Raw genomic sequence first — 72,089 nt, 5'->3', positions numbered from 1 at the left:
TTGATTACCCACAGAAAGCATTTCGGTCAGCTCAACTGCTGCCATATGCAGTTGAAATTCAGATTGTAAAGGAAGTCACCATCCCAGAATGGACCCGACAATTCTCCATGGAAATAAAAAAGAAAAGAGGACAGAAACTGAAAAATCCTGACGCCTATGTTCATCTTACTGCTCATTTCCAACAGCAAGGGTTGGGGGTAAACCCAACACCTCTAGTCAACATAGAACACGACACCATTCCAATAGAGGTGGATACAGCGACCTAAAGAGTATCACTCTGGGCGCAGGCACCATTATTGGAATGGCTGTTGAAGACCAACATTTTTCCATAGATTTAGGTAGCAAACTGTTAGGGCCAATCCCCAAGGACTGTTTTGACAGTGATAGCGACGATAACACAACACCAGACAGGATCTTCACCCGGCATGGGGGGATTTTCCTGGTTTACTGTTCCTGTCCTTACAGTAAGGAAGATGTAACTTGTGAGGTGATCTTTCAAGTGCACAAGGACTCCCCATCTGAAGCCATCAGTCCAAATCAACACTTTGACCAGGGACTTCTCCACCCAGCTGGAGGAGGCCGCTGAGATAGCCAAACCAGAAGTCGTTCCAGGCTTCAGGCAGATGGTTGAAGAGAGAGTCAACCTAGCTTATGCCTGTGAGACTCTGGAGCAAAAGCAAAAGTTGAAACAAGTTTTCTTAGATTTTCAAGATCTCTTTGCAGTGGACTCATTTGACTATGGTCGCACCGACATCCACACAACAACAATTCCCACGGACCCTGGCATGACTCCGGTGCTTGTGAAGCAATATTGCTTGCCTCTCGCATCAATGGAGTCCCTTACTGAAATAATTAAGAACCTTGAGTGCCGTGGGATAATTCGTCCAGTCCACAGCACCTTCAATAATCCGCTGCTGGGTATTTTGAAACCTAATGGCCAGTGGAGACTCTGTGCTGACCTGAGGGTGCTCAACAAACGGGTCCATACTTCCCGATGGCCTATTCCCTACATTGACCAAGGGCTTGCCCAGATCCAGGGGTCGAAGGTATTCACTGCCATTGACCTGACCAATGGGTACTGGACTGTACCTGTCAGTAGGGAGGACCAATACAAGCTGGCCTTTACCTTCAGGGGGCAGCAGTACACTTGAACCCGGGCTCCCTTCGGATACATCAACTCCAGCAATGAATTTAACATCTTTCTACATAAGGCCATGCCCGACCTGGGTGAGAGGGGCAACCTGGCCTATGTGGATGATGTTCTAGTCAAAAGCTCAACTGTGGAGGAACACATAGCAGAGATCTGTTATGTCCTGACACAGTTGAGGGCTGCCGGAGCAAAACTCTCTTTCCAAAAGGCACAGTGGTGCAGAACCCATGTCAATTTCTTGGGGCATGAGATAACTCCTCAGGGTCTCTGTCCCCAGGAAAAGAAAGTAGAAGCCCTCCAGAAAATAAAATACCCCACAACTCTTTTGGAACTAAGAAGCCTCCTTTGACTAACTTACTACAGCAGAAAGTTAATTGAGGACTACGCAGAGATCACAAGACCCCTGATCCATCTTTTGAAGGGGGGGGGTCAAGTGGGAGTGGGGTCCAGAACAAGCCGAGGCATTAAGACAACTCAAAAGAAGCCTCTCACAAGCACCTTGACTAGCTTACCCTGTCAAAAAGAAGGTGTTCTTCTTGGAGACAGGGATCTCAAATACATGCTTGACTGCAGTATAATATCAAAAGCATGACAAGGTCAATAAAGTAATCTCCTATGCGAGTAAGACTTTATCCTCTGTGGAGGAAAAATTCAACGATTGTGATAAGGCATTCCTGGCAACGGTGTGGGCATTGTAGAATTACCGCCTGTTTATCCAGGGGGAACACAGCATAGTAGAGACTCCACACCAATCTTTGAAATATCTTCAAAGTGACAGAATCTGGGCCGGAAATGTGAGTAATTCCCGAATTACTTCCTGGATTCTGTCAATGCAAGGCTTTTCTGTGGAGGTCAGATATGGCCAAAACAAGAATAGTCCCCTCGCGCAAGGTCTGGATGACTTGCATGATTGTGCCAGAGAAAACTGTCTCAAGGGCAAAAGTCTTAAAATCAAGGACAACATGGAGGCCTACCTTAATTCCCCACACAAAGTCTATGAAGAAGACAAGTGTGAGGGAATGCCCACTTTCTATGTGGATGGGTGCTCCTACCATGTTGACAACAACGGGGAAAAGGAACTTGTGGCCGGCGTAGGGAAGGCATGTGTGAATAATGCCCCAGAACCCTCTGCTGGGTACAAAATCGGTCCCCGAAGTAGTCAAGTGGCAGAGCTGATGCTGTGCATCAAGCCATGCTCACTGCTATCCAACACCAACTCCATGAACTGGTCATAATCACAGACTCAGATTATGTACGGAACGGGTTCATGGGGCACCTGGTTAACTGGATAACCAGAGGCATGCTATGTGCTAATAATAAACCATTGAAACATGGGAAATTAATACTAAATATTGATGATCTGGTCACCTTGAATGGGATTACCATCTACTGGAAGAAGATCAAGGGTCATTCTAAAGTAGAGGGACCAGACAAAACTGGAAATGACCTAGCTGATCAGCTGGCCAAAACCAGAGCCATCCAAGGGGATCTACTTGAGATCGAGTCCCTGTTGGGGGAAATCCAGGTCACTGCTATCACTAGGTCCCAGGCAAATGCTCACAATAAACTCTCAACTGCAAAAAGGAGTAAGGAGACCGCAGATGCTGATTTGATTACGGCTCAAAAGGGGGATCCAATAATTGGTAAGTTTTATCAACACATTGAGGACCCTGAGAACTTTCCCCTGACGGATACTGATTACATTGGGAACTAGGACCTCAGAGTGTTGATGAAATGTCCAAAAATGTTCTGAATCCAAGACGGTTTGTTGGTGAGGAGATCCATAGCTGACCATGACCAGAGGGTGGTCCCTACCTCATTCCGAATCCTGATGCTAAGTCACACCCATGATGCGGCCACAGCCGGTCATAGGGGGTTTCATACGACACTAGAAATCTTGTGAGAGGTTGCATACTGGCACACATGGGGCAGGACCTCGACCAATACTTGAAGGGGTGTCTTGGGTGCACACAATTTCAGCCAACATCACTCACACACTATGGTCCCCTCCAAAAGAGGAGGCTGACACTGCCTTGCTCAGATTTACAAGTCGATTTTATTGTGCCCGTGATTCGCTTCTCTAGGGGGAACAAGTACATGTTGACCGTAACATGCTTGTTCACTAAATGGGTGGAATGTCTCCCAGGCCCAAATTCCAAGGCCGAAACAGCAGCTGCCCTGATAATCAATCACATCCTCTCACATTTTGGATTACCCCAAAGGATTGAGTCAGACAGAGGTAGTCACTTCACTAGTGAAGTGATGACAAAGATGTGGGAGATACTTGGGGTCAAAAGAAAACTACACATTGCGTACCGGCCATCCTGTAGTGGTGGAATTGAGAGATACAACAAGACTATTTTGAGCATATTAAAAAAGTTTGAGGCAGATTCTGGGCCAATTTCAGACATTCGATTACCTCTTGTCCTGATGGCCATCAGATCTACCCCTTCTTCTGCAACAAAAATGTCTCCATTTGAGCTGATGACTAGACGAGCAGACCTTGATAAACACATGAACAACTCATGAGTATGTTGAGAATCTGAGAAAACACCTTCAACATGCTTTTGCCTATGCTCAGCGTAATCTAGAAAGATCCACAAACAGTATGAAGATCCACTACAAGCTTAAGACAACTAAAAAAGAATACCAAGTAGGAGACCGGGTCTACTTGTACAATTACCAAAGGAACCAAGCCAAACAGTGCAAATTCCTCCCAACTTTTTGGGGTCCTTTTGAAATTGTAGACAGAATCTCACTAGTCGCCTACACATTCTGCATCTCCAAGGGCAGTTTGGCAGAAGGGGAAGACAAGTGGGTCCACATAAACCAGCTGAAGAGTAGCCATCCCAGGCAAACTTTGCGGCAGATAGAGGAGTCAACAGGAACCCAGAGGGGGACATTCCGGATACCTAGAAGAATGCAACTGTTAAAACCATTAGTAAATACAGGTGGGGAATATTGTCAATTGTATTTCAATGTACGCATCTGCCCCACTACATGAGTAGTAGTGGGGAAATCTCCATAACCATGCTCTGTTCTGTCTCACAGCACGGGAACCAAGAATTTCTAATTAACAAGGAGGACCACTTGGGACCGGGAGGAAAGAAACAAGGAGCCCGGAGCATCGCTCCATACTCCCATCCAGAACCGGCGAGGAGAGCATGTCGATCCATCATTGATGGGAGAAGCAGACGACTTTCTCCACCTGGACCAAAGAACGAAACAACATCCCAATCTCCCGACTTCCCCTTGACAGGCGGTCAAACTCAAGTTGTGAGGGGTGGCTCTGTGGGATGTTTTAACCCACTTCTGCTCTGCTATGCTGCAGCACTGTATTATGAGGGTGCCAGAAATAACAAAATGGCCGCAAAACCCTTGTGCGCGCCAAAACATCTGAAACTCGCGCTTTGAAAAGCACAAAAAGATGGCTGCCCAATCTGCCACGCATGTTGTCAGTGGTGGAACAGAGATCTCAGTCCTGGAATATGTCACTGGGCTCCACAACAAGTAAAAATGGAGTACAGAAAGAAAAAGCAGTGTTCCTAAATGAAACCCCAAAATCTTGCCTTAAATCTTTTTTTCTTTGTTGCTGAGACTGCCGAATGCTGGGACAAAACACTCTCAAACATCCAAAATTCTTGCTGGGTGCTACAATTCACTTAGTTTAAGAAATCATTGTGAACTTGCAATGTCCTGAAAAGCTGAAAGCATAAAGGGATTTCCACAGATAAGGTAGCCTGTCTGGGGATTTCAAAAATCTCTGTGCAGCAGTGGACTGCTGAGATGACAGCTGTCAAGAGTCTGCCTGATTAAACTTTAAACATGTATAAACTGAAATCAAATGTTTGCAATCTAAGAGGCCTGTTTCTGAGAGTAACCATCTTGTAATTGTTTTGATGCCATGGTTTAAAATCTTGAATCAGAATTCTAGCTGCTATTTTAAAATCACAAGTTTGTTTTAAGCTAAGGGAAAATGCAATAGAATTAGCAATTAAATCAAGCCTGGCTAAAAGCTAGCAAACTGGAATATCAGGTTTCTCCAAGGAAGGATGGCCTTTCTCCCCACCAGAAAATCACACCCAAGCAGTAATTATAGGGTTTGGAAACAACTTGGTCTACAGGGGCAAAAGGGAACAATGAACAGCTAGTTGCTAAGGAAATGCAGGGTGTGAGGACCGTCATAAATGGCCTCTGCCAAGAGCAAACAGGGAGGAGACTGCTTCTGGATTCCAGGGAGAGACCAAGGGGTGGGGCTAAAACAACCATATGTGGCTGAACCTTCACAAAGAACATTTTCTTAAAAGACTTATAATTTGCCAGTGAAAATTGTACAAAATACAAAAAGAACAGATTTGTGAATCTAAATTTTGGCAGCGCGTTTCAAGAGGCTGCAAAATCGTGTGACATGTTCTGGAAAGAAATGGCAGAAAATGTGATTTTACTCAAAATTTATTTTCGCTAGAAGTCTGAAACTTTATACACTTATGCCCATTTTAAACGCGCACACTTGTAGAAATTTGCTTATAAATTGGACATTGATGAAAAGGGCAACATTCTGTGAAAAGCTGAGACCAGATCCCACAGCTATGGGGTTGTGAGGGATAGCTGCTATATAAAACATGTAATCTGTCTATGTGATTGTTATAGAGGTTGCACATGTGTAAATATGTATGGTGCCAACAGTAGATTTTGTGTTCAAGGGGCTAGGGGTGGATTCTATGCCTCATAAAATCACACCATAAAGGTGACACACTGTTTCTCTCCTCCTATCAAGGCAGAGAGGAGACTCTGACCGAATCACCTGTCAAAGGGGTGAGCATAGGATAAACCAGCCCACACACCCCTTTATCATAGCATAAATAGAGACAGCTCACCACTCAAAAAGACAGACAGATTCACCCACTATCCTGATACTGGCGGAGCACCCTGCTGCTGAACTCTACATCTTCCTTGCTCCAGACTCCAGAAACTTGGCAACATAAACCTAAGGGGAAGCATCAAAATACAGCCGGGCTGTGCTGTACTACTTGCTTACTAAAAGAATTATCATCAGAACCAAGAATGGCAGATCTAATCTAGTTCTGTGCCGTGCTGTGACCAGAGTGCATTGCAGATCCAGGCCAGTCCTGTGCCCTGCTGGGACCAGAGCGCCTTGCTGATTACAGATCCAATCCGATGTGCCCAACTGTCTGTACTAGAACCAGATTCCAGTTTCCTGACCGGAATCTTGATGGGCCAGAATCCTGACAGCTCCATTTAAAAACAGATCTAGTGAGTATCTATAGATAGAACTGTGTCACTAGCATATGTACTGTCCATAATCAATCCTTATCTTAAACCCATCCTATCTTGTATTCAGAACCTGAAGTGTTAGGAGTACTTTTGAATTAACTGAACTCTCTCCAAACCATTCTATCTTCCTCCTGTAATAGTTTTGCTAAAACTATCTTTGCGCTGATATTTTCCCATCTGAAGAAGGCAGGTCCTCTGCAGGCAGTCATTCTGATCAAGTGGCTGTGTTCCTGCGTGGCATTCATTTTGTTCATAGTTATCCTCTAGTGTAAGAAATCCTTTTGTGATTTTAAAATTGCATTCCTGTTTCCCATTCCTGCGCCTATCTCTAAAAAACGACCTCCATTAAATCATACATAACTTCCTCAGTTTTTGTGTTAGAAACAAATTCTGCTTGTAGCTAACATCCTCAGTTTGAAATCGCATCTAAGTCCGCATCCCATATCCTTACAGTTCCCCTGTTATCGTGATTATCACGCAGTGAAAAGTTTGCCACAAATTTCATTTTAGGGAAATTCTGACACGTGTAAAACAGCTTTTGATTGCTTCCGACTTGATTTTTAAGATTTCAAATTGTTTCTTGGTATTAAATCATTGCTTGTGTTTTTGTGCAACTATCCAAATCAGCTCCCATAAGAATTTATAACAATTTCAGCAATTTTGACCCATTTAGTGTTTTTACCCAGTTCATTTTAAGATAACTTGACAGTCAATTCTGTTTTCTCTTGTGTTTGAAAGAAGGAAAGTGGGATTGATATTCTGTTTGATTTTGCCGTTCCTGAATACCTGTTCTCTCCTCCTATCTCTTTCCATTGCCTATTGGGGGATTGAGGGGTGTGCCGGGGAAACATTTAACCACAGTGCTATCTGATCTGAACACACACACAAAAGTATTATTTCTTTGCTGAATTGTTTTGCTCACTACTACTCCTTGTGTATTAAAGAGATTATTCAGTGTTACATCATCCCATTGTGGATTATTGTGTACCCATTAAAACATAGTGTGATTAAATTGTAAATACATAAATAAATATTTTAACTTTGCAAACCAGCCTGATTCCTGGTTCAGTGTGACCGGGGGTTCCAAGAGAGGGGCGTGATATGAGTGTTATATTGTTCAGAATAAAGAACTTTTAGACAAAAATAAATAAGGATTTCAGTTTTGCACTACACGCTAGGTGTTGACTTAGGTGCGTGCCAGATTGAAATCACTTACATAGCACTAACGTTGCTGATCTTATCACCCAGTTTGACAACTAATTGGAGCTTACTTAGATTTTGTGGTGGATATGTATCACTCTAGCATGTATAGGAATGTTGCTGTGGTTTTTAAAATGTAATGCTCATTGTGAGTTTTTGTGATGAATGAATACTTTGATTTTTAGACTGATGATTGTAGTGTGATTTTAGGTACATTAAGTTGTATTTATAGGGCTAGATATGTTATGCATAGGATGTTTTGTGTGTGTAGTTATGCACTAATATTTTACTTTTCTTATTAGCTGAAGTATTTTGTAGAAGAGTTTGCATAGATTGAATGGTTAATGCAATTTGTATGTATGTAATTATTTTGTTGTGAAAAAGTCTATAACATACTAATAATAATTACAAAATATGTATATTTATTATATTCTTGATTTTCGAAGGAATGCCGCTGACATCGCACCGCACCTTCTTAAGCACATTACATATCTATGTTTTATACATTATAGTTAGGTGCTATGCAGCTCGCCATTGCTTTTTGTATTTTGCATTCGCAAGGCGTTCCTTACTTTATGCTTGTGCGGTTCCTTCCTTTTGTTCTACGGGTATTATTATTATATATTTTTTAATAATACTTTACTTTGTATTCTGACCATTTGAGGGCTTTGTGAGGTATTTGTCGTCTCTCTCATCTATTCCCTCTTTGTTGTACTCTGTGGCGATAGCGGCAATTTTAAATTTGTAAATTGCCGTTTAAGCGCATTATTCTATTTAATGGTTTTATTTGAGACTATTAAGGTCGATATGAGGTAACACTTGGTCACTACAACATGGCCAATTGTTTTTCTCCCTACATTGGAGTTACGTGGTGTACGAGACTCTCTACACATTGCAACCATAGAGTTTGAATTGTGTTTTAATGAGTCCATTTTCTGTGTTTACCCTACTATCGTGAACAAGCGGTCAGTTGATCGCGAAACGGGTCGGTGTAACCTTCTCGTTCTCCCTTGCTATGCACCTTTTATTAATAAAGAACATTTGGTGCTACCTGATCTTTGCCGTGCAGCCATTTATTTGCTAAGTACTGGATTCCCTGGACCTGGCTGCTCTTGGGAGTGCATTCCGCAGATTTGGCCCTCCTTTGGGCTTAATTTTCGCTTGAAAATATATATATATATATATTTTTATACGGTCACCATGTTGGATTTTATTATACGTATGATCCAGCTAACCTTCAACCTAAACTTTAACAGGAGTGTGGGGTAAATATTCGTACCTATACTTCATCCACTGCTAATTAAACTACATCTCTTACCCTTCCCCACTCCTTTTTCTACCAGTTTATACCACAACCCATTATTTTTTCATTCCTCCCTCATAAGCCACCTCCTCCACCTTGGAACACAAGCCCACCAGGAAATAATTATTTTTTAGTTTCAGATTTTCGTTTCTATATTGTGGCGAATCCCAGGATGTCGTCACTGCTTCCGTAAGGGAAGCCACTTTGCATGAGACCGCTACCCAATAGTCCCACTGGGGTGGTAATCAGCCGGTGGATGTCATGGGAGGGAAACCCCATATGAGACCAGTGATGATTATTGTGGGAGAACGTGGTACCCACCTAAGACCCCCACCTCTCCTTCACCCCCACTCTCTTCACCCCCACCCCCTATCCTATATACTTCTATAGTATGCTAGAAGTAGAAAAGATTGAGATGATGAAGAATAAGGATGACTATCATGAAGATCTGAATCAAGAAACTGTGACGACGAAGAGGTTCAGATCTGTAGAGATCACTCAGATGAACCTGTCTGAGCAGTCTAGTCTTCAGTCACAGGCCTTACTGGACACCGGCATTAAAACTAACAGCAAACTCACCAGTGTGTCAGATGCTCCAGAGAGGAACCCCAAGAGTGACTGGTACTCGGCGAGGAAAGTAGCATGGGCAAAACCAGGCATGGAGACACTGAAGTGGTGGGCCCCACCAGACATGCTGAATTAACTGAGAGGCTGGCAGGAGTAGATACCAGCAGTGCAGCCCTACAGGACCACGCGGTCTGACTTTCAGGAAAGATGCTGAATAGGGTCAGAAACCGCAGTGCTACTGCAGTAAGCCGAGAAGTGTCCCCGAGCACCAGCGAAGCAGAAAAAGACAGAGGGAGACCCGTGACTGACCGGAGGGATGCAGGCAAGACTCTAAAGGTATTTGTGTGGCTGATCCTATGGTCAGGGGTCCCCACTGGGTAAAAGAAACCCCAAAACCACCAGCCTATGCAAAGTGGGGGAAAGAAGATAACCCCTGTGGGACACTAAGAGAGACATTATCACAATACTATAAAGAGGGGAATAGGGTCTAGGACCCTTGCAAGAAAAGATCATATCAAGTTTAAAAAATGCCCAATCTTCCTGGAGACAGTGCTTGGATGGAAGACGACACAGAGCTGTCAAATAAGAAAGGAGAAGATAAAGAGAACTGTGGGAATGAGACACATGAACACAGTGCTTGGCAGGGGAGTCAACCAAGTCTGCATGTGAGATCAAGAGACTATAAAGAGATCTGTGAGAATAAGATATATCAATACAGAACTTGGCAGGAGAGTGAACCAAGTCTGTGTTTGGGACTTAGCGGCCTGAAACGAAAAGGGAACCGGTCTAAGATCCAGGTTCAAGGAGCCATCAGAGTTTGGAGATGCATCCAAAATTCTTCTCTTTATCATACTGCCTGGTAGAAGGAAACCAGGTACATCGTGGGACTTTTTATCGCCAACCCTTTCATCGGCAAAAACTTTTTAAAAAAAACTTTTTATGGGGGGGTTGTTTGTTGCAGTTTGGGGTATGATTATTTAAGTAAGGGGGCATTTTGGGGGGGCGAATCCCCCCCATAAATAAAAAAAAGGAGTTTTTGGTGATGAAAGGGTGGCGATGAAAAGTCCCACGATGTAAAATCATTCGGCGAAATAACGTAGAACCCTTATTAGTCACAGTGCCTGACAGAAGCCAACCAGAACTGCAAACCAGGGTCAGGGATCCACTGCAGCTTGGAAGAGTATCCAAGCCACTCTTCTTCATCACAGTGCCTGGTAGAAGGAAACAAGAACTGCCAACCAGTGTCAGGGACCCACCACAGCTTGGAGGAGCATCCAAGCCAAGAAAGCGGAGAAAGACTGATTGGGGACAGGAGACAGTCCTCCAGCAGTTGAGGACCTGTACAAGAAGCCTGAGAAAGGCTGGAAATTGAGACAATTCTCCCAAAATTGAGATTGAACTATTAGAAACTGGCGAAACCCAGAACTGTCTTTTTGTCCAGGGGAAGGTAGTCATTCCTCTGGACTAGAAAGAACTGCTTTTTGATTTAGTCTAATATAGAGTGTGATGGGCAGGGCTAGGATTCTGACATCGGACTGTGGAATTTTATTTTTGGAGATCCTGACAGTGAAACTAGTATTTTTGTTTGAGGCAGGGAACCCCCTCTTTAGCATTTTGAATACAAGTTTATGTCAACCATAATGACCCCTCCTAGTCAGAGTCTTACCTCTACACCCTTACAATATGTACGTTACAGTTTGACATGATAGTGTTTTGCCTTTTTCCTAGTATTCATTTTGTTAATAGTTTTCTTTCTGTTGAACATTTACCTGAATTTACCTCTCAGAGATATTGAACAAACAGAGATCCATTTTGGCCTGGTTCATCGTTTATGTGAGATATTTTAGGCCTGATTCATGGAATCCAGCTCAGAAAAGGTGCAAGCCCCACGTCCCGAGAAGGAACGTGTGCCACGCGTGCGCCAGCCATGGCACAAAGAAACAATTGCACAGCACGCGTATTCATGGATTTCCCAAGGCATGACTAGTCGTGGTACAAGGAACATCAGGCAGCACAAGTAACGCCCCAACATACCCCCACGTGCAGTAAAAAGCCATCAAAATGCCTAACACAGCGCAAGACCCTGCGCCATCCCAGGTCTAGCATACAGCCCCTCACCCAGCCAAATTGTGTGAAAACTCATTGCGGACGGGGTACATACTGAGTTTCCATGCAATTGTTCGCGATTGGTTTTATTCGATTTGGCTGGGGTGCGTCCGGGTACATGATGAATTTCCACGATTTTCGGCTGGGGTGTGTCCGGGGTACGCGCTGAGTTTCCACATTATTGGGCTGCGGTGTGTCTGGGGTATGCAATGAGTTTTCACACGATTCGGCAGGTGTGCGTCCGGGGTATGCGCTGAGTTGCCACGCGATTCGGCTGGGGTGCGACTGGGCTCGCAATAAGTTTCCACGCGATTTGGCTGGGGTGCATCCGTGGAACGTGATAAGTTTTTACGTGATTTGGCTTGGATGTGTCCAGGGTACGCAATAAGATTCCACGCGATTACCCCATCTGCACCCCAGCCAAATCGCGTGGAAACTCAGCGAGACATGCACAAATCCACTAGAAGCTGGCTCCTCTTGACAGGACAGCCAAACCCCAGCCCACATCACCTGTGACCACACCATGTAGGCAGTTCACACCACATGGGAGCCCCAAACCCCCATCACCTGTGAACACACCCCACAGGCAGACCACACCACATAGGACCCCCATCACCGTGACCACACCCTGCAGGCAGCCCGCACCACATGGGACCCCCCAGCCACTATCACCTGTGAACAAACCCTGCAGGCAGCCCACACCATATAGGAAGCCCCAGCCCCCATCACCCATGAGCATGAACACGCATGCGGCCCACACGACATGGGACCCCCCACCCCCCATCACCTATGAACACACCCCGCAGGCAGAAAACACCACATGGGACCCCATCACACATGACCACACCCCGCAGGCAGCCCATACCACATGGCACCCCCCCATCACCCGTGACCACCCCCGCAGGCAGTGCACACCACATGGGACCCCATCACCCATGACCACACCATGCAGGCAGCCCACACCACATGGGACACCCTATCACCCGTGACCACCCCCACAGGCAGCCCACACCACATGGGACCCCCATCACCCATGACCACACCCCACAGGCAGCCCACACCACATGGGACTCCCATCACCCATGACCACACCCCACAGGCAGCCCACACCACATGGGACCCCCTATCACCCGTGACCACCCCCACAGGCAGCCCACATCACATGGGACCCCTCGATCCTCCATCACATGTGAACACACCCCACAGGCAGCCCACACCACATGGGACCCCCATCACCCGTAACCACACCCCGCAGGCAACCCACACCACATGGGACCCCCTCTGAGCCCACATCACCTGTGAAAACACCCCGCAGGCAGCCCACACCACATGGGACCCTACCATCACCCATGACCACACCTCGCAGGCAGTCCACAACACATGGGACCCCCTCTGAGCCCACATCACCTGTGAAAACACCCCGCAGGCAGCCCACACCACATGGGACACTACCATCACCCATGACCACACCCCGCAGGCAGCCCACACCACATTGGACCCCCCAACACCTGTGACGGCAACCTGCAGGCAGGCCCCACCTCATGTCCCCCCACTTCCACCAACACCTGTGATGGCAACCTGCAGGCAGGCCCCGCCTCATGCCCCGTCCCCCACACCTGTGACAGCAACCTGCAGGCAGGCTCCCCATACTGGACACCACCTGCATGATGGATGCTGACATAGTGACACAGGTTCACTCCAATGATGGTGTGTTCATGAACTTGCTTGCTGTGTAGTGGCCCCACCCTTAGCCTCCTCCTCAGCAAATATACAGCAAACAACAAAAATAACACACACGCGGCCCACAACTTCTGTGTCCCAGCTGGTCACATGAAATTGCATAATACAACCATATCCCAACATCCACATCACAAAAATGTATGTCAAAGTGAGGCCCAGCATGCATTGTGACAAAATAATGTCAATAATCCAATAATGTCAATAATACTCATACTGTGACAGAACACGAAGAACCCTAGACACGTGTCACAAAAACAGACATTACAATGGTGTTTCATGGCATGAGCATCAATGAGCACACATCACCTGAACCAATAACCCCCTAAACGCACAAGTGATTTCACATGCTGGTGTGTTAAACTGTATTTGTATAATACTGCCTTGTTATGAATGTTGGCCTAAGCCCATTCGCGTTACATGGAAAACCGCATCTGAAATGTTTCAATATTTGATCAACTTCGCTGCCATTTCAAGAATCGTCAGCCATTTTGTTTTGACTTCTGCTTTGTGTTCTAAAATGGTGGACTGTGTTTTCAATTTTCAGCCGAGCCGAACGACCTTTGAGTTTTGATAATGTTTAGGCTGACCGAGAGCATATTGTTTGTTCAATGCAAAGAAACCTTGTGACTCGAATGAACTGCAATCCAAGTGTTGTCTGCACTCACAAGCCTCATCCTCATATAAACAATGAGACAATGTAGAACAAACTCAGATCATGTGCTTTTGCTGAACTGCATTATAGCGATTCTTGAAACAAGGCTTACTGTGGATCATAGAAACAACGGCATCATTGTAACTTCATGGACATGAAAACTTGTTTAATCCGTTGTACAATATTGTAATATTTGACATGTGAACTGCGCACAAACCCTAGCATGTAACTTATTAGTTCGGAAAAGGGCTGGACAATGATTAGAAACTGTATAAAAATGTGTTGGGAGCCAGATAGTTTTTGCTTTGACTCTGTACAGAAATGAAAGATACTTGTATTTTTTTGACCTGTGATTGGCGTATTTCATTTTGTGGTACTAAGCCTCGATATTTGTTTGGTCTTTCAGATGGCACCCGAATGGGGACCCTCAATATTGATGTCTCTTTGCTGAAAAGGAGACGCGGCTATCAGACCGGTATCGAAGAATGAGAAAAAAAGGGGCCCCTTTGTATGAGACGCAAAACCTCGACAGTACTGCACAATCCGATCCCTGCGGGTGAGCACGTGGTTCGAGAGGACATCTTGATGAAGGTCCCCATATCGAGGTGGATGCTTTGCCGAAATCGCCAACCACGAGGATCCTTTGTAATCAGATCAGACCTCCTTAAACTTTGTAATCAGGTGAGTTGTGCCCCGATTCCTAAGTATCCTGATATTTGGTTGTAGATTTGCACTTGCGAGTTCAAACGATGCCAGGTAATGCCAGAGATCTGATATGCCCAGGAAATTGTCTGCCCGTTTCAGCGGTTTATTCCGCAGAGACAGACAATCTTTAGAATATGGCCGAGCGGCGCCACCTGAGGTGTTCTGACTTGATGGTCGTGAAGATAAGAATACCTCCGTCCCCAAATACAGCACTAGCAGAAGTAAGAAACACTACTCAAGCAGTCGTTGGGGCCACAGGTGTGGAGTGCAGGTCAACCTGGAACCTGGAACCAGGAACTGCCGGAAGAAACCCCTGACCACTGTAAGGCAATAGAGGTTCAGTTATGCAGTGTTAAACGACCAATGTGCAATAGGCAATGTTTGAAAGCAACTAAAGCTTACCAGCAGTGGATAGGCGGGACACCGTAAGTGGTGGTTGGTCAGAAAGGACAGCAGAGCAACTAACGGCAGCGGCAGGCTTAATGTCTTGTTTGCACTCCCAAGAACACCTGGGATGGATAAGTGGCAAAAACGTAATCCGTGAGCAATCCAGGTAACAATCCAAGATCTAAACCAAGTTCGTAGAGCCAATGGGGAAATCCAAAATAACAAGTCCTGAGTGCAAGCCAATGATCAGAAGTCCAAAGTATCAGAGAGCGCGTCGAAATCCAAAAAAGCAAACCAAGAGTTCAGTCCAACATTCCGTGATCAGGGTAACCAGGTAAACAAGACGAGAGCAAAAAATGCCAAACAGTCTCAGAAGAAAGCTGTGAAGCAATTATTCTATGGCTTGCTCGCTCTTTTCAACGTGAGAGCAGTCATGTGACATCGTCACGTGAGCCCAACTGCATGTCACATGGAAGGCGAAGTTTGCGATGATTGGTGCTGCTGGCGTTGGAGGTCACCTGATGCATGGGTTTATGTGTGCCTTGGCGTTGTACTGGGTGATGGAGTTGCCACGGCAACCACCATTTCGGAAACGGGCGCAGAAACACCCTCCGGCTGTGCCACCGTCACTGCTGCAGATAACGGGAGTGTCTGTGTAAAACAGCAGGGGAATTTTTGGGGAGACGGGAACCAAGGGCTGTGGTAAGTGAGTTGGTCATGACAGAGCCCCCCCCAAAGGCCCACGACCCCGTGGGCAGGAAGGATGGTCACGATGATAGCGGGCCAAAAGCCGGGGTGCATCGACATCCCGGAAGGGAACCCAAGAGCGATCCTCGGGACCATAACCCACACAATCAACCAGATATTGCAGGACACCCCTATAGAAACGGGAACCCAGAATGGCTCGCACCTCGAGCAGGTGGCACAGGCAGTCGAGTGGGACCCAAAAAGGGCTTGACCAGGGAGGTGTGGAAAACCGGATGGATGTGCCAGGAGGAAGGGACAGCCAGGCGCAGGGCCACCGGGTTCAGAAGAATCCTGTTAATCCGATAGGGACCCACAAAGCGTGGAAGTAACTTACGACAACCAGGGATATGCAAGCGGTGAGAAGAAAGCCAAACCCTATCTCCCACCTTGTAGTCAGGGGCCCTCACCCGCCTCCAATCGGCAGCCAATTTCATGGAGGCTTGTGCTTCGTGCAGATGGACCAGAGTCTGGGCATGAATAGAAACCAAGACACGTGCACAGGCTGTGGCTGCAGGAGTATTAGAGGAAGAGAAATCAGGCAAGGGAAGGGTTCTGGGGTGCTGACCATAGAGGGCGAAAAAGGGAGAAAACCCTGTAGAGGAGTGCAGCGCGTTGTTGTACGCAAACTCTGCAAGCTGCAATAAGTTGAGCCAGGAGTCTTGGAATTGAAGGGAGAGGCAGCGTAGGAATTGCTCCAATGTCTGGTTGACTCTTTCCGTCTGCCCATCACTCTCGGGATGGTAGGCAGAGGAAAAATGGGCATCGATGCCCAGAAGCTTAGTGAGGGACCGCCAAAACCGGGACGTGAATTGAGTACCACGATTGGAGACCAGTACGTGGGGCAGCCCAAAAAGGCAAAAGATGGACCAAAAGAAATGTTTGGCCAGAGTCGGGGCTGAGAGTACTCCTTTGCAAGGAATAAAACTGCCATTTTCGTATAGGAGTCAACCACCACCCAGATGGAATCATAACCCCGATTACGGGGAAGGTCGGTGATTAAATCCATGGAAACAGTATGCCAGGGCCTGGGGGGTATAGGAAGGGGTTGAAGAAGACCTAGAGGACGACCTCTACGTGATTTGACCTGAGCACAAACAGCGCAGGTGTTGACGTATTTCACCATGTCGTTTTTCATAGTTGGCCACCAGCACCATCGTTTGAGAAGGTCTAGGGTGCTTTGCTGCCCTGGATGACCGTTAATGATCGCATCATGGGACCATTCTAGGGCCTGATTTCGTGTCTCGGTAGTGGGTAAATAGAGTTTACCGTGCACGAAAGGAAGCCCGTCTTGCATAACAGGGTCCCAATCCGTGAGAGTGTGTGAGGCCCATTGTCGAATGTAGGACAGCATCTCCCTGGATGGTGTACAAGCACAGATCACATGTCCTTTCTCTAGTACAGTCTAAGGGAACATAGGGAGGGCCACCCCCGCCCCGGGGAACGAGACAGGGCATCCGCTTTTCCTTGGGCCACTTCTTATGTGTGTTAGAGGAAGTTGAGGACAGGTATTATGCTCCCATCACTATAGAAGAAAAATGCAATACATTTGCAATGATTGACACTGGAGCACAGGCCACGTTTATGTTTAAAGAATTGGTAAAGAGTATCAATGAAGGGAGATCCCCGCAGAATCAGGTCACAGTGAAGGAAAGTCAAGGTCCAGTGCATAATTTTAATGGGGAGGAGGTGCCTATTATAGGCATCACCAAGGTTGAAATAAAGATAGGTAAACACAGAATGAAACAGGAGGTATTGGTCGCATCCATTTGTGAAATTCCATTTTTGATGGGAACAGATTGTCTGAAAAGATTATCTCCTCTCATAGATGGGGTGAATGGAGTACTGTGGTCCTTATCCAAAAAAGAATTGAGACCTAAAAAACTAAAATCACAAAACAGCAATATAAATGAATGTCACACCTTTGCCAAAACAAATGATGCAGTGGAGGTATATCTCCAGAATAGTTGCATACCTAGCGTCACTGTTATATTAATGTGTCAAGATAAAATGCAGAGTGAAGATGAGAAACAATCTGTACAGATATACTTGGACCCAAGGAAAAGATGGCAAACTGCCATAGATGAGCACACATTACGCTTTTATTTAAAAGAGAAAACATGCAAATAGAATATTGCTCCTAAAGCAGATTCAGAAAAGCACATCACCACTCTTGCTGAAATACACATGGAAGCTGAGCAACCATGGGTTCACATTGGTATGAATGACTATTCTAAAACAACAAAAGCCACTTTAGCACTTGAACAGGAAAGGAGTTTCATTAATGAGAAATTGTTGCAAAAAATAATGGAGAGGGAGGAGATCCCGAAATTTAGAATTAAAAACCAATATGTCTCTGGTTTGGACAGTCCGTACTTTGAAAACCGAATTGCAGGAAGATACATGCTAAAAATTAGCATTGGCAGAAAACAATTTGCCATAATGTATGGATAGTGAGTGGAACACAGAATGATTTTTACATGGGCAATGATATAATGCACAGAATGTGTATGATGTTAGATTTCCTTGATCAAAAGATATGGTCATGCCTAGGTGGGCCGGCACCTAAATTTGAAGACAAAAGAAGGGCTTATCATTGCGCACAGCTGGTCCCATATGCAATCGAATTACAACTGAGGAAGTATACTATTATTCCTGCATTCACCAAACAGGTTGCAATAACACTGAAATGCAAAAATGGACAGCAGATGAAAGATTCTGATGCATTTGTGTGTCTGAATGAATCCATAAATCAGCAAGGCCTGGATTATGAATACATTCCATTGGTAGATATTGGTGAAGGGTCTGTAAAAATGATGGTGAATACTAAAGGTTGTCAAGATATTCATTTAGAGGAAAACTCCCCATTAGGAATGGCCATACAAAAATCACATTACACAGCAGATCTACATAACATGGTGATTGGAAATATCCCTGAAAAGTATGTGGATGCCAAGGGTGAATTGCCAGAATACCTGGATTCTCAGCCCAAAGGAATTTTTAGAATTCATTCTATGTATCCTTATGATTCAAATGAGACAGCGTGCTGTTATCAAGAGGATTGCATAACATTTAACTTAAATGAAAATGAAATTGAAAATCAGCCCATTGAAGTGGAAGCTTATTTGGCAAAACATTTATAAGTGGCAGCTTTACAGAGAGACACAACCACAAAGTTAGAGGAAAGCGCCGAGATTCCCCTACCAGAACATTTTCCAGAATTCTCCAAAATGGTAGAGGAGCAGATTTTATCAGTGGATGCATGTGACAACGATGAGGATAGAAATGAACTGAGGAAGATATTTATGGAGTTTAAAGATGTATTTGCAAAAGATGCTTATGATTGCGGTCTAACTGATTTACATGTGGCCACGCTACCGGAAGGGTGTAGCAGAAGCCCAGTATTTGTACGCCAGTATAGATTATCATTGGCATGTTTAGAGTCATTGGCAGAGATTATTAAAAATCTGGAGTCACAGGGAATCATCAGTCCCATTCATAGCACATCCAACACACCTATTTTAGGTGTGTTAAAGCCAAATGGTCAATGGCGGCTATGTGCAGATTTGAGGGAGTTAAATAAAAGAGTGTGCCAGTATCCAGATGGCCACTGCCATTCATTGCTCAGGGCCTATCTCAGGTACATGGTTCAAAAGTGTTTACCTCGTTAGATCTCACCTCTGGATATTGGTGCGTGCCATTGGCAGAGGAGATACAGAATTTAATTTCATTTTCATTTGATAAGACTCAATATGCATGGGTTAGAGTTCCATTTGGGTATGTCAATAGTCGGAGTGAATTTGGAATATTTTTGAGAAAGGCCATGCATGATGCAGCGGAAAGAGGTACCATAGTTTATGTGGATGAAGTACTGATAAAAAATGAAAGCTTGAAAAACCATTTTGATGAAATAAGACATGTTCTTGGCCAATTGCAGAAAGCAGGCGCCAAAGTATCTTTACAAAAGGCACAATGGTGCAAGAAAAAGGTGAATTTTCTAGGCCATGAAGTGACTGAACATGAATTAAACCCACAAAGGAAGAAGGTGGAGCCTATACAAAAACTAAAAGACCCTAAAAATGTAAAAGGGGTAAAAAGTTTATTCGGAATGACGGGCTATAACAGGAAGTTCATTGCAAATTATGCTGAAATTACTCAACCATTAACTAAGCTGTTAAAGCTGAATACACCCTGGAAATGGGAACAGAGCAGTCTGAGGCAGTGGCTAAGTTAAAGGAATGTCTTATAAAGGCACCATGTTTGTTACCCCATAAAGGATAGGGATTTCTTTATAGAAATAGGTTTCTCTGAACAGTGTATGTCAGCAGTGCTATCACAAAAACATGATTTGAATCACAAAACCATTGCCTACGCAAGTAAGGCATTTTCTCAAGTTGAAATTAAATTCAGTGAATGTAAAAAGGCCCTTTTGACCACTGTGTGGGCGCTACAGCAATTCCACCCCATTGTCCAGGGAGAAAAGGTAATTATTGGGACCAATCATCAAACATTGCAGTTTTTAGAGAGTAAAAGAATCAGGTCAGGTAACCTAGCACAGTCCAGAATCAATTCATGGACGCTAGCATTACAAGATTTTCCTGTAGAAGTGAGATATGGCCAAAATAAAAAAGCCCAGTTGCTCAGGGTTTAGAAGATCTACATGACTGTGCAGCTGAACATGTATCAAACGAAGTAGAAATGGAATATAGTTTACAGGATTTTGGGCAATCACCACACAATGCTTTTGATGAAAAGACATGCAAGGATTTGCCAACTGTATATGTTGATGGTTGTGCTTTTCACATTGAAAATAGCAGTAATAAACAATTAGTGTCAGGAATAGGAAATGTCTGGTTGAAATGTGAAGGCGTCCCCAGTATAGGGATGAGAATTGGAGCTGGGAACAGTCAAGTAGCGGAATTGGCTGCCATTTATAAAGCAATTGCTACTGCAGTTGATAATAAATTCAGTGAAATTGTCCTGGTGACTGATTCTGACTATGCACGAAATAGCTTTGTGGAATATTTACCTGGCTGGAAAGCGAGAGGCTTGATTACATACAACAAAAAGCCACTTAAACATGGAAAGATGATACACGCCATAGACAAATTGGTGTCAGAGAATGATTTAACAATATACTGGAGGAAAATTTGTGGGCATTTAAAAATTCCAGGAGAGGATAAGGAGGGGAATGATAAGGCAGATCACCTGGCTAAAATTGGGGCTGTGATGGGAGAATTGCTACCTATTGAACATTTTCTTGGTGAAATACAAATTGATGCAGTAACATGTTCTAAAGCACCAAAGGAGGTAGATCAACCAGTAGTACAATGGAGTTATGATACACCAGATCAAGATCTGATTGAGGCACAAAAGGATGATGGAATCCTGGGAATCTATTATAATCATTTGATAGATCCTGAACAAAACCCTTTAAAAGAAAATGATTGTATGGGAAAAGAAGAGTTGAGGGTGCTATTAAAGAATAAAAAACGAATTAGACTACAGGATGGACTCATGATTAGAGAGTCCATAACAGGACAGTTACAGTGGGTGGTACCCCTTTCATTCAGAAGGTTAATGCTACACCATGCACATGATGCAATAACTGCAGGCCACAGAGGTTCACAAAAAATATTGGAAATACTAAAAGATTATGCTTACTGGCCACATATGTCCCAAGATGTGGAATTATATACTAGAGGATGTCTAGTATGCGCCCAATTTAAACCTGCTTCACCAATGCACAGAGCTCCATTAATGAAAAGAGGCTTAACTCTTCCATGGTCAGATTTGCAAATAGACTATGTAGGGCCTGTAAAGAGGTCGAGCAGGGGGAACCCTTATATTTTGAGTGTGGTGTGTTTGATGTCAAAATGGATTGAGTGTATTCCTAAACCAGATTGTAGTGCGCAAACAACAGCTACATTACTGGTGAATAATGTGTTTTCAAGGTTTGGGTTACCACAAAGAATCGAATCAGACAGAGGAAGTCCTTTTACAAGTGCTCTAATGAGTAAGGTATGGCAAATACTAGGTGTGAAAAGAAAATTACATATTGCATATCGGGCGGCTTCTTCAGGGGGAGTTGAACGCTGTAATAGGTCTGTTGTGGACATATTAAAGAAATTTGTAGCAGAAGCAGGTTCCAGCTGGGATTTACGTTTACCTTTGGTTTTAATGACAATCAGATCAACTCCTGCCAAAGCAACAGGTGTTAGCCCCCATGAGGTTTTGACAGGTAGGAAAATGGTGTTACCACAACACCTGCTATACAGAACACATGAGCAGACACTTGTGAGCGCATCCACAGTTCATGAATACATTGATGAACTGAGGAGGCATTTACAACATGCATTTGCTTTTGTACAGCGAAATCTAGAAAGAGCTGCTGACAGTGCAAAGTCATATAATGATAAAAAGACATCAGTGAAAGAATATTGTGTGGTCGATCAGGTGTACAAATTTCATTTTGGAAAAGGTAAACAGAAAAATTCCAAATTTCTAGCAGCCTAGCAGGGGCCATTTCGAATTATAGATAAGGTCTCTTCTGTGGTTTACAAAATTTTGACAACTGAAGGTGAAACAGCAACAGAACAGTTTGTTCATGTAAACCAAATTAAACCCTGGCACCCCAGAGACGAAATTAAAAGACTTGAGCGTGTAGAAAAAGCCCCTTATTCATATTAGGGTCTATTCATAGAACAATGACAGAAAGGTAAAAGTAGAAGTGATTATGATAATAGAATGTATATTTAAATATATATATATATGTATATATGTATATATAAAAGAAAAAAAAACTATATGTGGTGTTCATTGAAAGAGAGTTGAAGCTGGTTTTATTCTACACAGTTAATATTGGAAATGATCAATGCTATTTTATGTATGTTTGTTTTCTCTTTAACATGTGCTTAATTTCAGAAAGCGAGAGGAAAAGGGCGAAATGTTTTGCAAAGCATGTTTTATTTTTGGCAACAGGGTGAAGTTAGTATTATGCTATGTAGTTCATTTGTTTCTTTTCTATTTGATTTAGAATATTAACACATTTTGGCTTGGAGGTTACGGGACCAGAGGAGACGGGAGATGATGGAGTCCTGGAGTCCCCTGGATGAAGATCAAATGATGCCTGCCGCAGGGTGGAGGTGAAGACAGAGTATCCGGAATGCCAAGAGAGATGACTCCTATGAAAAAGCATCCAAGAGTGCCAAGATGAAAGAGTACCCGAATGAGCCAAATGATGTGACATCGCTGGTCGGGACATATCAGAGGCAGACAAATGTCCTGGAGTATGGAGTTCCACGCATTTATTATTTTAATTAATATTTTAAACTGTTATGTTAATTCTTTCTTTTAACTATTTGTTTTATTTTATTGCTTTGTGATTGACTTCAAGTATAAAAGTGAGACACTGGACTATGGACACTTCCATTGGGAAGAGATATGTAAAATATTTTATAAGAACTGATGGACTCGGAGATGAATTTTGATATTATGATGATTGAACAATGATTTTTCAAATTTCTTTTTCCGCACGTGAATATTCATTTTGTTGGATTGATACATTTTAAAAGAAGAAAGGGAGCAAAGGATTTCTTCCAATTGTGGCTTGCACCGTGGCCAAATTCTCAGAGAAAGGAGGGTATGTAGTATAATTTAGCGTGTTTTGGAGTGCAGCGCCACTGAATGGGATCACAGTATTGCTGTAATGTGGTACGGCAAGCCATGTGTTGCCAGGGTAACCTATGGACAGGCATATGAAGACAGGATATTTAAGTTAAAGCACACCATTTTTCTCAATAGTTAGTTTAAAAGCACACCATTTATTTTCTCACCTGAAATGCCTAAATTACAGGAGAAACATTATATACTTAATTAATTAACTTGATTAACAAAATACTAACACGATTTTAACTCCTTAACATTATAATGTGTTCTCCATGTGCAAAATGAGGCAGGCTGGGATTCATTTTAAACGTGTGTTCAGATTTTTTTTTTCTCTCTGTTTGCTCTGTTCACGGTCTTTGCAGGAAGCAAAAATTTGAATAGCAGGAAATCAGTTAGATACAGTTGCTTACTGTAAAAGTGAGCCATTGTTGAGGAAGGAGGGTGGACTATTGTGTATTTTGATTGGTGACACGTCACCTTAGGGGCTGTAACAGATGTTTCTTGAAGCAGCTCGGGGAGAAGGAGAGGGAGAAGACATTTTGAGGAGTTGCAGTGAGGTCGCCTTCGTTCTGCTGTTGTGAGGAGCTGGACCACTGACCTTCAGAGACTGAGGTTTCCTAGTCACTTGGCACCGGCTTGAGAACTGCATGTTCTCGCTGGGTGCTTTAAAGAAAGAAATACAAAGAGCCCTGGGTCACTGCTCAAAGACGACAAGCCAGGAGACTTTGCGTGCTGAAAAGCTACAAATAGCTGTTAAATATACAAATGGAGTGAGATTGCTGTGACTGTCGAACAAATGATCTACTATTAGACAGGCAGTGTAGCGATAGGGAATTCTCCTGTGTTTAAATGCTACTTTATAATGTTGTCATCTAAATTACTGTTCTTTTTATTGTTGCAAAGATAAAATGAAATGCCTTGTATTTTTGCACTTGTTTCGCTTCTGTTTATTCTAGAAAAGACTGCCTCGCAAAGCTGATAATGTATTATTTTGAAATGAAACTGTTATAAATCACAGCCTGTGTAAAGGTTTCTTTTGTTGCTTCTGTCTTTCTCTGGTGCATTTAGCCCATATCACATAATAAAAGGGGAGGTTATTAGGTAATATATGTGACAAACTTCCTATGCAGATGAAGTAATGTTATGAGCAATTATAAATAGCTGTGTGCGTGATTCCACTCAGGGGATGTGTGTGTGACTTCTGAGTGGAATATAATGCAATAGTCTGCTGAGCGTATATGAATCAGCAGAGAGAGGCCTATGGAAACATAGGGCCTCATTACATGGATGGCGGTGAACCATGGCGCTACTAGCGCCATGGTTCATGCCGGTAAAATACCGGCACCGCCTTGGTGGAAAGGGGAATTACCACCCTATTCCAAGGTTGGCGGGGCGGTAATTCCCCCTTCCACCATTGCCTTCCCCATTCCCATTTTTGCCCCATAGGGCTCTATGGGAATGGGGAAGGCGCTAATTACGGTACCGCAAATTGCGGTACTGTAATTAGCTCCACTGGTCCCTTTGCGGGTTGGTTTTTGACGCCTGCAAAAAGCAGGCGTTAAATTCCCCAACCCGCAAAGGGACCTCGTAGTAAGGCGGTAAGGATTTACCGGTACCGGTAAAATACCGGTACCGGTAAACCCTTACCGCCATCCGTGTAATGAGGCCCATAGTCTCACTAATGTAAATAAATTAGTGATAATACCACATGTTATTGTGAATACTCCATGGAAACATAGTCTCACTAATGTAAATGAATTAGTGATACCAGCCATTGGGCGGCACTCTATGTGAAAATTGTGGTATCCATAAAATGTAGGTCCAAGGTCTCTCTAGTGATCACACGAACAGACCAAGCAAGAAGAAGGGGGTTTTGTATATTGGGGACCATAAGTAGAACAGAAAATCATGCTCATCACTATACCCCAACGAAATGTATACCAACCAAATGTATCTGTGTACTGAAATATTGCATAGCCACTATACCATTATAATACCAAACCCAATCTAAATGCAAGGAGTATTATTGCTAAATTATTTTTGTTTTGAATCGATTGGCGGGCAAACGAATTAGCCTTTCCCGAGACTTGCGCCCACACATGTTATCGCCAAGAGAAACAACCAATAAACACCAGAACCTCCACGCTTGCGACTGTGGCAATCGGCACCCTACCAAGTGAATACCACGACTTTCAAGATGTCTTTCAGAAAGAACAGGCTAATACCCTGCCACCGCATAGACCATACAATGTTCAAATCGACCTGATACCCGGGGCACAAATCCCTTGTGGGTGAATTTACGCACTCACGGAACCAGAAAACCAGCACCTGAAGGCCTATCTTGACCAATACCTGGCCAATGGGTTCATCCATCCCTCGAAGTCTCCAGCAGCCAGTCCTCTATTCTTCGTACCGAAAAAGGAGGGGGACTTGAGAACGTGCATCGACTATCGTGCATTGAAACAGATTACTGTAAAAAAACGCAACCCCCTACCACTGATCCCTGAATTGCTTGATCAAGTCAAAGATGCCCAAATCTACACAAAACTAGACCTGAGGCGGGCATATCACCTTGTTCGCGTAAAACAGGGGGACAAATGGAAAACCGCTTTTCGCACCAAATACGGCTTGTACGAATATCAAGTAATGCCCTTTGGCCTTTGCAACACACCTGCAGCATTTCAATACTTGATGAACGATGTCCTACGGGAATTGATTGATATCTGTGCTCTAGTGTACATCGACGATATTCTAGTATATTCTGCATCAAAGCCGGACCACGTTAAACACGTCCGATCCGTATTGGAGAAACTCTGTCAACACCAGCTCTAGCCCAAGCTCGAAAAGTGCTCATTCCACGTCTCTGAGGTGGAATTCCTGGGCTTTATTCTCAGCCTGAATGGATGTACAAAAGGTAGATGATATCCTGAACTGGCCATCCCCAAATTCATTCAAGGGTGTTCAAAGTATGCTGGGCTTTGCAAACTTCTACCGCTCTTTCATCCCAGGATTTTCCCAAATTGTGCATCCCATCACGTCATTGCTAAGGAAAAGCAACAAAAAGTTTCAGTGGACAACAGAAGCCAAGGAAGCTTTCCAGGAACTCAAAGCAAGATTCACATCTGGCCCAATCTTACGCCACCCTCTCCCTGATCTCCCATACCTGGTGCAAACGGACATCTCAAGCATGGCTATGGGAGCCGTCCTCTCACAAAATGACCCCAAAACAGGCCAGTTACACCCTGTTGCCTTCTGGTCACGTAAATTCACACCCCAGGAACTCAATTACGCTACGCTATCACAGACAAAGAACTCCTGGCCATTAAGTCAGCCTTTAAGGCATGGCAGCACTACCTCTTGGGTGCCAGACACAAAATCACCGTAATAAATGACCACCGGAACCTCCAGCACCCAAAAACGGCAAAGGCCCAATCCTCACGACAACTACGTTGGGCTCTTTTTTTTTGCTGAATATGACTATGTGATTACATTTCGACTAGGGGCAAAAAACGGGAAGGCCGATGCCCTTTCCCGTATGGGGGTGGAAGAGCAAGGGTATCAGACCCCTGACCCAATAGCAATAATCCCAAGTGACAAGCTCCTAGGAATCACAGCAACCATAACTCAGAAAGAATTACATGAAGAAATCCAAAACCTGATGAGTCCGGAGCAATTACAAGCATGGAGTGCACAAGATGAACATTACATGATAAAAGGTGAGTTGCCCTACATCAGGAATCATTTATTCTTATAAAACCAAGAACTACGAGAACAAGTCATGTCCGGTTATCATGATTCCTTGATCGAGGGCCACCCTGGAATCGATAAAACCCTAGCAGAGGTAAAACAAAATTATTGGTGGCCCAAGTGGCGTAAAGACATTATCCAATTCATCCTATCTTGTGGAGTGTGTGCTCAAAACAACTCATCCAAGCAGAAACTGGCTGGGCTATTACAACCATTGGAAATCCCACCAGCACCCTGGCACACGTTGTCACTCGATTTTATTATTGACTTACCACCTAGTCAAGGGTTTAACACTATTCATGTGGTCGTGGACCTATTTTCAAAAATGGCACATTTCATTCCTCTAAAGGGGCTCCCAAATGCTTCCACTTTGGCAACGGTATTTCTTGAATGCATCGTACATCTCCATGGGTTTCCTTCAGTTTTAGTCTCAGACTGAGGTACTCAATTCGTATCTAACCTCTGGAGAAAATGCTGCTCTATGGCCCAGATCGACATCCGGCTATCCACCAGTCACCATCCCCAAAGATATGGTCAAACTGAGAGGACAAATCAGACGCTCGAGCAGTATCTGTGTTGTATGTTACACCAAGCTGAAGGAAGCTGGTTCGACCTATTATGGATAGCTCAATATGCTTATAATAATTCCCTACACACCAGCACTGGGCAGACACCCTTTTATACCATGTATGGCAGGCACCCACATACTTCTGAGTTGGACGTTCCTACAACCCTGGAAATGCCAGCAGTCAAAATCTTGCACAAGACCATTTCTCAAACCTTTAAAAGGGCAGCTGAACAAAAGTCTGGCTGGCGTCTAAACACGTGTCCATTAAAGGAACCCGAACTTTCCGTCCAAGATACCTGGGTCCATTCACCGTCACCTCTGTGATAAATCCTGTGGCGGTCAGACTAGCTTTGCCGTCAAACATGCAGATTCATCCTGTGCTCCACGTGTCTCTCCTTAAACCTGTTCAACCTGGGACCCGTTTGGCACTGCAGCCAGTAGTAGTCGCCGGGGAGCCAGAATTCGAAGTCAAGGACATCCTGGATTCAAAGTACGTCAGATCCAAATTATATTACCTAGTAGACTGGAAGGGGTATGGTCCACAAGAAAGGACATGGGAGCCTTGTGAGTACATCCATGCACCTTGCTTGCTTAGACGATTTCATCAAAACCATCCAAACAAACCAGGACCAGACAGAAGAGCCACCTTGAGAGGGGCCTTGGGGGGAGTGCTGTCATGATTCCTGCCCCTCATGCCCCCAGCCCACCAAGATGTCAGGCTGGAGCCAGGCCGTGATCACCTACATGGCCCTCAAAGGCCTCTCCATCCCTCCAAAGACCCACTTGGGGTCAGACTTGGCAATTGTGGCACCAGACTCACTCACTCCCATAGAATAACATTGGGGATTGGACTTGTAGTGCTTTGATGTGGACAAGATGGATGCCCCCACATATTTCGGTTCCCAGAACTGCATGTGCAGTCTAGTTTTTTGGGTGTGGTTCAGCCCAGAGACACCTGGGATACCCAGAGACTATTTAAGCTATGCCCAGGCTGAGAAACATGCTTTGTGTTTTCTGCACCTGCAGCGTGACACTCACTGTGTTCGGATCGGTCTCCAGTAGGCCTGCATCTTTCTTCTGCACTCAGCTCCTGCAAGAACAAGAACACCGTTACTAACAGCCTTACCTTGCGGCGCTTCTGCGCATCATTCATCGCTTCTTCTGTTCTGCGGGCATCTTCGGCGGTGTCATTCCCATCCCGGCACCTGCTTCCTAAGGAAAAGGGAACGAACAGAAGAAAGGCATTAGTAAGCATTCAGCAAATCTTTGCTTATTTTTAAAGACTGTACGAGCTTCAAACGCTTACCTGAATCCCAGCCGCTCTGGGGGAACTCTGTCTCTGGAACTTCTCATCCATCTGCAAGAAGGAAAGGACACTCCAGGTTAGCGTGGAAACATCTAGAGGCGCCGCATACCGCGTTTACTCACCGCATTTCTTCTTCATAACCGGCATCCAAGCTGAAAACGTTGCAGCACCTAAAAGACACAGAAAAAGAACTCAGTTCAATACAAATACAAAAGGGTTGCATCGTGTATCACGCATCGCGCTCTCACTCACCTTCAGCGCTGCTCATCTCAGCAGCACGTCCCCATCCCCGGACGCCGGCCATCATCTAAGGAAGGAAAGGAACGAAGTCAGAGAACTGTTCAAAAGACTCATTATACTTACCTGTTGGACTCTTGCCACTGAAGTAACTAGGCAGCAATGAGCCTGCATCAATCAACGCGCCCCTGTGCTGAAAGCAGGACGGAGAGCACACTTTCCAAGAAAACAAGGTGAGCTGTGGATCAAAGGGAACGGTTGGACCCCGGGGAAGAAGGGGTTCAAGCACACAGAGACAATAGGGAGTTGAACTCTACCAATCCTGTGTTTCAGGCCCAGTCTCCAGTCGAGTAGACTCCAGGGAAGGGTTTGAGGTTGTAAGAGGTTAGAACAGGCTCTTTGACGTCCCTGTGGATACCAGGTGAGCGTTACAGAAGGGTACATCGACACTGAGGAATAGTTTTGGTCCCCCCTCTGTGCCTTTTGAGGTTATACACTTCGATTACATTGAAATGGAGCGTTGTCAGAATTACAAATATGTTCTGGTAGTTATTTGTGCTTTCAGCAAATGGGTCGAAGCCTTCCCTTTAAAAGATGCCACAGCAATAACGATGGCAAAAACCATGCTGAAGGAATATTTTCATAGGTTTGGTTTGCCGAGGGTCATTTGGTCGGACAATTATCCACATTTTATCGCTGCTGTTATCAGACAAGTATGCGCGGGATTACAGATCGAAGAACGGTTGCATTCGGCCAGACACACTCAGAGTGCCGGACTTGTAGAACGCCATAACGGTATATTGAAGAACAAATTGGCAACAATGTGTGCTAGTAGCAATTTGAAATGGCCAGATGCCTTATCGATAGCTCTATTGTCCATGCGGACGACTCCACAAACAAAAACTAGGCTTTCTCCCTATGAGATAATCATGGGGAGACCAGCCAATATTTGGAATATACCCAAGCCCAAGGGATTAAAAGATGTAGAGCATTTGCTCCTTTCTGAGTATTGTGACAAATTAACTCAAAACTTGTATTTGATTTATCAACAGCTGTGAGAAGCCCTCCCAGTAAAATAAGAGGGTCCAGGTCAATGACTCCGACCTGGCACAAGGGTGCTCTTCAAGTCGTTTGAAAGAGCCTCCTGTCTCGCACCTTTCTGGAAAGGACCATTTCAAGTCCTGTTGGCCTCAGAGACCGCTGTACGAGTAGATGGAAAACGACACTGGATTCACGCAACGCACATCAAGAAGACAACTTTTTCTCTGCCTCGTGAAGAAGGAGAAGAGAAGGAAATTATTCACTCTGTTCCGCATCACAAGTCTGTTCTACCCGAAACCGAAGGGGTCACGGAAATCCTTCCTTAGCCCGTTGGGCCTGGGGAGATTGTCGCTTTGCCTTCGAGTTCTTCTTTGGATCTTTCTAAACCAGTGAGCAATCTTGCCTCTTGCTCATCACTTCCATTGGAAGCGACGACACTCTGTTTGCAGACCACATCGTACATGGAGTCTTGAGGTACGGTCTGCATCCGAGGAAGCAGACTTACAGCACAGCATCGGCTGTATCCACAAGGAAACATCGTTGAGCCATTCCCTGTCACTATTCCACAGGAAAAGATAAATAAGAGACAGGGACCGGCAAAGTTACCTTCAAGCAAGATAGGCCACATGGTCAGGGGCCACCGACGGATGAACTAAAAGAGCCTAACAGAGAGGCTTCTAAACGGACTCTGAGAAACAATGTCCTTTCCTAAATATACTCGTGTGGAACAAGCTAGTGGTCTTGTGGCTGACAAAGAATCTGTTCATCAGAGATCATGGTCCGTGAAGACCCATTGTTTTATAATCACAGTATTGGTGTGCTTGGTAATTGTATTTTCGCTTGGGTTTTAGTATATGGAAGGGGTGCGCCCGCTTGAGACTTTGTTACCTACTGAAATTATCTCCAATGTATCCCCAACCTCCGTGCATCTGCACACTCTTCCTCCTCGAGACTCCCAACATAGACAGGGTTATCATAATAACACTGTTCTACAGATCATGAATGCGACCCATGCGATTCTAAACAGAACAAATTGCTGGGTGTGTTCACACTTGCCACAACACGGGGGAAAGGGGTTGGGCTGGTATGTTCATCCTCTTCCTTTAACTAACGCATGCTATGCCTCAGTAAGGGCACTAATCTTTGGTCATTGGAATGACAGTATTTCTGGGAACTTCGATGGGACTAATCTGAATGAATTTGAAAAACGAGTCCTGACACCTTTGGGATGTTCCCTCTTTGCAGATAAGAGCAAACTCAATGTTGCTTATATTAGGCCTTCTGATAGACTCTCTAGACCTTTCCAATCATTGATTTCTTTCAAGATGGCTCCCGTAGGCAACCAGGATGGCATGCCTCCTTCCTATACTATCAATCATAGCCCCAACTCTGTTTCCTTCTGTATAGAAAGGGATGGTTTTCAGCCAATAGGTACATTTGAGGGTTGTACCAACATTGCAAATCTAACCAGTGAGGACAGACCTTTGTATGTAGGAGACCCAGTTTACTTTGTCTGTGGCAATGAAGCTTATCCTTGGTTACCCATAGATTGACAGGGTACTTGTTATTTGGGTATCTTGTTACCAGGGGTATATGTGGCTACCACTTCTGAAGTCTCTAGAGCTCATCCAAGATGGGATTAGAATGGTGATACTCCTTCACAAGTCTTGGGTGATGTAGCAAAATCCTTTGTGCCATTTTGGGGACAAATAATGAATTCTGAGGATATTAGAAGACTAGCAAGGGTACTGGAAAGAACCATCAACAGAACCCTCGATATACTATACAACATGACGCTAGAGCAAAAGGCCATTAGATTAGTGGCCCTTCAAATTAGAATGGTGTTAGACGTCATCCTAGCTGAGCTTGATGGTGTATGTAAATTGGTGAGATCTGCATGCTGTGTTTTCGTCCCTGACTCCTCCCGTACCATATTCAAGGCAATACAAAATCTGCCTACCTTGAGTACGGAAGTACATGTCCCGGGGAAACTGGAATCTTAGTGCTTGATCGGACTTGGTACGTTCATGGGGTTGGAAGCTTTTTGCAGTCCGAATGATAGTTCCTGGTGTTCCACTGTTTTGTTGCTGTTGTATACAATGTCTTTGTCATGACCACAGGTTAGTTTTCCAATACTAGTCCTAAGAGATGCAGGTTCATAAGGAATCCATTTGCCCTAGCTGGTTATTGATTCTAAATTCCCCATGTTAATGGTTGGATGGAGTTTCGTTAATGGCCGCTAGGTGGTGCCTCTGGGTGAGTTAGCCAGCGCGTCTAGTTGTTTTCAGGTGCCGGCTATTTAAGCCCCGCCCATCAGGAGGCTCGCGCTTCGGGTCGTTTGTCTGAGTTCAGATGGAACGCTCGCCGCGTACCTCTGTTTCCTATCACAGCTCAATATTCCTTGTCCACAGATAATTACCGTTCATTCCATGAGTAATATTTACTAGATATCAGTTCCCTTCCTGTATTTTCCAGTTGCAGTCGTTCCGGCTCAGTCACTGTCCATAGTCCGGAGTCCTGTCAGAGCGGTCTCCTTACCTCACAGTCCGTGGCAGTTTTCTCTCACGCAAGTACTCCCAGTGATGTGTGAATGCATTTGCTTCATTTTTGCTGCTTAATCAGATACATTGAATTGTGTATAAATGTTATTAGAATCCCTCACGCATTTCTCGGTATTACGTTGTTATTAGCGGGTTCGTGCCTTTTCTGTGGAGTTTGCCTTGGAAGTTGTTTCTAGTCAGATATTTTTGGTCACACTCATGTTCATATTACGCAAAGTCATAAGGTGCTTCCATGTTGCCGACCGAGTAGTTCTTTGACCGTTCTACTTGTTTTTAGGGGTTTTCTATTCCGTCACGCATTGTAGTGAGGAAGTTGGCAAATTGTAATAGTTCTTCACTGCTCTTTTTTCTGTAATTTTTACACACGCATTTCACTACAGTATATTGCCCCTTTTAGGGTCTAATTAGGATAGGGTTTCTGTCATTCCCTTTTCCCAGTGATAATTGCTCTCCATAAGTGTCCATTTAGCCCCTCATAGAAGAAACCATTCTCCAGTGTCCCATCTTCAGGACTAGCGCCCCTGTATAGAACAGGATGGGGAGCTCAACAAATTAAATACCAAGGTGAGCGATTGCTGGTCCCATAGTTACCAGTCTGTTCCTCCTATTTAACAAAAGAAAACTAAGGAAGGGAAAATTGTTATTTTCTTCACAGAAATTCCGTGTCTAGTTCCCAGGAAGGTAGAAGTCCGTTGGAGTTCCAGAAAGTTCCCGCAGAGTTCAGGTGAGCGTTACAGAACGTGAAGCCCACTTTGAAAAATACTCTGCCTGGACATTATGGAAACTCCAGAAGTAGACCGGTTGGCCCAGTTATTGGGAGAACTAAGGGCTGAGGTCCATGCAGCCCTCTCAGAAAACAGTGCTCTCCGGAGAGAATTAATTGTTGACCGGGATCGCACTGATGATTTAGCTCGCCAGATGTTGCAAGCCCAAGCGGGTCAAACTCCCTTGCCTTCTGCCAGTGCTCCTGCCCCCGTTTCAGTCACGCCTCCTTCACCAGTTCAAGTAATTGTTCCCGGCAATATCCCATTAGCTCCTCCTGAACGCTTTCTAGGAGATCCTAAGAAGTTTGCGGTTTTTCTCAACCAATGCCGGCTTCATTTCCTCTGTCGCCCTGGGGTATTTCCTTCTGATCAGGCCAAGGTAGCGTTTATATTATCCTATTTGGGTGGGTATGCAGCTGATTGGTCAATCCCGTTAGTAAATAGGGATGATCCGATTTTGAGAAATCTTGCAGACTTTCAGAAGGAGATGGAGAAATTGTTTGCACGTCATGCTCAGGGTCAGGCTCTGGATAATGAGTTGCTTTCACTTCGCCAAGGTAACCAGGAATTGTTGGCATATGTAGCAACCTTTAACAGATTGGTGGCAGAAACAAATTGGCCCATAGAGAAAAGAACCACCTTATTTCAGAGACGACTACGTAATGAATTGAAAGACGTCCTGGCTCAGGTTGTGAATCCTCCAGAAGGAATTGCAGAATTTATTGATTTAACGGTACAACTTGATCAGAGATTGCAAGACAGAAGGATGGATCGCTCTCGCTCAGAAAACAGAACTTATTTTGTGCGCCCCAATGAAAATCAGCTGAGAGCCAGTTCAGAGAGTTCCGTTGAACCCATGCAGTTGGGAGCCCTCAGAGGACCGATTTCACAAGCTGAAAGAGACAAGAGACGCCAACAACAGTTGTGTCTTTACTGTGGTAAGGCTGGTCATTTTCTCAAGGAGTGTCCTATTAAACCTTCCCGGAAACCTATTGGAGGTGTTAACCCAGACAAGAAGGACTTGAATTCGGAAAACTCCAGTGCCCGACAAGTGTAGAGGTCAACTTGTCGAGCATGGAAAAAGGTTTGGAGACCTCACATTTTGTTTTTCCCATTACCTTATCCAGTACGAAACAGCCCACCAGAATGCAGACTTTGCAACCCTACATCGATTGTGGAGCAGTTGGAAATTATATGGATATCGATTTGGCAACTAGGATGGGTTTTCCTCGTGTGAACAAGCACGAAGCTGAAAATGTATCAGCAGTCGATGGTACGCCTTTGCCTTCAGGTCCTGTTACTCAACGCACGGAGAACCTTATTATGTGTTGTCAGGGGAAACATGAGGAGAGAATCACGTTCGACCTTATTAGCGCTCCCCAACTCCAAATTATACTTGGCTTGCCCTGGTTGGAGAAACATAACCCAAGGATTGATTGGCGAACTCGGTCTCTGACCTTTGCTGCTGAGTGTAGAGAATCTTGCTGTAAAACAAACACCCAGGATGATTCCCGTTTAATGAAGAAGGTCTCTGTATCAACGTTAGGAATAATCGGCTTACTACCTCCCGAGTATGCAGAATTCCGAGACGTCTTTGAAGAGAAATTGGCCGAGGAGCTTCCTTCACATCGACCCTATGATTGTAAGATTGATCTTCTTCCTGGAAGTGGAATTCTGTGTAGTCGGATTTATTCGTTAACGGAGAAAGAAGATTCTCACCTAAAGAAATACTTAGACCAATACTTAGCCAATGGTTTCATCCGACCCTCTAAGTCTCCTGCTGCTTCGCCTCTTTTTTTTGCTGCCAAGAACGGAAGGCGATCTCAGAACTTGTATCGATTACCGAGCACTCAACCAGATTACTGTCAAAAATCGATATCCGATTCCTCTCATTTAAAATTTGTTGGACCAGATTAAAGGAGCTCAGATATTCACCAAACTGGATCTTAGAGGGGCGTATCACCTGATCTGAGTTAAGGAAGGCAACGAGTGGAAGACTGCCTTTCGCACAAGGTATGGCCTCTTCGAATACCAAGTCATGCCATTCGGGTTATGCAACGCGCCAGCAGAATTTCAGTGCTTTCTGAATGACGTTTTAAAAGACTTGCTCTTTGTCTGCGCAGTAGTCTACATTGACGATATCTTGATTTTTTCAGCAACCCCCTCGGAGCATGTGAATCAGTTTCAGCAGTTTTGAAAAAATTGCAAGAGAACTCCCTTTTTGTGAAAATGGAAAAATGTTAATTTCATGTTCCTGAAGTAGATTTTCTAGGGTTTGTGCTGTCCTCTCAAGGAGTGAAGATGGATGTTCGTAAGGTGGAGGCAATTCTATCATGGCCTGTTCCAACTTCGGTTAAAGGAGTCCAAAGTTTTTTAGGCTTTGCAAATTTCTATAGAAGATTTGTGGAAAATTTTTCGCAGTTGGTTCATCCCATCACGTCTTTGCTCAAAAAGAACCAGAAGTTTGCCTGGACTCCGGAGGCCACAGTTGCCTTTCAGACTCTCAAGTCCAAGTTTACTGAGGCTCCTATATTGAGACATCCTCGTCCTGACTTACCTTTCATTGTAGAGACAGATGCCTCGAGTGCTGCCATGGGGCTGTTTTGTCTCAACGAGATCCCCAGACTCAAGTTTTGCATCCAGTGGCGTTTTGGTCGAAAAAAATTTCAGCTGCAGAACGAAATTATACAATTACAGACAGGGAACTGTTGGTAATCAAGTGCGCCTTAAAGGAATGGAGACATTATTTGCTAGGTGCTCAACACACAGTCACCATCCTTACTGACCACCCAAACTTGCAGTATCTCCGCTCAGTCAAGGCCCAATCGGCTAGACAACTGCGATGGGCTTTATTCTTCGCAGAGTACGACTTTGTCATCACTTTTCGGCCAGGAGTTCGAAATGGGAAAGCGGATGCCTTGTCCTGGATTGGCAATGAAGACGAGACCTTTTTTCCCCAAGTTCCAAACAACATCATTCCTGGAGAAAGGGTTTTAGGATTGCTAAACACTTCAGACCCTTTTTTTGAAGAACTACTGAAGGAAGTCAAGAGGAATGTGGTTCCTGAAGAGCTGCTTGCCTGGACCAATCGAGGCGATCAATTCACCCTGCAGGAGGATATACCGCATTATCAAAATCGCTTGTACCTACCTACTGAAGAACTGAGAAGACAAGTAATTGCTAACTACCTTAGCTCCTTGATTGAGGGTCATCCAGGGGTCACAAAGTCTTTGGAAAAAATCAAGAGACACTACTGGTGGCCTACGTGGCGCAAGGATGTCATTCAATTTATTCAAACCTGTGGAACCTGTGCACAAAATAAGAATCCTAAGAAAAGACCGGCCGGTCTTCTTCAACCTTTGGATGTACCACTGAGTCCTTGGCATACCGTGTCAATGGATTTTATTACCGATCTTCCTCCATGTAGGGGTTTTGACACCATTCTAGTGGTGGTTGACTTATTCTCCAAGATGGCACATTTTATCGCAGTCCAAGGACTTCCGACTGCTTCTGGATTGGCCAAAATATTTCTGGAGAACATTGTTAAGGCGCATGGTTTTCCCTCCATTGTAATCTCAGACCGAGGTAGTCAATTTGTTTCTAAATTTTGGAGGCAATGTTGTGCTCTGGCCAAGATTGATGTTCGACTATCCACCAGCCATCATCCCCAAACCGATGGTCAGACGGAGCGCACCAACCAGACTTTAGAACAGTATTTACGATGCATGCTTCACCAAACAGAAGACTCTTGGTTGGATATATTGTGGGTGGCAGAATATGCTTACAACAATTCAACTCATTCCTCTACTGGTCTTACTCCATTCTATACATTACATGGTAGACATCCTCGAACTTCTGCCTTTGACCCTCCGGAACCTTTAGAGATGCCTGCTGTGAAAACTCTCCATGAATTCATCTCAACGGCCCACACTAGGGCTCAAGCTAGCTTATCTGCAGCCAAGGAAAGTCAGAAGAAGTTTGCTGACCGCCATCAAAGTGTAGCGCCTAAGTTTCAAGTCAGAGACTCTGTGTGGCTATCCTCCAGAAATTTGATGTTGAAAGGTTCAAAGAAATTTCTTCCCCGATTTTTGGGTTCGTTCTCCATAGAAGCCATCATCAACCCAGTGGCAATGAAATTGACCCTTCCTCGGAAGATGCAAATTCATCCAGTTTTTCATGTGTCTTTACTGAAACCAGTAACGCCAGATACTCGTTTAGAACCAGCTCCTGCTCCCATTGAGCTTGAAGACAATCAATCTGAATATGAAGTGAAGGATATTTTAGACTCCAAGATGGTCAGGCACAAGGTTTTTTATCTGGTTGACTGGAAAGGTTACAGTCCCTTAGATAGATCTTGGGAACCTAAAGAAAACATACATGCCACTAGATTGTTAAAGAGGTTTCATCAGAATCACCCCAATAAACCGGGAGGAGGGTCCTTGAGGAGGGGTACTGTCATGACCACAGGTTAGTTTTCCCATACTAGTCCTAAGAGATTCAGGTTCATAAGGAATCCATTTGCCCTAGCTGGTTATTGATTCTAAATTCCCCATGTTAATGGTTGGTTGGAGTTTCGTTAATGGCTGCTAGGTGGTGCCTCTGGGTCAGTTAGCTAGCGGGTCTAGTTGTTTTCAGGTGCCGGCTATTTAAGCTCGCGCTTCGGTCGTTCGTCTGAGTTCAGATGGAACGCTCGCCGCGTACCTCTGTTTCCTGTCACAGATCAATATTCCTTGTCCACAGATAATTACCGTTCATTCCATGAGTAATATTTACTAGATATCAGTTCCCTTCCTGTATTTTCCAGTTGCAGTCGTTCCGGCTCAGTCACAGTCCATAGTCCGGAGTCCTGTCAGAGCGGTCTCCTTACCTCACAGTCCGTGGCAGTTTTCTCTCACGCAAGTACTCCCAGTGATGTGCAAATGCATTTGCTTCGTTTTTGCTGCTTAATCAGATACATTGAATGGTGTATAAATGTTATTAGAATATCTCACGCATTTCTGGGTATTACGTTGTTATTAGCGGGTTCGTGCCTTTTCTGTGGAGTTTGCCTTGGAAGTTGTTTCTAGTCAGATATTTTTGGTCACACTCATGTTCATATTACGCAAAGTCATAAGGTGCTTCCATGTTGCCGACTGAGTAGTTCTTTGACCCTTCTACTTGTTTTTAGGGGTTTTCTATTCTGTCACGCATTGTAGTGAGGAAGTTTGCAAGTCGTATTAGTTCTTCACTGCTCTTTTTTCTGTAATTTTTACACACGCATTTCACCACAGCATATTGCCCCTTTTAGGGTCTAATTAGGATAGGGTTTCTGTCATTCCCTTTTCCCAGTGATAATTGCTCTTCATAAGTGTCCATTTAGCCCCTCATAGAAGAAACTATTCTCCTGTGTCCCATCTTCAGGACTAGCGCCCCTGTATAGAACAGGATGGAGAGCTCAACAAATTAAATACCAAGGTGAGCGATTGCTGGACCCATAGTTACCAGTCTGTTCCTCCTATTTAACAAAAGAAAACTAAGGAAGGGAAAATTGTTATTTTCTTCACAGAAATTCTGTGTCTAGTTCCCAGGAAGGTAGAAGTCCGTTGGAGTTCCAGAAGGTTCCCGCAGAGTTCAGGTGAGCTTTACAGTCTTCCTGCCATATGTTCGATGTTAGAAGGATCTTGTGCACAAACTATAGGTTCATTAGGACCAAAAGTACATGCACCCAAGAAAACTGCTAATGCTTTTGTAATGCAGGATATCACTATTAAGGAATTTATGGCGATTGATATTTCAGAAGACTGTTATTCAGGATGTACGAACATTGAGACATGGGGTTTTGAGTCAAGCAAATGTTTGAGAAATGCTCTTGGCTTAAGCCAAAAGGAGGGTTTGTTAAACCGTATTCGTATAACACCGCTTTGTTATTAATGTTGGCCTAAGCCCATTCGCGTTACACAGAAAACTGCATCTGAAATGTTTCGATATTTGATCAACTTTGCCGCCATTTTAAGAATCTTCCGCTATTTTGATTTTGACTCCTGCTTTGTGTTCTAAAATGGTGGACTGTGTTTTCAATTTGCAGCCGAGCTGAACGACCTTTGAGTTCTGTTAATGTTTAGGCTGACCGAGAGCAGATTGTTTGTTCAATTGAAAGAAACCTTGTGACTTGAAGGAAATGCAATCCAAGTGTTGTCTGTGTCACAAGCATCATCCTCATATAAACAATGAGACAATGTATAACAAACTCAGTGCTTGTGCTGAACTGCTATTGTAGGGATTCTTGAAACAAGGCTTACTGTGTATCAGAGAACCAACGGCATCATTGTAACTTCATGGACATGCAAACTTGTTTAATCCATTGTACAATATTGTAATATTTGACATGTGAACTGGGCACGAACCGTAGCATGTAACCTATTCGTACGGAGAGGGGCTGGACAATGATTAGAAACTGTATAAAAATGTCTGTGTTAAGATGTCCAGCACTCTCACCCCTCACTGTGTCTGCTGGTAAACACTGTGAGGTGTTGGGAGCCAGATAGCTATCTGTTTGCTTTGACTCTGTGCAGAAATAAAAGATACTTGTATCTTTTCGACCTGTGATTGGCGTATTTCATTTTGTGGTACTAAGCCTTGATATTTCTTTGGTCTTTCAAGTGAAGCTCAAAGGCACACTGCATCAACCAAATTTGGTACCAAAAAAGGAAACACATCACACTCACATCACTCACCCAACACACCACACTCACAAACACAACACAACACAACACAAACACACATTCACCCTGCACATGTGAAATCAAGGGGCAACACACAGTGCACACTTGAACTACACCCAAACACCCATACACTTCAATGCACACCAGACCATGGCCCATGTAAATGAATGTGAAACATGATCTATGCCAGCATGTGGGCAGACACATGAACAACATAGGTCATCATAATTAACAGACAACAGGGTATTGAGGCGTCAAATGTTTCAAAAATTGGGCTACCAAATACCACTTTGATAAAAGTTCTGAAAATATATTAAAAATCAGTATTGAAATCATACACATCTACATGAAATAAAATAAATAAATGAAACATGAATATAAATAAAAAGTAATATTCTCCAAATGAAAAAACCATTGTCCACCCAAAAAAAGGTCAAATTCCAAAATGAGGTCCATGTCCTAAATAAATATCCAAATGAAAAATCACAATTAAAAATAAATACATTACAACATGGGTAACACAAATGGAAAAATAAAATAAATCCAACAATGTAAAGGTAGTATAGGTCCACTGTCCCAAATGCATGAAAAAACATTTTCAAAACACTCCACAAAATGTCATCACTAAAAATAACTACATACAAAAAGTGGAGCACAGTCCAAAATCTCCAAAAAAAAGCGAAAACCAAATGAAACTTACACCTAAATAACTATATACAATGACAGCGGGCTAGTCCTTCTCCTCACCATGTTCCCAAAAAGTAACCGCCAGCGCATCATCTAACACTGCATCCACTTCCCTTAGGAGGGCCTCCGCTTCACCCTCGAGGGCTTGCAGGGACTCCAACATGCTCCACTAAAACTCCCTGCAAGTCTCCTTAAGACCTCAGCCTGCCTCTCTGCCTGACGCAGTGAAATCTCCACCCTGGCCATGGTGAGTCGAGCCTCCCGTGCCTGCTGCCGCTCTGCCCCGATTTGCTAGCCCAAATGCTCCAACTCGGAAGACCTCCTTGTTGTAATGTCCACGTTTGCCTCCTGCCTGATGGCCGATACCAGCCTCTCTGCCATTGAAATCCCCAAACCCTGTAGCCTCCTACTGCAAGACTGCTGCTGCCAAATAGCCCGGTGCCTGCACCTCAAGGACAGCCTCTGGGATGATGTCAACCGCCGGGGCCGTCGTGCACGTGCTCTGCTCCTTGGTGTCTGCTCTTCCTCCTTTGCCACAGGTCCTGTTGCCGGCTGGATCTGAGTGGTGACCACTTCGACTGATCCAACTTCGACTCCCGACTCTGGCAGGGATGGGATCTCCAACAGACTAGCTGCCAGGGTTGGGACAGGTACACATGGGGCCCTGGTGGTATCTGGGTCAGAAGACAGCAGGGAGGATTACTGGCATATGGTTGAGGAAGATGGGGAGGGGGTCACATAAGTGGCCAGTCCACACGCCCATTGTGAGACCAGGAAATGTGTTATCCCGTTCAAGAAACAGCAGACCTCATCGTGATGACGTGCAAGTCCCCGATTGGAAGCATGAACATCATCTCAGATGGTGCCTGTCTGCCTCATGACACCGGCTAGCACAGGTTCCACCCTGTCCCGAATGGAGACATCCGCAGGCATTGGTGTTTCCGTTTGTGTAGAAGCATCTGCCGCCTGCAGATGGGTCCGACGCATGTGCATACTGATGCAGTCGCAGACCCAGGGGCAGGATCAGTCACAGGCCCCTCCACAGTGACCTGTACTGGCTCCTGCCCCTGTGCTCCTGCCCCTGAGTCTGGACTGCAACAGTCACACCCATGTCATAACCCCCACCGGGCCCCACGGACTGGGCTGATGCAGCCGCCTGCGCCAACCTTGATGCCTCCCCACCGTCCTCCGCATCGGATTGCCCCTGTGCCGCCTCACCTGTCCTTCACACTGCTGAGGATCCCACAACCAACTTCACCCTCGTGGGCCTCCCCTCAGCAGCTGCAGCCATTGCCCCGTACGCAGCACCAGTCCCCTTGCTCCCCAAAGGTGACATTTCCTGGGAGCGTGACTGGGCCTTGCGTCTGCGCCTGGTGGAGTAATCCCCACTGCCTTGCTTCACAGCGCCTTCTCCGCCCTCTTCTTCCATCATTGCTGTTGATAGGGAGACATATAACACAAACATCAGGGTACTGAACATATGTCGGTTTGCACAAAGCAAATGTACTTGAGTTGCACTGTCAAAGGTCACAACTATCATCACCGTCCACAACACACTGGTTAGTGCAATCATCACACAGGCAAAATCATGTCTGGCATTCTCAACAGACAATCACATAATTGGACAAAGGATTGTCAGCACCTCAAAATGGTGCATTTGCCTCACATGCATCATGGGACATACACATCTCATTCACACACATCAGCTGACAGTCATGAAGCAGACCATGGAGCTATCACGTCCAAGTTCACTAGAGGTCAATTTGGCAGCATGAGTCAATCACACAAACTAATCATCAAGTGACATTCATCCCGGCGTGCTGGCCAGTCACAAACTCACTCTTCAGATGCATGCACATATGCACCATGCATGTCCATGATGTTGCCAAAAGCACACATGTGTGACACCTCTCACACGGCCAAGTCCAGATACATGAAACCAACCATGTGCACGTGGTTACATGCTGCCGTGCATCACATATTGCTACACAACCACTGTTGTTGTCACACATGCTTGAATGGACTCACATGCAGCACTGTCTGGGACATGCAAACAGACATCTGTACAAGAGACATACCAGACATAAGTCCAAGGTGCACACTCCAACCATACATTATCATGTACATGCACTAAGGTGGACAAGTACACATGGACAATTACCAGTCGACTCCAGACGGAATTCCAAATCCCTGACCAGGGTATACAGCGCCTGGTAGAACCACTCCAGGACCCCCTTGTTGTTGCTGGTCAACTGGCCCTGGCGCCCCTCTTAGTCCATGCCAGCCTTGAAGAAGTGCTGGGCCTTGTTGCAGATCCTGGCTTTGAAGTCCTCCCAGAGCTTGACGACATGGATGTAGTCGCGGGGTGCCACCCCTTCTGCAGAGATGGCACCCACGATGTCCGCTCAGATCTTCCTCTGTCCTTCCTTGCCAACTTGCGATGGTCCGTGGAAGAGGGCATCATAATGCTCCAGGACATGCTCCACCATGATGTCAACTTCCGTGTCTGAGAATCTGACAGCCCTCTGCATCAACGCAGGTGGTGGGTGTGCACGGTGGTCCTGGTGCTGGGCTGTAGAGCAGAGGTCTGGCCCGTCGGGAGTCTTCTGGATCAGCAAATGTGGTCACAGGTCCAACGACAGGAGCTGTGGCAATGGCTGTACAGCAGGCACCAAAATTGCAGGGCACTTGGGCAGCAGGCATACACAGTGGGCAGGCAGCAGCAGATGGCTTGTAGGAGGCAGCTCGGGGCACTTGGAGGTAGGTAAATTGGCTGGTAGGCAGGAGCATGGGTCTTTCTGTGTTACTCGCGTGGCCAGATGGAAACAGAGTGACTCCGCACATGCAGAAACATCGCGTAGGCGTGGATTTAGAGGAAAGGGCCTAAGCGCATAAGTTACGTGATGTTGGACGTGGCGTTCAGGATCGGGATAAAGTAGTTCATAGGAGAGCATCACAAGCTTACCAAGTTATAGCGGATGGACGTGTGGACTTCATTTCCACACGATCTCTTCACTGCATGCAAGCCTCTTTTTTTGGTAGGGAATTGCCTACACGCATTCGCGCTTGTACTTTTGACGCTGATGGTGAGTTGCGTACGCATTTTGCATTCTGTGGGTGCCCCTCTGTGTCGCGTAACCCCTTATTTAACATCACTGTAGCTTTTGTGTCCTTCATGTACGTATTTTTTGAGATGCTAGGTGCCACAGCGTACTGTGTAAGGTTTTTCCTTTACACGTGGGCTGCCGAGGGGTCGCGTACATGTATTTTTCATATTTGGTGTACCTGTGCATTACGCAGCACATTTATTATTTCCCCTGGGGTTATATCGAGCCTTGCTGGGGCACACTGGTACATTTGACATCACGTGCACTTCCCCCTCACTCAAATTGCCCAGGACAATAGATAGCTGCACCTCCCATTGCACCAACAAAAAGGTGATGGCTGGAAGGTTTTGAATTAATCACACCCACGAGCACATCTCTGGGCACAAGCTTCCCCATACCTGATTTGCATATGGTGTTTCCCCTTCTGTAATTGCTTGGCAGGCTGAAAAACGATGGTCTGGATGGTTGCCTAGAGCTGTGCCGTGGTTATGATTAATTCAAAACCTTCCAGCCATCACATTTTTGTTTTGCTTAGGTCACCCCGAGTGGGACGGGTATGCCCAGATGTGGGTCCCGTGTCTGCCGGGCCTAGAGACCCAAGCAACTCCTCACTGATGATGCCCAACAAGGCTGAAACATGTCTGGGGATGCTTGTGGTCTCGTGCAGGAGGGATGTGACCTATCAGTTTGAGCTGGACTGCCCCTTTTGGGGTAGGACCAAGCCTGATTTGCATATGGTTTTTCCCCTTCTTTAATGGCTTAGCATGCTGAAAATGATGGCCTGGAGGAGCTGTGCCTGTGGTTATGATTAATTCAAATCCTTCAAGTCATCACCTTTTTGTTTTACCAATTCATCTGTGCCATGACTGGGAGGGCAACTAGTGGGAAAGGAATTAAAGGTGGCCGAGGTGACAGAGGTGACTGAGGGGGTGGATGTGCCCGAGGTGGCAGATGTATCCGAGGTGGCAGAGGTGTGTGATGTGCTGGAGGTACCCGAGGAGGTGGAGGTGTGCGATGTGGCGGAGGTGTCCGGGCCTGCGCAGGGAGAGCAATTCCCCCCACCCAACAGGGTCAGGAAGCTGCAGGGGCAGCTGAGGCAACCACCACCCAGCCTCGAGGTCACCCAACCAGGCCTGTATTGCTCCACACCCCGTTCCATGGAGACGCAGGGGCAGATGATATCCGTGCATCCAAGGGGAAGGGACATGATGTGCAGCGTTCTGGCACTGCCACCCAGGGTCCAAATGCAGCAGTGTCACCTGCTGTACACACCCACCAGGGTCAGGTAGCTGCCAGGGCAGCTGCAGACCTCACCACCCAGCCTCCGGGTCACTCAGCCAGGCCTGTGTTGCTCCCCACCCGGGTCCACGGAGATGCAGGGTCAGATGCTATCTGTGCATCGAAGGGGAAAGAACATGCTGTGCAGCGTCATGGCACAAGCACCCAGGTACAGCCACCTGCAAGTGCACCTACTGTCACGCCATCAGCATGTGATGCCACAGCCCACACCACCAGTGTTCCAGCCCCTACTGACCCAAGTGGTCCCAGCCACTTGGGGTCTGCATGACCTTGCAAGAAGTCAAAGCGTGCAGTAGGCAAAGAGGCTCAGTACCAAGGCACAGCACAGGAGACTCACACGACGAGGAAGAGGAGCTTTATTGATGAGGAGCTCCAGGTCCTGTCATGATTCCTGCCCCTCTTGTCCCCAGCCCTCCAAGATGTCAGGCTGGAGCCAGGCCACGATCACCTACATGGCCCTCAAGGGCCTCTCCATCCCTCCAAAGACCCACTTGGAGTCAGACTTGGCACTTGTGGCACCAGACTCACTCACTCCCATAGGATAACATTGGGGATTGTACTTGTAGTGCCTTGATGGGGACAAGATGGATGCCCCCACATATTTTGGTTCCCAGAACTACATGTGCAGTCTAGTCTTTTGGGTGTGGTTCAGGCCAGAGACACCTAGGATACCAAGAGACTATTTAAGCCACGCCCAGGCTGAGAAACATGCTTTGTGTTTTCTGCACCTGCAGCGTGACACTCACCGTGTTTGGATCAGTCTCCAGTAGGCTTGGATCTTTCTTCTGCGCTCAGCTCCTGCAAGAACAAGAACACTGTTAGGAACAGCCTTACTTTGAGGCACTTCTGCTCATCATCTTCTGTTCTGTGGGCATCTTCGGCGGTGTCATTCCCATCCCGGCACGCCGCTTCCTAAGGAAAAGGGAAAAGAACAGAAAAAAGGCATTAGTAAGCATTCAGCAAATTTTTGCTTATTTTTAAAGTCTGTTCGAGCTTCAAACGCTTACCTGAATCCCAGCCGCTCTGGGGGAACTATGTCTCCGGAACTTCTCATCCATCTGCAAGAGGGAAAAGACACACCAGGTTAGCGTGGAAATATCTAGAGGCGCCGCATGCCGCGCTTACTCACCGCATTTCTTCTTCATAACCGGCATCCACGCTGAAAACGTTGCGGCACCTAAAAGACACAGAAAAAGAACTCAGTTCAATACAAATACAAAAGGGTTGCATCGCGCATCGTGCTCTCACTCACCTTGAGCGCTACTCATCTCAGCAGCACGTCGCCATCCACGGACGCCGGCCATCATCTAAGGAAGGAAAGGAACAAAGTTAGAGAACTGTTCAAAAGACTCATTATACTTACCTGTCGGACTCTTGCCAGTGAAGTAACTAGGCAGCAGCAAGCCTGCATCAATAAACGCGCCCCTGTGCTGAAAGCAGGATGGAGAGCACATTTTCCAAGAAAACAAGGTGAGCTGTGGATAAAAGGGAAGGGTTGGACCCCGGGGAAGAAGGGGTTCTAGCACACAGAGACAATAGGGAGTTAAACTCTACCAATCCTGTGTTTCAGGCCCAGTCTCCAGTCGAGTAGACTCCAGGGAAGGCTTTGAGGTCGTAAGAGGTCAGAAAAGGCTGAGTGACGTCTCCGTGGATACCAGATGAGCGTTACAGGTCTTCATGGACTATGTGCAGGAGCACAAACACGACATGCTTATGCGGGCAAGGAGCATACATACGCCTGCCCAGCGTATGGCCCACTGGCAGTGTGTTGCCGATCTTATTAACGCCTTGGGCCATGAGAGGCGCTCAGCTTCTGATGCAATGGAGCGTTGGTATGACCTCCAACTGCGAGCCAAAGATAAGATGGGTGCCAACTACGCCTCTACTCTGGTGACTGGAGGTGGATCACCACAAGAGGACGTAGAACTCACTCCACATGAGGAGATCATAGGTGCTATGATTGATGTGGAGCAGATCCAAGGCGTGGTAGACATGCCAATTTATGAGGCAATGTCTGGTGAGTGGTGATGTGTGTGTGTCCAGGACATGTGTATGTTGCTTGGATGAAGTGTGACGATTGTCTGGCAGTTCTGGCTGCATATGCATGACTGCAATGGGTGAACCATGTCATGGTGGACTGGCCCGTGCTTGTTGTCCTGCAGACTGCATATGCACAAAGTGCTGCCCCCCCGTGACAAACCCCATCACTGCACCTGCTCACTCCTTCCATGTCACTCTGCCCAGGCTCTCTTGGTCCTCTTCCTGCTCCAAACTGTGATAGCAGATAGCCTGTGACAATCTTGCACTCCACACTCGCCTTCTCTCCGCACATCTCTGACCTCTCCGAGAGCTCAACCTGCCAGCTGCACCTCCTCAGTGGTAGTCTTAATTTCCTCTCATTCCCCCAGTAGCTCACTGCCTCCAGAGGACTTGTCATACCTATTGTGGGGTACAGCAATGCCTCTACCAAGATTTCTGTGCCTCTACTCTCTTCCCACTGAAACTCATCCTGACCTGGACTGTGGGGATTGTCCTTTGTCTTGGCACCAGGTATTATATCTCCCTAGGACTGTGATGATGGCACTTGCTCCCAGTGGCTATGACTGTTCATTTCCAATCTCTGTGCATTGGCTACATGGCCTTATGGGTCCTGGTGCCGCAGTTCCTTTAACTCCATTTCCCAATTTGCTTCCTACTCATGGTCTTTGATCATCCTTTTCCTACTCCCTCAGGGTCAGTTACTTCTCATAGCAATTATTTGGTGGTTAATGTATATCTTTGGCCGGGGCCTCCCTCTGGTATGACCTCCCTACCTCAATGGAAATAGAAGTGGAACTTCTCTGGGTCTGGAGGCCCTTCTGATGCGTCCTTGTGTGTTGTGCTTTCTCTATCTCCTCTCCCCTGCTGGAGTCCTGGATGACTGAGAGAATGCACTAGTCACCTGCCCACATTCTGATCTCTAACATGGGCCTCTGAGCCATCAGTTTTACCCATGCACTGCCCCCCTGCCATCCCCCACACTCGGTGGCTGTTAACTATATCCCTACAACCCTCTAGCAGCAATTGACACCTGATGTCTGCACATACACTTCCTCCAGCCCGCCGCATTGTCATTGCTGATTATGTACTTGTATTTCATTGGTATGCCATTCCCATGTACAATACTGCCCACTCCTACTTCCAACCCCAGGTCTCACCTTCCCCATGCCTATTCACTTGCGTGATGTCAATGTGACCTGGCCTCATGGGATGGGTGTGTCTGACTTCACTCTATTCCACCACCCTTGCATCGTAGCACTGTGTGACACTTGTGTGTTTTTTGAGTTTGAAATTTACATGTCATGTCACATCTATTGTACATGGCTCTGGGACAGTAGTCAGCAAGTTCCATGTCATGCAGTATTACAGTTCAGGCATGACTATGCTACATGTCATATGTGTCTTTGCATCTGTGATGTTGGTTTATGAACTATGCCAGTCAGGTACTCATGTGTGTAGCAGGTGCTATGCACCATGCACTACATGTTGTATTTAGCCTTTCCGCACAAGTCCATGGCTGCTTTCATGCTACCCTTCACTTGCATTGACACTGCATACATGCAGGAGTTTGTGACATGGCAAGTTGATGTGTTGCATGACAACATTGTGATGCCTTTGTGTGCGGGCTATGCTATTTACATGGCTTTTCATGTATTTCTTTTGTCCATGTGCAGGTGATGAGGCACTGGATGCAGAGGAGGAGTTGGAGGAGGAACAAGATACTGAGCCACGACCAACCACCAGTGGAGGATGTGGTGTGGTAGCCCATGAAGATCCACTGGTGCTACAGGCCATCCTGGCCCTGACTCAGTCTGAGTCAGCCTCCGAGGAAGCCTTTGTCTCTGGTGGTGAAACGGATATGGAAACCTTAGTGCCATCGCAGGTGAGTACATCGACGGTGGGTGCTGTTGCATCCCAAACGTCTGGAGGCAGGGATGATCCCTCACAGGGCCAGTAAGTGTCAGTACATCCGTCTGTGGTGGTTACAGTTGCAGAGTCACGCTCCACCATATTGACTCCTGTTCCTGGGCAGCTTATCAAGGGAGGGATGCAGTCCTGCAGCCACAGAGGGCATCATCCCATCAAGGGCCAAGTACCGTTGGCCCAGGCAGGCGTGGGGTTCACCAAAGTGGTGGCTGTGTGTTAGCTGGCAATACTGTGTGGGAGCAGCCCATGTATGCTGTTGCACAACAACAGGCTGCTTCATATGAGATGTTGGCTCAGGGCTTGGATAGGGTGGCCAATTCCATTATATCCCCAGCAAAACAGGTGGAGCCCTAGCAGCAGGCATTGCTGTCCACATGCTGCTTACACAGGCTGAACATGGTGGCCAGCACCAGGAGCCGACAGGCAGAACTGCGGGCTCTGCGTGCATCCATGGCTGCAGAGGGTCGGGTCCACAGGGAAGTCTGAGGTCACAGTATAGGTCCCTCAGGATTACACTGACTGCACTCGAGGCATCCAGCAGTAGACGGTCTGAACAGCAGATGCAAATGATGACTTTTACCATCACAGAGGAACTGCGTGCATCCCGTGAGGTGTTGCATGGAGACCTCTGAGGCATCATGTTGCAGATGCAAGCATCTCAGTCCCGCATGGCCACTGCCATGGAGGACCAGACAAGGGTCATACGTGGGTGGTCCTCCCTTACCACTACCACATTCTGATGCAACACCAGAGGGTGGTGACAGCAGCGACAGGTCTCCCGATCCTGCTAGCCGTGCGGACGATTAACCCATGGAGGTTTCTTTTTTAAAATCCACAAATGTGGGTGTTGATGTGCACCTGCACCTCATCCCTCCTATGGGCATTTTTGATTCTTTTGATCAATTTTATTGTCTATTGTGCATTTAGGTGACAGTGTGTTTCTTTGTGTGGCAGCCGAGAGCATCCACTGTAGATTCTAGCTGGCCCATACAGGCTTGTCTCGTGTTGGTACGCTCCTTGTTTGTGCCTTAGGGTACAGACACATATGCCACTCCTACTTCCCGTTCCATGGGCTTGCAAGGAGTGCAGCTTGTAAAAGTAACTTACACAGTGGCATTGGGCTTCCATTCTATCTGTGGGCAGTCTCAAGACCGACCTGTGTATACACCCCTAGTGGGATTCATGATTGTTTGTCCAGTGCATGTTTAGCATCCCTTTTTATTTGTACATTGAGATCCATCCTCTGTTCATGTTCCATTTTCAGGAATTGGCTTGATTATCTCCATTTTTGGCAGCCTTCCTGCTGTATGCGCTTCCCTGCACCCTTTGGTTAGCAATGCCACACATTTACTAAGGTGGCATGTGAAGGTCAGAACACATTGAGACACATGTGCTATTATGTATGGCCACAGTCAGATGGATTCAGTCTTGGGTCCTGTTTTGTTGATATGTTGAACTGGACAATTGATTGTTGTGTACATTATTAGGTTGATGAGTGAGAGTGAGTTAAATCTGTACTTGTGCCGTTGATTGTTGGATGCTTTGTGACAGTGGTGTTATGTGTTGGCAATTTATTTCTCAGTTTGGACAGTGCATGCCATGGCATGGTGTGTCATCCAGGTGAATTGAAGTGTGGAAGGGTTTAGGTGACATACTGGCATTTGGATGTGTACTTTTTCATGGTGTTAGTGGGATACTCCATCTTCCATGTGTACCTTTTGTGCACAACTAATTGAGTTACTTTTAGTACTAAGGGATGCACACAATGTAGCACTTCCAAGGACACATTCTCGGGGTGTTAAGGTTGGGACAGATGATTGTCCCTTTGTCATCATTGATTGTCACCTGGAATGTGCCAGGGCTCTGTGCACTCCGCAGGGGTTGGGTTTTAGGTGAACCATAATATCACAAGCTGGGTACAAGCAGCCTCGCCACGTGCCCTTTACTCTCCCATGTGCAGCCACTGTGCATGTGGTTGGGGATGTGGGGGTACCACTATGTCCAACGGTAGGCAATGCCGTGTTGCAACATTGTGCAGGACACATGCTGCCACAATGATCCTACACACTACTGGTGGTGCATATAGTAGCTCACCACCTGAGTGGTCAAGGGAGCGGAAGCGTGACTTTAGCACTCCGAATGTGTGCTCCACTATGCCCCTAGTTGCAATATGGGCTGTATTGTATCTTACCTGGGGTAGTGTGGTGGGTATTGGGTCATCATGTAGGTGCTCAGAGGGTAGGCACTGTGGAGGTGAAATGGGTTGTCAGTGGCGTGGTTTTGTCTGTGTGAGACATAAATTCATTTGTAGGGCCATTTGTAGTCACCAATGAGCCATGTGTTGCCATGCCGCCCATCTTCCAGGGCACGGTGTAGGGGTGACATTCTGAATACAAAACTATCATTGGTGGACCCTGGATAGTTGGAATATACAGATGTAATGGTTCCCTTGGCATCACATACAACCTGCCCATTGATGGAATGCCAGTGCTTGCGATTGCGATAGATGTGCTCTGTGGCCCTAGGTGGAAGTAGGGCCAGATGGGTGCAATCTTTAAGGAAGTGTGCCACCCCGTAAATGTCCTGGACCACGGCCTGCCTTTCTGCAGGTGTTCTGGGCATGTATATGTGCCTGCGGACTGAGGGGCGTGCAGTCATGGTTGCCAACACCTAGTGTAAGCAGTGTGACTGCATAGCTTGTGAAACGCCCCAAACTATGGCAACTGAAATGACCCAGTGGCCAAGGCCAAAAAAAGCAGTACATTGAGCACCTTTTCCAAGGGGCTTAGTGCTTAAGAGCACAGGGTGGGTGAAGTGAGGTCATCTTCCCACTCTGTAAACAGATCTAATATGATATGAGGTGTAAACCTATACCTGCCATAGACCAGTCATCAGGCATCCCAAAAAGACAAGTCCTGTGTAAAAAAAATGCACGCCCTGGCTATCCTCCTCCTCCTGCGTTGTCCCACGATCACATCTGTGAAAAATTGTACATTCATCGTAGCTGTATACGCACTTTGGCCTTTGCGAACACTTTTTATGCATTGTTTTTAGTGCGTGGTGACGCCTATGCCAGCTTTCGCGTGGCGGACGTGTTTCCGGATTAGCGCTTCTTTTTCCGCGCGCCAGATAGCCCTGTTCATTTCCATAAATACTTCTTGTTAGCGCTTGTGTGGGCGTTGCACATATTTTACTTTGGTACTTCCCACATAACGCCCACATTTATGCTTGTTGTTCACCATTCCACGTGTTCCGCCCCCTTTTTAGGTGACTGCATTAGACGGTATGTGCCTTCGCTGGGCATCTCACGCAAGGCGTACGTGATGTCGGACTGACTTGTTGTTCCCGCGTGGATTCAGCGCAAGTCTCCGGTAAGCCACGCGCAATGTGTTGCATGAATCAACAAACGGGCGCTTGCGCGCGTTTGGCGCGCAAGCGCCTTTTTTTCCGCGTTTTATTCCATGAATTGGGGCCTTAATGTGCTCTGTTGGAGTGAGTAAGAACTACTGCAAATTGGTTTTTACATATCATAGTTGCCAGGCTTTGTTATGTGAATCAAATATTGCATTATAACGATATGCCTGTAAGCTCTTCTGATGTGGGAAGGTCTTTCATTCTGCTGCCATGACTAATATCGTTGCTTCCTCGTTTACTTCCTCGATAATTGTATTCTATTGTATGATGCTGAATGCTCCTTTTATGCTTTGGCCTGCAGTGCACCTGCTCTGATGATTAAGATTCACGGTGCATGATGAATTCTGAACATCTTGTACTGGCATCTGTTGCTTTGCAATGTGGGACGTGTTGTTATAATATTGATGTACAAATACATAAAACAATATTATTTTATCTGTCCTCTCGGAGTCGATTTCTTTCTTTAACTCCTTGTTGTCCTTTTTTGGTAATACCTAAAAAGTCTTTTTTTTCCACACATAAGCCGGCACAGGTGGAGTTCATTCATTTGTATTTGATCATCTCATTTTCTCCAAACTAACTAACCCTCCAACCGTACGACCTGTGCCCGCCAGGTGATATCTTTCCCAAGTCGTCGGTGGTGGGCCGCTTATCTAGTGTGAGGGGACAGAAAGAGGCTGACCCTATCACTCGAATAATTCAATTAAAAGTACAAAATGGGACCGTTTGTACTGTGCCCAAAATGCTGATTTCTAACAGGAACCCTGATTGCTTTATCAGTCATGCTTTTAGGAACTCAAATGATCTAAAAACAAAAATCTAAAATTGGTTTCTGCACTTCGACCGTGCACATTTTACAAGGGTGTGTCCCTGGATTGACAAGATAGATCCTAAATTAACAAAAAGCAATGGCCGAATTGTTTCAGTGATGTTTGTGGGTGAAACTACTTTCTTCTGGGCCTATGGTGCTGCAGTATGCACTAAAAGACTGATGTTGGGTGGTTAGCACTGCACCTGTTGAGATACATAACAGGGCGTGGGTAGACCCAGGTGTGAAAATATCAATGTCTCATGCCCACTTATTATAAAGCTAGGCACGTATCCCATAGTGTTCTAAAATATCCCTTCCCCAAAATAGGGGGAGCCACCAGCGATACACAATCCCAGGAGTTGGGCAGTCTCATTTTCTTTTTCTTTTTCTTTAATAGATTTATTTATGTTCAAGTTGTCTTAGATACAACAGTAGAATTGTTGCATCAGGATAACTGTAAATTGAGGATTTAATTATATGTCTGTACATCATTATTGTTGAGATCAATTCACCAGTGTCATCAACACAGGCAACGCTTCACTGGTTGGTAACACTCATTGAATCGTACCCTATGTGTATTCTCTTACCATATTATTTCTCTGCATCGGAGATTCACGGTTAGAGATGCTGCGCCGTTGCAATCGTAATTTGCGCTGGCGTCTCCAAAGCCTACTAAACAGTTCTGCCTTTTGTGGTACTGTGGTGCGCATGTGCATGTGGAATCAGCTACAATACAAGGAATCTAGATCCTCCATCTTGGAGGATGCCATTCCTGTGTTAAAACCATGTTAAATATGAAATTTCGGTAGAAATTTCAGTATTGCTAGTCACCATGTAGCATACCGGAAGTAGCTATAAATATAATGTTCATGTTTCAATAAAAAGTCTAATCTGTGGCAGTTTATTTGAAAATACCTTCACAGAACTTCCAACAAAATTGGGGCTCAAATACATACCAGCTCGCTCTTCCTACCAGTCTTAGATTTAAATAAATATAGCTCAATATGAACCACTATCTAGCTGTGTCCCAAAAGGCACATACATTAACTTGTTGCGCCCCACCCATGATTCCAAAGCTGGGGTCCCAGGCACTTGCTTCCATAACAATCTACCTGCGTCAATATCCGTGTGCGCAGTTTCTTCCAAATTGCGTCTTTGACTGTCGTGATTGCAAGACAGAGACAAAACAAAGCACAACTCAAACGTTCATGTTCGGTGTCTCAATGCAATATTGATGTTCTGTAGAGGAGCAGCTGGATGCCTCGGCAGGAAGTCCTGCCCCCCTACCTCCTATATGTTGGACAGTGGAGATTGTGCCACGTTCGACACCAGCAGTTGTGCCAATACCGCAGCTAAGATTTGAAAGACGATACCCATTGAGACAGCCCTATCGAATCTATCTCCAAAGGGATGACAGTCTAAGGGAGGAACTCCCAGAAGAAATATGAAAAATAGCAAAGAGAGGAGCTAGTGGCTTCACAAGAGACATGTGCAAGGTCCCGAGATGTTGACTAAAGAGAATGCATGGATCCTATAGAAGATAATGATGAAGTTAAGAATCAACTAAACTTTCATATGCGAAAAGAAGATTGCATGAGCACGATGTGCTGCGGAGAATAAACCGTTCAATAATTGTACAAATGCTGGAACGCAAGGTAGATTAAGCTATCATAGAAGCTGGCTATACGTAGTAAAAAGAATGCAGGCAAAGCCACCATTGTATAGAATCTGGACATCGGTGTCATGAATTTTAGTGAACCAGGACCCATGAAGAGAAAAGGGCAGAATTCTCTTGCAGCAAGAATAAGCTGAAAATCCTGGAGCTGCATGGTGAGGCTATCTGGCCAGGTATTTAAACTGAAACAGCCAACGTCGGTTATCTGTTCTTGAAAGGAGCAAATTATCTCTTGTTAAGGTGCAAAGAAAGAACACTGGAGGTGCCACGTTTTATTAATTTAAGACATTTAAAACCTGTAAAATGGACCAAATTGTGGTCTCCTGTCACGTGGGCCAAAGATGAAAATAGATTTGAACTTGGAGTCCTGGAACAACAATAGTGAGTGCCTGCACTGCCATATATTCCCAGAGACAAGGATTCTCTGCAAGACCCAGTTCAAAGTCAATCTTCATGGCAGAGGCTTGGGTGATGAAAGATGATGGGCTATTTGGTTGGAAAGGTAGAGTCAAGTCCACCTCCTTGGACCTGGGTCTGGGTTTACATGCTGTTAAGTGAACCGAATGTTCCAGACATAGCACATGCATGCCAACCAATTGTAGAGGGCCATATAACGAAGGTCCTTATCATTTGAAGACCAATTGAAAACCATGTACTTAATTATTTTTATGATAACATGTCTTAGAGGTAGGCAAATATTGTCCACCTGACAGTGGCCAGTCAAATACAATCCTAGCTCCTATAGATAGCATACTTAGATGTTCCCCTTGAACCAATTACTTTCCCTCATACGTTTTCATTATTTGCCACATAGTATGACATCAGCTCTGACATGTTTATAGTATAAAGTCTGTGTTTTGTAAAGAAATCATTGAGAGCCTGAACAAAAGTCCATTGATGACCGTTGTAACCTCCCTGTTTTAGATAATTGTTAATAAAACAGTATCTTTGCCATCATTCTGAGTTGGTTCGGTTATTTGGACTCAGAATTACTCGCCAATCCCATCCATTGTATGCACATTACTTAAGGGCCATAAGATCACATGGTAATGGTGTGGATAGTTTAAAAAGATCAAAACTAGTTTGTCTCCAGAGTTTCGGACGATCGGGCATGCTCCACCATTAGACAGAAGATCGCAGGGTTTCCTGTGGAGAGCAGCCGATAGAAATAAACTTGCAAGAAGAACCGAGACAGTGGGCAGGCCCCCCTTTGACAAAATCCCTGCCTGGTTTCCATGGGCGCCATGCGGATGGAAAGCAAAGTATTCCGATTGGTGGAGGAGTCGATACAAAAGACCTCGAGTCGATTAACGAATGGTGAGTAGACAAAGGGGAATTTTCAAATAAGGGGATCGGATTGTAATAATTTTGGAGTAACAGGAAATATTGGGAAGAGAAAAAGTAGCGCCTAGAAGTCCTGGCTCAAGGCAGTTAGAAGGAGATGTCTCAAATCCCAATGGGGGTAGAGTGAAATATATAAGAGAATGATAGAAGAGAGGGATAGACTGGGAAGAAAGAGGGAAGAGGCACACAGATTAAGGGATACAAGATTACAGAGGCAACAAGAAGAAGAGGAGAGTAGAGAAGGAGTGAGGAGAGGGGAAGAACAAAGGCAAGAGAAAGAAAGAATTATAAGAGAAGCGAGAAAGTGAAGAGAAGTAGATGAAAAAATAGAACGGAAAAGGAGACAACAAGGTCTTGATGTCAGTCTCATTCATAAGGAACCAGTAGGGCAAAGCCCAGAAATACGATGGGATAGAATAGAAGAATTTCTTCCGATAAAGGGAGCAATGCCAACGGCATCTAGACTAGTATTGGAAGGAGAAAGGTTTGATGTGGAAAGCATTGGAGAAAGGATTGATAAGGTCTATCAACAGTTAAAGTGAGGTAGCAAGTATGGAATTTAAGGGAATAGAGGTCAATCCCCAGTATTTCAATTATGAAGCTAAGAAGAAAATCTGTTCCGTAAAGGACGTAGAGCATTGTCTTTAATTAGACTGAATCTGGATAATGGTGAAGGGGATGATAGAGACACTAGTTGGGGACAAGAGATATCAGACCAGGAACAAGAGTTCGGTCTTGGGGTAGAAGTAGGGAGCGCGTGTGCCCCTGAAGGAAGCCTGCAATTGGATATAGACGAAAGATGGTCTGATCTGGAACAACCTAAAGATAGAACACCAGATCCTATAGAACACCATGAGCGTCCCTGGGGACAATCGCACAGTGAGAAGGGAGAGTCACTGCAATATATGAGCAGGTTAAGGTCGTTACCCACAAGGAGACGGACATTGACGATAATCCCTGCCATGGATAGATTACTAGTGGGATCCGACTATAGTGCAGGGTTTAAGCAATTTCCCTTGTTAGAAAAAGGGGGAGCAAGACCATAATATATTCCATGGCCACAGATGGACAAGGATAACTTAAGGTGAAAGCTCACTAGTTTGACTTTGGGTGATGGGAAATTGATATATGAATTTGAAACAATGACACAGGAAAATACGCTGTCCATAGGGGACATAAAAGGCATCCTGGCAGCTATCCTTGGAGAAAGGGCTGATGACATATGGAGGAGAGCGGGATAGTTAAGTGCGACCACACAAAACAAAGCACATGATGGAGCGCCATTTAATAATTTTAGAGCAGATGTTTGGAGGGCTCTCAGGGTACAGTATTCTGACACATCAGATATGGGTGCAATTACGACATGTAAGATGAAGAAAGATGAAGACCATATTGCTTACATTTGGGATATTCAGGAGAAATGGCAGCTTGAAACTCTCGAGCCATAGACAAAGACGTTGGCATTATTTTTCCACATTTTATATCAAGGGTTGCCTGAGCAAGTACAGAGTCAGATGAAAAAATAAGTAGGAATGGAAGCATAGCCATGGGCTGAGATACAGCTGATGATAGTACATCATTGTTGGTTGTTACAAGAGAAGAACAAGTTAAAGATGAGAATAGGAAGATAGAGGAAGGCAAGTTAATTCAGAAAAAATATCTAAATTTGTCATAAAAGGGGTGGTATTGACAAGCGGAGAAGGATTGGGAATGCAGGAAGCAATGGGTACATCGCAGGCAAGCAATCTGTGCCCGATTGAGCAAGGAGGATGTGGGTTCATACCACGAGGCAGAGGTACCGATTAAAGAGGAAGAGGAGGCAGATTACCCAGAGTACCCATTGAGGACATAACCAAGGGGGTTTGTCAGATGGACACCCCCAGTTTGTTGGACTTGTGGAATTACAGGACACATTGTGCACATATGTGGGAGCAAAGGGAATGTAAAAAAAATGGCAATTTTCAAAGGGGGGGGGGCAGATTATCCTCCAACCTATAGCACAAAGAACAGGGACGGTTTTTCCCAAGATCATACATCTTATCAGATACAAGTGCAGCGAGTGCAGCAGATACAACAGCAAGAACAAATACAATTGAATCCATAACAAGGGCAGTCTCAACCACCCCCTATGCAAACACAGCAATATGCAAACACTGGACACGTATTGACCTCTAGGATAGGAGGTGTCACTGTGGTAGGAGGAAATCCTTTCACAGGGACCGGGATGAGCCTGTATCCACAATAGAACAGCTCACAGGGTGACTTGATGTGTTCCTTACTATCGTTGACATCAGACCCCCAAGAGGGACCAAGAGTTGATGTGACGATAGGAGGCAAATCCATTTCTTTTCTGGCAGATACTGGAGCAACTCGTTTATCGAGTGGGAAAATATCCAATGTCAGGAGTTTCCATGAATGCTCAAGGGTTCTCTGGAGCAGTGAGTTGAGTTCCTTTTACTGATAAATTACCAGCCTCTATAGGATAGTGTGCATTGTTCATTCCCTTGTTATATTCATGACAGACACCGGTCAATATTTTGAGAAGCGACTTAATGACAAAACTTAACATGGCGATTTTGTTTACTGATCATGGAATAGTGTGCTCAATTCCAGGAATACACTATTTAAACGTGGGAAAATGTATACTGGAGTTCACAGGGCAAGTGGCTCTGTGAGGCGTTCTGGTAGATCTAGAGGTTTTCCATATGGAGTGAGCATTTTACTGATGTGGCTACCTGACTTAGTGGGAAACATTGTGAGAATACCAGATGAATTTTTGTTTAAACCGCAAATACCTATGTATGAGGAGGGTGGACAAACCATTCCTATAGAATTAAAGGCAGCCATAGTATGAAGGGAAATGCTGACGCTCGAAGGATAGCTGTTGAGGAAGGGTACAGATTGACTGACACATCCAATGATGATATGTTCAGGGAGGACCAAAAAGACGATGAAGTAGTATTCTTCTTGAGCATTACATACTGGATTAGGCTAGAGAAAAGGTAGGTCCCACAGTAAATGGCGATAATGCGGAAAAGGCCAGCATTTTTTCAGAAAGACTTGGAAAAAGTGGCAAGTGCCCTGTGGACCACAGGCCCTTGTGATGTAGGATTATTAAAAGGAATAGGGGAGGTTAAATTAAAGCTTAAGCCAGTGGCGATTTTGCCTCAAGCAAAACAGTACGCCATGTCTCGAGAAGCTGATGAGGGTATATTCTTGTGCCATCAGAATCATTGTGCAATATTGCCGTGAATCCGATCAAAAAACCTAAAGGAGGGTTGTGGAGATTTATATAAGATATGGGACGGATTAACCAGATTGTAGATGCAGAGTTTCCTCTAGTTCCTAATCCGGCGATGATACTATGTAGTATCCTGGTGGAAGCTCGATATTTTATAGTGATTAATTTGAAAAATGCGTTTTTCTCAATCCCGTTGCATAAGGACTCACAACACTTGACATCATTTATGTTCCACCAAACCCGACTGAAACATACTCGTTTGCCTCAAGGTTACTGTGAGCCCCCATTGATCTTTAATAGAGGCGTACAGATGGATCTACGCAATATTGATCTCAAGAGTACCTGATGTAATACGTAGATGACATTTTAATTTGTTGCACTACAGACGATGAGTGCAGACAGGATTCTGTTCAGTTGATGGCTATTCTAGCAGACAAGGGATATAAAGTAGACAAGGAGAAGTTACAATATTGTTAAGAATAAGTGTTATATATAGGTCAATTAATTTTGCATGAAGGAAAGAAAGTGATACCTGAAAGAGCTGAGGCTATTATGAAAACATCAAAACCAAACACAGTAAAACAGATGCAACAGTTTTTGGGTTTATGCAACTATGTTGGAGGATACATGTTTGATTATAGCACATACACAAGACCACTTCTGCAAGTGTTAAAGAAAGTGCAAGTGGGTAAAACCCAAATTGAATGGTCTGAAGAAATGGAGGAGGAATTGAGGAGCTGAAAAAGCAATTTGTACAGCCCCTCTTTTGGGAATTCCCGATTATGCGGAGAAATTGTATTTGTTTTTGCACACAAATGGGTCAGTCATGACAGCAGTGCTTACACAGAGAACCACATTGGGGTACACACCTTTGGCATTTTACAGTGGGATTTTATACCAAGTTGGAGAGGACACTTCTCTTTCAAACAGTCTTTGGCAGCTGCCGCGTTCGCGATTGAGAAATCTACAAGTATTGTCATGGGCTGCTCTATGACTCTCTCTTGTGGAGCATGCTCTATTTGCCATTTTAGAGAAACCCAAGTGCACATTGACATCCCAAAGAGCTTCAATTTATGAGGTAATGATTTTTAACCCAGCGATTAAAATTGTAAGATGTGAAATAATGAATCCTGCCACGCTTATAGCTGAGCCAGTAGAAGAAGGCAATCATGTGCATGACTGTGCTAATTATTTTGAATTTTATGATGATATACCCTGTGTGAAGGAAAGTACTAGCAGGAGGGTCGATTCTTTTTAGTGATGGCCCTTCAAGAATTGATCAGACTGGTGGGGAAAGGCGTGCAGGTGCCACAGTGATAATACGCAGGTTAAATGGAGAATTTGAAGTAGTAGCGAGTGCAAGACTACTGTCTCACTTTTCAGCACAAGCATCAGAATTATTAGCACTCATTATGCGCTTGAGAAACACGAAGGGCAGGTAGTGACGGTGTACAGTGAATCCGCCTATGTGATGTAAACCGTACAAGCAGGGTTAGCACGTTGGAAGAGGAAGGGCTACCTCCGTGCAGACAGCACTCCAGTACTGCATGCATCCTTATTGGATAGGCTCAATAAGACACTACATCTCCCAGTGGCCATGGCAGTCATTAAATGTGCAGCGAATACTAAGCAAACAGATTTACAGGGTAATTCATAGAATTTCGCACAAAAGTGACGCACGCGGCTGGCGCACAGTGTCCCCGTGCGATACACTGTGCCAGCCGCGTGCGATAAAATCCATTTCATCGCACAGCGTATTCATGGATTTTAGCCTCCAAAACCAGCCGTGGCGTAGAGTGGCGCAGCGACCCTGCAGCAGCGCCAGTTACGCCCCAAGAACGCCCTCGCGCAAGGAAAAGCCATCAAAATTCCCAATTCATCGCAAAGGGCTGCGCTAACCCTGGACCAGTTCACAGGGCTGCCAAACAGCAAACTCCAAGCGGGGAACGTGTATTCCAGGGGTTCGCGGGAAGTTTCACACGCGATTGTCCTGGGTACGTGTACATCAGGGGTGCGCGTGAAGTAACACACGCAATTCCATCAAGGCACGTGTATTCCAGGGGTGCACGGGAAGTATCACACGCAAAATCACCAGGGTACGTGTATTTCAGGGGTGTGCGTGAAGTATCATACGCGATCCCATCAGGGTATGTGTATTTCAGGCGTGCGCGGGAAGTATCACACGCGATTCCATCAGGGCATGTGTATTTCAGGGGTGCGCGGGGAGCACTACACATGAATTGGCAATGTGGGTCCTCCCAGGTGTTCCCTCTACACCCTCCACGGCCCCTGCAGCCAGCCCACACCACAGGGGACTACCCTGCACCCCTGCTCATGTCCCGCAATCAGCCCATCCACCATGGCCATGCCCCCAGCCAAGCCACATGTTACATTGTACTACTGATCAACAATGCATGTCTCCCAGCACCCTCACCCCCCAGCACTGTGGGGCACCTGCCAGCAGGCCCCCACACATGTCCAACTCATGTCCCCCTGCACCCCCACCCCCCAGCACTGTGGGGCACCCTCCACCAGGCCCACACTCATGTCTCCCAGCACCCCCACCCCCCAGCATCCAGGGGCACCCTCCACCAGGCCCCCACTCCTTTCTACCACCCCCCACCCCCCAGCAGTCCGATTCGCCTGTGTACGTGTATATCAGGGTTGCGCGTGTCGTCTGACATGCAAATTCATCAGGGTACGTGTATTATGGGTCCGCATGAACTTCCACACGCGATATCAGCAGGGTACGTGTATTACGGGGTTCGCGGGAAGTTCCACACGCAATTGCCCTGGGTACGTGTATTTCGGGGTGCGCGGGAAGTTCCACACACGATTTCAGCAGGGTACGTGTATTCCAAGGTGCGCGAGAAGTACCACATGCGATTGCCCTGGGCACGTGTATTTCGGGGTGCGCGGGAAGTTCCACACGCGATTTCAGCAGGGTACGTGTATTCCAAGGTGCGTGGGAAGTTCCACACGCGATTGCCCTGGGCACGTGTATTTCGGGGTGCGCGGGAAGTTCCACACGTGATTGTCCGTGGTGCGTGTATTTCGGGTTGCGCGTGAAGTTTCACATGCGATTTCAGCAGGGTATGTGTATTCCAAGGTGCGAGGGAAATTCCACACGCGAATCCAGCAGCCTACGTGTATTCTGGGGGTGCCGGGCAGTCCTACACGTGAATCGGCCGTGTGGGTCCTCCCAGCTGTTCACTCGACACCCTCCACGGCCCCTGCAGGCGGCCCACACCACAGTGGACTACCCTGCACATGTCCCGCAGGCAGCCCATCCACCATGCCCATGCCCCCCAGCCAACCCACATGTAACCTTGCACTACTGCCCACCAACGCATGTCCCCCTGCACCACCACCCCGAGCATCCAGGGGCACTCTCCACCAGGCCCGCACTCATGTCCCTCTGCACCCCCACCCCCCAGCACTGTGGGCCACCCTCCACCAGGCCCCCACTCATGTCCCCCTGCACCCCCACCCCCCAGCACTGTGGGCCACCCTCCACCAGGCCCCCACTCATGTCCAACTCATGTCTCCCAGCACCCCCACACCCCACCAGTCAGGGGCACCCTCCACCAGGCCCCCACTCATGTCCAACTCATGTCTCCCAGCACCCCCACCCCCAAGCATCCAGGGGCACCCTCCACCCAGCCGCCACTCATGTCCCCCTGCACCCCCACCCCCCAGCACTGTGGGGCACCCTCCACCAGGCCCCCACTCATGTCCAACTCATGTTCCCCTGCACCCCCACCCCCCAGCACTGTGGGGCACCCTCCACCAGGCCCCCACTCATGCCCAACTCATGTTCCCCTGCACCCCCACCCCCAGCATCCAGGGGCACCCTCCACCAGGCCCCCACTCATGTCCCCCTGCACCCCCAACCCCCAGCACTGTGGGCCACCCTCCACCAGGCCCCCACTCATGTCTCCCTGCACCCCCACCCCCCAGCACTGTGGGGCACCCTCCACCAGGCCCCCACTCATGTCCAACTCATGTCTCCCAGCACCCCCACCCCCACCAGTCAGGGGCACCCTCCACGAGGCCCCCACTCATGTCCAACTCATGTCTCCCAGCACCCCCACCCCCCAGAATCCAGGGGCACCCTCCACCAGGCCCCCATTCATGTCCCCCTTCACCCCCACCCCCCAGCACTGTGGGCCACCCTCCACCAGGCCCCCACTCATGTCCCCCTGCACCCCCACCCCCCAGCACTGTGGGCCACCCTCCACCAGGCCCCCACTCATGTTCCCCTGCACCCCCACCCCCAGCACTGTGGGGCACCCTCCACCAGGCCCACACTCATGTCCAACTCATGTCTCCCAGCACCCCCACCCCCCACCAGTCAGGGGCACCCTCCACCAGGCCCCCACTCATGTCCAACTCATGTCTCCCAGCACCCCCACCCCCCAGCATCCAGGGGCACCCTCCACCAGGCCCCCACTCATGTCCCCCTGCACCCCCACCCCCCAGCAATGTGGGGCACCCTCCACCAGGCCCCCACTCATGTCCTCCTGCACACCCACCAGCCAGCACTGTGGGCCACCCTCCACCAGGCCCCCACTCATGTCCCCCTGCACCCCCACCCCCCAGCACTGTGGGCCACCCTCCACCAGGCCCCCACTCATGTCCAACTCATGTCTCCCAGCACCCCCACCCCCCACCAGTCAGGGGCACCCTGCACCAGGCCCCCACTCATGTCCAACTCATGTCTCCCAGCACCCCCACCCCCAGCATCCAGGGGCACCCTCCACCAGGCCCCCACTAATGTCCCCCTGCACCCCACCCCCCAGCACTGTGGGGCACCCTCCACCAGGCCCCCACTCATGTCCAACTCATGTCCCCCTGCACCCCCACCCCCCAGCACTGTGGGGCACCCTCCACCAGGCCCCCACTCATGTCCCCCTGCACCTCCAACCCCCAGCACTGTGGGCCACCCTCCACCAGGCCCCCACTCATATCTCCCTGCACCCCCACCCCCCAGCACTGTGGGGCACCCTCCACCAGGCCCCCACTCATGTCCAACTCATGTCTCCCAGCACCCCCACCCCCCCACCAGTCAGGGGCACCCTCAACGAGGCCCCCCCCTCATGTCCAACTCATGTCTCCCAGCACCCCCACCTCCCAGCATCCAGGGGCACCCTCCACCAGGCCCCCACTCATGTCCCCCTGCTCCCCCAACCCCCAGCACTGTGGGGCACCCTCCACCAGGCCCCCACTCGTGTCCCCCTGCACACCCACCCCCCAGCACTGTGGGCCATCCTCCACCAGGCCCCCACTCATGTCCCCCTGCACCCCCACCCCCCAGCACTGTGGGGCACCCTCCACCAGGCCCCCACTCATGTCCAACTCATGTCTCCTAGCACCCCCACCCCCCACCAGTCAGGGGCACCCTGCACCAGGCCCCCACTCATGTCCAACTCATGTCTCCCAGCACCCCCACCCCCCAGCATCCAGGGGCACCCTCCACCAGGCCCCCACTCATGTCCCCCTGCACCCCCACCCCCCAACACTGTGGGGCACCCTCCACCCGGCCCCCACTCATGTCCAACTCATGTCCCCTTGCACCCCCACCCCTCAGCACTGTGGGGCACCCTCCACCAGGCCCCCACTCATGTCCAACTCATGTTCCCCTGCACCCCCACCCCCCAGCATCCAGGGGAACCCTCCACCAGGCCCCCACTCATGTCCCCCTGCACCCCCACCCCTCAGCACTGTGGGCCACCCTCCACCAGGCCCTCACTCATGTCTCCCTGCACCTCCACCCCCCAGCACTGTGGGGCACCCTCCACCAGGCCCCCACTCATGTCCAACTCATGTCTCCCAGCACCCACACCTCCCACCAGTCAGGGGCACCCTCCACGAGGCCCCCACTCATGTCCAACTCATGTCTCCCAGCACCCCCACCCCCCAGCATCCAGGGGCACCCTCCACCAGGCCCCCACTCAAGTCCCCCTGCACCCCCACCCCCAGCACTGAGGGCCACCCTCCACCAGGCCCCCACTCATGTCCCCCCGCACCCCCACCCCCCAGCACTGTGGGCCACCCTCCACCAGGCCCCCACTCATGCCCCCCTGCACCCCCACCCCCCAGCAATGTGGGGCACCCTCCACCAGGCCCCCACTCATGTCCAACTCATGTCTCTCAGCACCCCCACCCCCCCACCAGTCAAGGGCACCCTCCACCAGGCCCCCACTCATGTCCAACTCATGTCTCCCAGCACCCCCACCCCCCAGCATCCAGGGGCACCCTCCACCAGGCCCCCACTCATGTCCCCCTGCATCGCCACCCCCCAGAACTGTGGGGCACCCTCCACCAGGCCCCCACTCATGTCCAACTCATGTCCCCCTGCACCCCCACCCCCCAGCACGGTGGGGTACCCTCCACCAGGCTCCCACTCATGTCCAACTCATGTCCCCCTGCACCCCCACCCCCAGGATCCAGGGGCACCCTCCACCAGGCCCCCCTCATGTCCCCCTGCACCCCCACCCCCAGCATTGTGGGAAACCCTCCACCAGGCCCCCACTCATGTCCCCCTGCACCCCCACCCCCCAGCACTATGGGGCACCCTCCACCAGGCCCCCACTCATGTTCCCCTGCACCCCCACCCCCCAGCACTGTGGGCCATCCTCCACCAGGCCCCCACTCATGTCCCCCTGCACCCCCACCCCCCAGCACTGTGGGGCACCCTGCACCAGGCCCCCACTCATGTCCCCCTTCACCCCCACCCCCCAGCACTGTGGGGCACCCTTCACCAGGCCCCCACTCATGTCCCCCTGCACCCCCACCCCCCAGCATCCAGGGGCACCTCCACCAGGCCCCCACTCATGTCCCCCTGCACCCCCACCCCCCAGCACTGTGGGGCACCCTCCACCAGGCCCCCACTCATGTCTCCCAGCACCCCCACCCCCCAGCACTGTGGGGCACCCTCCACCAGCCCCCCACTCATGTCCCCCAGCCAACACGTCATCACAATCTAGATCCTTGGGCCTTATGGGCAGCCTCCAAATGCCAAACACCCACCCAAGTATTGCATCCACCCACTTAGAAATGGCAATTACATGATACAACCCCAATGCCAAGTTTGTAAATGAACACGTCCCTCACATACACACAATGAGTGTCAGTGAATGTCAAAACCCATATCATGATATGCATGAAACCAATGAGATGATACAACAAATTGAAGTTTGAAGAAAAAATATGTATTAAAAGCAACATGAATTGAATCAAAAATAAACAAACGAAAATGGGAATTAAAAAAAAGAAAGCAGCATGTGCGTAAAATAATGTAAAACCACAAATCATAATCCAAAGGAAAGGTGTCCAAAGTCACAGTTCACAAAAGTAAATCCAATGGAAAATTAAAAACGAAAACCATTGCTCCATGGGTAAATTATAAAAAAAAAAATAGAAAGTCCAACAGTCAACTATATACAGATAAACAATCCAGGGTCCATAATCCCAACTGAAGAAATGAAACCTATCTAATAACACTACCTAATAAAAAAAACTATATACAAAAATGTGGCCCATTGTCAAAAAGGTCCAAAAAAAATGCAAAACCAAAGGAAACCTAACACTAACTACAGAACTATTTACAAGGGCAGAGGGCCAGTCCGACGGCTCACTTCGGGATGTTCCGGGCCAGGGCATCATCGAACTCCTGCTCAATGTCCCGAAGGCGATCCTCCTCCATGGCCCCGAGGGTCTGCAGGGCCATCGACATGTTCACCTCCAACTCCCTGTGGATTGCCTCGAGGCACACGGCCCGCCTCAGGGCCCTCCGCATGGAGTTTTCCGCCCTGACCATCGTGAGCCGTGCCTCTTCCGCCCGCTGACGCTCCGCATCTATGGCGTGGCCCAACCGCTGCCACACGGAAGACACTTCCCGTCCTGGGTCCTCCTGCCCTCCGGCCGATGCCTGCCCCTCCGATGTCGAAGGCCCCGAGCCATCATGGCTCCCACCTTGTTGCTGCTGCTGCTGTGCCTGTGCCCTGGCTCCTGCTGCCTGCACATCCTCCACTGGCTGGGGTGCAGTCGTTGATGTGGCCACCCCTTCTGGACGTCCAACTCCCGACTGTGGCAGGGATGCCTCCTCCACCAGCCTGGCCGCACCGTCAGAGGCAGCTCCACAGGGCACCCAGGTGACTAATGGGTGGGAAGATGGCACGGAGGCAACTGGCGCATAGGGGGTTCAGTTGAGGAGGGGGTCGGAGCAAGCCCCATCAAACGGAGGAATCCGGCCTGGGTGACCTGTCCCAGTAGGCCGATGCGGTCAACGAGCCATTCGAGATGACGTGCAGTCTTCTCATGAAAAGACTGCAGGTCACCTTGCATGGCCCGTTGACGCAACGCCACACCAGTCAGGATAGGCTAAACCCGGACCCGGATAGCCACGTCCGCAGGCAGAGGAAGGCGAGCTGTTGTGAGCTCATCCCCTGCCTGAAAACGGGTCTGGACGTAGGCATCCCTGCTGGTGCAAGATGATGCAGTGACAGTCTCAGGGACAGGATTGCACACAGGCACCTCCGCGGCGGCCTGTGCTGCCTCCTGTCCCTGGTCCTGCACTGCACCACTAGCACCAGTGGAATCCCCACCTCCAGACCCCGTCTCTGTTGCTTGCACGGCCTCCTCCTCCACCAAACCCCCCATCAACCTGGATGACTCCGTGCCATCTTCCCCCGTTGGGCCCTGTGGGGTCCCAGCTGCCCCTTCTGCTGCCGAGGAGTCCAACTCCGACCTCCGCCTCTTGGACCTTCCCCCGGCAGCTGCGGCCTGGGACAAGGCACCGGACTCCTCACTCCCCGACGAGATCACAACCTGGGAGGGGATCCGGGCCTTGCGTCTCCGGCTGGCGGTGCGATCCCCGCCGCTGTGCTCCACAGCACCTTCTCCGCCCTCTTCATCAGTTGACGCTGCAGACAGGGAGAAATAAAACACAGGCATCAGGGCACTGTACAATGGACACATACACACATGACAGTTGTACATGAGTGGCATTGGCAAACCTCAGACATGGCATCACAATCGCTAACACACATGTCATTTCAACTTGCACACATGAGCCATACCACAGCCATATCGCAACAGCCAGCACCATCCATACACATACAACAGCATGAGCAGGCAAAGGTGAGCCAGACATCACATGCAACACAGGGAGTGCACTACACATGCACACACACCACCACACTTGCATGCATGTGTACACCTCTGCCAACTGTCGCAGTATTCAGATCGGCATCCATGTCACATCTGCCAATCAGGCTTCCACATCCCACTGTCACATGCATCCATGTTTCATCACTGTTTCACCCTTGTCAAATACACACAAATGCACATGTACACAGTGCTGATACATGCAGCTGAAAACAACATCCATGTGTGACATCACGAACATGCCTACTTACATACACATTCATCCAAACATGTGTGCCCACACAACTGCATTTGGCATGCAAGCCTACACACACAAGCACCATCCATGTCTCACACATGAGAGCCCTCGCATGTGTTAGCCTCACGGCCCTGTACACCCCCACCCATACTTGGCCCCATAAAAACACATGTGCAACCTGCACACTACTGGCAAATCACCACACGCACAGCTTACAATCATGATGCATGTAAACTTACCGCTCGACTCCAGACGGGTCTGCCTCTCAAGGACCTGGATGTGGAGCGCTGGGGATATGCGTTCCAGGACCCTCATCTGATCGTCCGACAAGTGGCCCCGGCGCCCCTTAGCATCCGCTGCCTTCAAGAGGCACCGGGCCTTGTTGAGGGTCCTGGACCTGAAGTCCCCCCAGCGCCTCTTGACATGATGGAATAGTCTGACTGCCACCCCCTCCGCGTTGATGGCAGTCACGATGTCCGTCCAGATCCGAGTCCGTCCTTCCTTGTCAGCGTGCAAACTTCTGAAGAGGGCATCATACTGCCCCAGGATTTGCTCCACCAGGACACCAACTTCGGTGGCAGTGAAGCTGGTGCACCTCTGCCTCTCTGGCCGGGGGTTGTCAGTGGTGCCAGATGTTGCAGTGCCCGACGTGACAACCCCAGAGGCAGGAGTGGGTGGGTAACTGGGTCCTTGGGCTGGGCTGTGGAGCGATGGAATCCCAGTCGGGAGTCTTCGGTTCCAGCAGGGGTGGTCACAGCAACAGCACCCCTGGCTAATGTGCAGGCAGCAAATGGCAGGGCCCGTGGGCAGCAGGCAATCAGGCAGCAGCAGATGGCAAGTGGGAGCGTGCTTGGGGCACTGGGCGGCAGTAATTCGACCTTCTGGGCAGGAGCGTGGTCTTCCGTGTGCTTACGCGTGGCCAGCTTGATACGGAGTGATTTGGCACGTGAAAATCCAGCACCTCTGCGTGCAATTCGAGGAAAGGGCCTTAGCGAGTAAGCGTGTCAGCACAAGTACGCGAATTCATTGGCCCAAAGGCCACCAGCGCGTATGCTCGTCTGTGACATGCGTGCGCAGGTGTTTCCCTGTACACGGGTGCATGTTACACGTCCAATGACTGCACGTCAGAGTGTCAGCTCGTGTAATTGGAGGATGGGGCCTTAGCGCGTACATGCGGAAGTGACGCTGGACGTGTGGGCATGTTCATAAGGTACGTGTAGAACGCCATTTCGTTGTACGTGCTTTTCGTGGAGAGCGATTGGGTGAAATCTGTACTTCTTGTCGGTTCACACGTGATGTACTTCACGGCGTTCCAAGTTCGTACTCCCTGTTACCTCTGACAGCTTTTTGTCTTCTTGTCTTTTTCCTGGGCCTGTTTCCACAAACAGCGTTCACTTCTCCTGTTGTCCTGTCTCCTCAAACAGTGTACAATTCTTCTTTTGGCGGGGTGTTGCCAATGCGCACACGTGTGTATTTTTCACGCGATTTTTCCAGGCAGACGGTGAGTCGCGCACGTATTTGACATCTGTGCTTGCCCCGTGTGTTGCCTACCCCTTCAGACTTCAGTCTAGGCTGCGTGTGACACGCATACGTTCATTTTTGTGTTTCTGGGTGCCACAGCGTAGTGCAGGGTTTTTTTTCCATGCACGTGGTCTAGGAGGGGTTGCGTGCACATTATCTCCCTTTTTCGGGGTGCTTGTGCGTTGCATGACCCGTCATCTTCCCCAGGAGTCATATACAGCCTTGCTAGAGCACTAGGGTACAAATTCCATCTAGTACCCTACCCATTTGACCCCCAATTGCCCAGGACAATAGTTTACTGCAACTCCCATACGCACAACAACATCAGTGCCATGGTTGGGAGGCGAGCACGCGGTAAGGGTGGCAAAGGTGGGCGAGCCACAAGAGGTGGCCGTGGTGGATACGGTAGGGGACATGGCCAGGACTTGTAGGGTGCCCCTAGCCCCCCATGTGTGGGTGACCAGTCAGGGACACCCATGCCCCCCCCTGGTTGAGGGTAACGTGGCTGACACCATCCATGCTCAGCCCTTGTTGGACCAGCCCATTGTGGCACCAGACCTGGCACAGGGTGACTCCATGGCTGACTTCCAGGTCAGCAGGTCTAGGCCATGTGTGGCGGTGCACGTTGGTGTCACCAGCCAACGTGGATCAGGGGCAGCTATGTCATCTGCTGCCCCGAGTAGGCAGGGTGGGGAGGCTGCAGGGGAAGCTGCGGCTCCATCCACCCCAGCTCTGAGTCTCCCAGCCAGGACAGTGTCGGTCCTAGTCCATCCTGCTGACGTTCCCCCTGACTACATCACACTTCAGCTAATGCCTGCACCAAGTCCCATGGTGAGTGCTCATTCCCACACTCCGAGTCCACAGTCCACCGGGGCTCCTGCCCCTAGTGTCCAGAGCGGCGTAGGACACTCAGTATCACCACCACCTTCCAAGCGGAAGAAGAAGAGTGCTCGTCCAGTACAGGCTGATGCCCCAGACATGGCTACGCAGTCCAGCCCACCAAGGAAGCCCAGCTTCAATCAGGCCGAACTTGATGCATTTGTTGAGTATGTGTCCGCACATGACAGCGAAATGGTGATTACTGCAGGATGCAAGACCACACCTGCACAACGTCAGGCACACTGGCACACCATTGCAGAACTCATAAGTGCCCTTGGATTCGTGAGGCGCACA

This window comes from Ambystoma mexicanum, chromosome 5p (assembly GCF_040938575.1).
Source record: "Ambystoma mexicanum isolate Mex_15411 chromosome 5p, UKY_AmexF1_1, whole genome shotgun sequence".
Taxonomy (NCBI): Eukaryota; Metazoa; Chordata; class Amphibia; order Caudata; family Ambystomatidae; genus Ambystoma; species Ambystoma mexicanum.
Note: the sequence above shows the minus strand (reverse complement) of the source record.